This window comes from Phyllostomus discolor, chromosome 12 (genome assembly GCF_004126475.2).
Source record: "Phyllostomus discolor isolate MPI-MPIP mPhyDis1 chromosome 12, mPhyDis1.pri.v3, whole genome shotgun sequence".
Lineage (NCBI taxonomy): Eukaryota > Metazoa > Chordata > Mammalia > Chiroptera > Phyllostomidae > Phyllostomus > Phyllostomus discolor.
The window spans coordinates 43,148,014-43,208,552 of NC_040914.2; the positions used below are offsets into that span (position 1 = coordinate 43,148,014).

Here is a 60,539-nt window from a genome sequence, read left to right on the forward strand (position 1 = left end):
ATGCCTCCCGAGACGGGGAGCTCAGCTGGAAGGGCTGGAGACTCTAGGCATCTTTTATTTCTTCTTCGTGTCTTTACATAGACTCAGATTTCCCACAGTGAAATCATTCGTTCAACAAGCATTTACAGAGCACCTACTATGTGCCAGGCACTGTTGAAGCCACTGGGGATACAGCAGCGAGCTAAGCAGACAAAAACCTTGACCCACCGCCAAGAGCGGACATGCTACGGCAGGAAAGGGCAACACTGACCAGCAAGGAGAACACAGAGTGTCCGTGGTGAAGAGTGCAGAGGGAAACGGAAGCAGGGCCGGGGCCGGGGAGCGCTCTGTTTGCACGTGTGCATGCTGCGGGTGGTGAGGGCGCCACGCCAGCCGTCAGCCCCGGGAGAGGAGAGTGGGCTGAGGCGCATGCGTGCTGTGGAAGGGCGGTCCGGGGAGCCGGAGCCGCCAGGGCAAAGGCCCTGGGGTAGGAATGCGGCTGGAGAGAGGGAGGATCCATAGGGAGGCCTGGGCTCAGGTGGGGACCAAGGAAGACGGGACGGTGTCGGGAAGGCGCGAGGGCGGTGCCGACGGTGCTTGCGCAAGCGTGGCACTGATGACGCAAGAAGCCAGGCTGTTTCCACGGGAAAGGGTCAGATCCCAGTAGCAGCTCCCCCCGGAGCAAGAGAGCAGCCCAGTCCCGTCGTCGTGGGGAGCCAAGAGAAGGCCGCAGCAGGAGCTGCTGGAGGAGGGCAGCACTTCTGGAGTTCTGACGGTGCCCGGCACGGCACGTGCAGCCAACGGGAGGGGGTCGCTTCGTTTTTACTCTCAATTCTATTGATCTAGGAAAACGGAAACCAGCGTTACTTTGTTAGGTAAGAGGTTTAGCGGAAAGGGCTGGGTTTCCTGGGGCCTGGTGAGGGCGACGGGAGGGTATGAGTGTTCTCAGGCCTCGGTGTGAGTAAGGGTGCGGAGGTGGGCTCAGACGGGTGCCCTCCCCCGCCCCCTCGGGTCTGTGCCTCCCAGGGCTCTCCCCAGTCTTTGGCCGGCAGGGGAGTCCCCAGCCGCTGCGTGGGTCCGGGCGTTTTGTTACGTGAACCTTAGCGTGAGTCAGCCCCAGCAGCGTAGCCTGCCCAGGTGTTCAGATCCCTGAGGACCAAGCCCCCACCCCGGGGTGGCCGTTCCGGAGGCCAGCTCCCAGAGGACTCCGCTGGGGCCTCATCTTCCTCGCCACACTGCCCACTCACTGCCCAGGAAGCGTCTGCCGCCCGGGCGCGCTCCGTGACGTGGCAGCTAGGCCTGGGCCGAGGGCTCCAGCGTCAGGCCTCCCTGACTGTGCTGTCCCTCCTGGAATTAGCTGGGGCAAGGACAAGCCAAGGCAAGGAACGAACCAGTAGGCGGCACCAGGTGAGAGGGCGGGGGAGGAGGGGAGGCAGGGTCTGAGGACAGGGTGGGGAGAGGCCACCTCGCCGCAAGCCGGGGACCCCGCAGGAACATTGGGAACTCGGCCCTCCGCCGGCGCTCCCAGAAGTCATTGTTCCAGTCACGGACACAGATCGCTATCTCCTAGGTGGTATTTTTGGCATGCGTGTGTTTGTTCTCTGTGATAGTGGGAGAGCGGGGCCGCGTCACGTGGCCAGGCTTGGCGCACTTTCACCTGGGGCTCGGGGAGCGGCTTCCCAGGGAGTCCAGGCCCTAACGGGGACTGCAGCCCCCGCACCCCCCTTCCCACCCGCTGCCCTAGGCCCCAGCCAACCTGCCCAGCTCGGCCCAGCGGGGCACGGCCACAGTGAGCGGTTACGGCCAGGGCCCGCTGGCAAACAGAACAGGGAGTTCCCTGCCCCAGCCACCAGCCCTTCCAGAGGTCACTGGGGTCAGCTGGACGGACACAGGTTCAAGTTCCGACTGTACCACTATCTGTACATGTGACCTCGGACAAGTTCTCTAGCCCCACTAAGTCTAAATGTCCTCGTGTGTACAGTGGGGTGTGTTCTGTAGGGTTCTTGGGAGGATTGCATAAGACCCCACATGCAAGGCAGTTAGCACGGCTCCGCCCCACGGCAAGTTCCCAGGAAATGGGACCATCACGGTCACTTTCATCATCACGACTGTCGGCATGACCACCTTCCAGTCTCCTGTCGACACAGGGCTTCGCTGCCCGAGTGTGCAATTGTGTTTATGATTGTGTTGGCACCAGGCAGTCCTTTTTAATTGCTGCTGGCTCACGAGAAAAGAGCAGAGGCGGGTGTAACGCGTCAATGATGCGTTGAAGCCAGGAGAAGGCCGAGTGATGTAACAGTCCACGGGCAAACAGAAGCGCGGCGGTCCCTGAGGGAGAGAAAATCGTGGGAGGACTGAGTCACCCCCAGCCCACGGCGGCACCCCCGGGCACGCCGCATTCAAAGGGGGCCTGCTCTCCACTCAGCCCCACGGCTGGCTCCGCAGGCGGCGGTTTGGTTCCCGCCAAACAACGCCATCCTCCCCACTGAGCCGTTGTTCAATGAGTTGTGTTGGGCTGGTGGTTTTGTTCCTATTTATCGCGTAAATTTCTCTGCGTTGTGTTGCTAAGTAAGAAGACAAGGTGCACTACACTACCTAATGATAAAAAAGGGGAGTGCTATAAAAATAGATGTGTGTGGCTATAGAATGTTTTTTTTTTTCCAGTGACACCGGAAAGAGCCATCGGTTCGAAGGAACATTGGTGCTCAGGCGTGGAGGGGTCCGCGGAGAAGGAGCAGAGGTAAGGGCAAGAGTGCTGTGTGTGTGTGTGTGTGTGTGTTTGCCGTGCGGGTTTGACCTTTGGATCATGCTGGGCGGATGGTTGCATGAGAGCAAAGGTGGAAGGTGCACCTGACCCAGGAGAGACCATGTGCCGCGGCCAGTGCAGGGACATGGCTGTGGGGGTGCCTTTCCCGGGAGGGGAGAGGAGCGGACCGGGCTCAGGTTGGAGACCCGCGGGCAGAGAGAAAGCGGCCTGTTGCTGCCCAGGCGAACACCTTCCTAGAATGTTATCTGGGAAGTGTTTCTTCCCCCTGAGAATGAGAAGGCCAGGAAGACCTGCCCCGCCCAGACCCTATGAGGAGAGACTCGGCCAGCACAAGGACTGGCCAGCACTGGGAGGCAGCACACAGCCGGTGGGGCCCACAGGGCCGGGCTGCCGGGCGCCCCTTGGAAAGCACTGCCTGCCGGTGTGTCTGAAGTGGGTTCCGGAGCCTCCAGCCCCACTCGGGCATCCGGGCACAAGGGCAGTCCCGCCAGCCCCCCTCGGCCTGGCTCCCTCAGCCCCAGCTGGCTGCCCGAGTCCTCTGCGTGTCACGGGGTGGACAGGTTGGGAAACACTGCCTCAGGGGACTGTGTGCTGACCCCCGACCTTGGAAGCAAGAGGTCAAAGGAGCGGCCCGCTTGCGAAATAGGTACAAGGCGCCTCATGGGCCCCGCCAAAGGCTGCTCTGGGCACAAACAGCAGTGCGGGCGGCTGGCAGCTCTCCTCGCGAGGAAAAAACAACAGCCCGACAGCATGGAAGGGGGAGCCGCAGCGGGGACAGAGGATGGGTCCGCGCAGGCCTGGGTGTGGGCCGGCGTGGGAGAGTTGGGAGGGCCTGCATGGCCAGGCCCCCGGAAGGAGGGAGGGTGCGACTCGATCTCCGTGGCCCAGCCAGGCGCTGGGCTGAGCCCTGCACAGGAGTCGCTTGATGAGCCGGGTAGCTTGTACCCCATTCTACAGATGGGGAAACTGAGGCCCCGGGAAGCTAAGTTGTTTGCACAGGGGGCATTAAACGAGTTTCAGAGCTGGAATTGAGCCCAGGGCTGGGCTGGGAACCAACACACCAGACTGCCACCCGCAAGGTCTCTGTGGGGAAGGGCCAGGCTGGCCCACGTGTTGTAGGAACACCAACCGGGACTACTGGGAGGATGCAGGTGAACAGGCTTCTCCAAGAAAATGTCCAGCGGGAACCGGAGCAGAGCCGCCCGCGTCACCACGTCTAAGGGAACGGGGGGCTGGTTCAGCTCCAGTTCTCCCGCTTGTAGAGGCAGAAGGCTTTCCGTTCCCTCTCCGCAGGCTGGATCTTCTTCCGAGCTCCCAGCAGGCTCTCCAGGCCTCAGTTTCTCAGTCTGTAAAGTGGGGGCGGTAACAGCGTTAGGAGCCCGGCGTGAGTGTGGCGCACTCCGCCTAGTGCCGGCGGCGGGATGAGCGAGCACGCTCTCTGCGCGTGCGCACCGTGAACGCACAGCGTCCCGGACCTCCAGCTCTCCTGCGAAGGGCGCCCGCGGAGGTGTGGCTTAGGGGGAGGCGTGGGAGCCGCCCGCCCCAGCACTTGGGCACGGGGCCCCCAGGCCTGGCCAGCCAACTCGCAGCCCGAGGGGGCTCCGGCTCGCCAGGGCGCCGTGTGGCGCCCCATCCCCCCACCAGGCCCGCTCGGGAGCTCACAGGCTCACTGTGTTGTGCAAGTCACTCTGTTTCCCCGAGCCGGTCCCCCAGCCAGCAGGTGACTCAGGAGGGTCACCTATGGTGACTCCTGCGTTGGAGGCTGTTGGGGGGGCTTCCGCTATTACCTCCTCCATGTCTCCTCCGCACGGCAGTCCGAGGGGCCTCTTAAAAGGATAAATTAGTGCGATTCTCCCAAACTGTCCACTGGTCTGAGACTTTAATGCGACATGCTGACCAGCCTGCCACATGCTCCACGGTCTGGCTCTCGCCTACCCTCTCCTCTCGCCACTCCTCACCCTTCCCCCTCCCCCTCCCCCCAACCCCCACGCTTTGCGGAGTGTCTGCTCCCCAAGCGCACGGGCTCACATACCAGGCGTGTCCCCCTGGTTCCCTGGGCCTTGGGAGCCCTCTCTTCACACCTCAGATCTACACACCTTCGCCTCTTTCTTGAGCCTCTGCTCGAATATCACCTCCTCCCTGAGGCCTTCCCTGACCACCCCAGGAACTTCCAACATCACCCTCTTACGATCTTCCCCCCAGAGTACTTGCGACGACGACCTGAACTTCTCTTACACGCTGGCTAATTGCACTGCGGTCCACGTCTGGGGCCCCAACGGGAGCGCGGAAGGAGGCTGTGCACCCCGCAGGCGCTCAGCCAGTGTCTGAGAACAAAGGGCTGAGATGCCTGGGGCACGGTCAGCCCTCCCCACTCCTAACTTGTCCCCGTCACAGGCCCTTTCCTTGCTCCCAGGCCTCCCTCGGGGGCTCTCAGGGACCCCGTGGAGGTCTCCCTCAGCTCAAAAGCACTCCTCCCGCCAGGGAGAGACGGCTGCAGCTCTCTCACCCAGCGCATGTCTGGCATCCCCTCTGCCGAGCGCAGCCCCTTGGGCCCCGGGGTGGCCTGCTCCCCAGGGGTAGGTTCCATGCCCCACGGAGGGACGGCCCCGCCCTCCTCCAGGTATTGACTGACTCTCCCCAGCAGTGTTTGTTTTAGGGATTAAAGTTAGCGCAGGAGCCTGTGGTTTCCAGAATCATGTGTTCCTTTTCTGGCAGCCAGCAGTCCCATTTGTTATTTTATTTTCCTGAGCCCACTTACTACGGGGCCCAGGCACACGGGTTTGATGGCATCATCCGGCGGAAGAGCTCTCCAGCGCCGCCCCTCGCCTCAGGTACACTCGCCGCCTTCTCAGGGGCAGGCCTGGCCGAGCGCCGAGGCCCTTCCCCTGCCTTCTCCCTCGGCCCTGAGGCCCAGGCCACCGCCTGCTGTTTTCCCGGGAAGTCCCGCGATCGTCTCCCCAGATGCACGGCCTCTACCCGGCGCAGTCCCGAAATGGGCTGCCTCACCTGAGTGCATCCTTTCAGGCACTAAAACTTTGGACAAATGGATTTTAAAACCACCTTTGTCGAGGTGTGACCGACACAGCGTCAACTGCGCGCACTTGAACGTGTGCGGCTCGGCCTGTGTCGCCGTCCGCTCACGCCCGTGAGACCAGCACCGCCGTGCTCCCCAAAGCTTCCCCCCGCCCCGGGCCCCCTCCCCGGCAGCCGCCGACCTGCCGTCTGAACACGCGTTCAGCTCGAAGCGGCCTCACCCACGTCCCCGCCCGGGAAACAGAGCTCGATCGCCGCGACCGTCCCTCTCCTGGGCTCCGCGCGACCGTCAGCGCCGCCGAAAGCCGTGTCCTCAGATGTCGTGGAGAGCCGTTTAAGACCGCTCGCCCCAACACTGAATGGCCCCATTGTTGCGCTGCCGGGCCCGGCGGTGTGGGGTTTGGGAGTGTCTCCCTCGCTGCCAGCTGTCTGGGCGCACAGTCCCCAGCAGACCGCCCCCGGGGCTTTGCAGGCGGCGCGCGGCGCCCGCCTGCACGCCACCCCTCTTCCTCGCTCTGCAGCGGCGGTTCTCAGCTGGGGGCGATCCGGCCCCCAGGGGACACGTGGCACCGTGTAGGGACATTTTTGCTTGTAACGGGGGTGGGGGGGGGGTGTCGCTGGCACCTAAGCAGTGTTTGGAGACCGGGGATGTTGCTAAACACACCCCAGGCATCGGGCAGGCAGCGCCACAGAAAACCAGGATCCGGCCCAGGAGGTCAGCGTGCCGAGGCCGAGAAACCCCTTCCCGGTGCCAGGACTAACGGGAAAAGTCAAGAATCCGTGTTTGTCTGTCTGACTTCTCCGGGTCAAGAGGGAGGAGGCGAGGTGGGGGCGCATTGGAGCCGCAGGGCCACGCAGTAGGACACAGGTTGGGGAAGATGCTGGCTGTCCCGGGCACCCCCTCCCTGCCCCACTGGACGCAGCTGCTGGCTTCCCAGGACACGCCGTGAGCGGCTCGGCTACGGGCATCAGGGCCCAGGGCTCAGCAGTCGCTCAGGGAACGTCTGTCTGCTTAGCCTGTGCCCAGCGCACCTATTCGGTGCCCAGTTGCGGGCAGCACTGGCTGGACACTGAAGGCAAGGCAGAAGGCACAGAAGAGGGGGGCCCTGAAACCCACCAGAGAGTTTGGGATGCGGCAGACCCACCCCAGTAACCGGGAACCTGACGAGGGCTGGCCGTGCCGGGATCCTGTCCTGGCAGGACTAGCCATTTCACCACCAAATCCCTGCTGGCTCCTCCCCACCACCCACAGACACCCTGCCTGCCCGTCATATAAGGGAGGTTTTGCCCAAAGCGGTTTAGCCAGAACTGGCAGGGCCCTGCCCTGTGTTGCGATAGGAGGGGCCTGGCCATTGCCCAGCAGTGTCCGGGAGCGACCCAGGTGTGCTGGAGCCGGATGGTGAAGTATGGGCATGCTTTATTCCGTTTCGCGTGACGTTAAGGCTTTGTTAGTGTGTTACAAGAGTTACCGTAGACATACCTGAAAAGTGCGTGGACGCAAAAAAGAGAACAGAAAGCTTGCAAATCCCACCCTTTTAGAGAAAACAATTCAATTTTGTTGTGTGAACCTCTACGCGTGTACGGATGTGGTATACACATTTTGATGAAAACCAGGTGTGGGTTTTGCTGCCGAAGGCTTTGTTCGAGGGGCCTGAGAGTGGAGAGGGCGTTTTAAATGAAGGGGACCCCACCCCCCCGGAGAGCACTCCCCAGGGACGCTGGCAGTGCCGGCGATGGGGGTGACCAGGCGGATTTCACTGGGTGCTGGCTCCGAGGAGCCTCCCAGATTAGCCCCAAGTCCGGGGACACAGAGACCTAGCTGGCTGACCCTTCTCTCTGGGATTCACAGCCCCTTCCTCCCTCGGGCCTCGCTCCTCCCCACAGGTGGACACCCTCCCCGTTGCCCCCCTTCTGTGCCCTGGCCCCACCCATTGAGGGCTGTGTGAAAGTGGTCACTTGTGATCCCGAGATCGATGGGGCCCCCGGCCCTGGGCTCCAGCAGCAGTTTGACCCCCTCGCCCGACAGACAAAGCGAACAACACCTGCCCGCGGGCCCTGTGCCAGCGAGATAAAGGGCTCTCCAGAGGGCGGGCTGCCCCGAGGGGCCTCAAGGAGAGCGGCTTCCACATTCTCCTTGGCCACAGAATCGCAGTCAAGTCCAACTGCTCGGGAAACCCTCAAACAGGACCGGGACGGAGGCGGAGAAGGCTCCTGGCACAGCAGAGACAGGCGCCCACTCGCTCGGCCCTCCCCTCCGAGTGATGCACCTCTGAGCAACTCGGTTTCCAGATTCCCGCACCCTGCCCAGGGCCGGGCTGGAGGGCCGGGCTGGGAGAAGCTGGGGAGTTCTCCTCCAAGGGCCTCCCCCTGCTCCCCCTCAGACCCACTGAGGCACCCCCGGGATCCCACTTCCAGGATGGGCGGGGCCCCCAGAGGCGGCCAGCACAGCTCTCTGGCGGGCCTGACCTTTCTGCTGGGTTCCGGGAGAAGTGGGAAGAGGCTCCAAGGCCAGACGGGGCCAGCCCTGTCCCAGTTTCCCCTCTGCGGGCTCTCTTGCTCACAGACTGAGGAAGAGCCGTGACTCACTTCCTGCCTCCCTGGGTCTGACTGCAGAAGTATTGTTCTCCCCACCGAGCTGGCTGCGCTGGTGGGGCTACCCCTGGGGGGCCCCCCGAGAGTCAGCCTCTCGTTGGAGACAAGACCGGTCCCACCCCCAGGCTTGTCCCCCAGCTCAGCTTTCAGGACCCCCACCCTTCCCCAAGTTTCCGGTGCCTGCAGCGTTTGCAAGGGTGTCCAAATGGTACATTAACTAGCATCTCCGTGCTAGAGGGGCGAATGGAGGCTCAGACATTAAGCTGTGGGTCTAAGGTGGCATAAACTAGTGCGGCAGGGGTTTGAACCCAGGTTTGCCGGTTGACTCGTCCCATCTCGAGTCCTCGGGAGTCTCCCTTCACACCTCCCGCCTTCGTCTCGTCCGGTGTGAAACGTGGAGGGACACGTGGAAGGTGCCTGAAGGAAAATCAATGTATCACACCCACCTCCCGGGGCTTGCGGCGGGGAAGGAATGAGTTCCGGGGGAACAGCTTAGAGCAGCACCTGGCTCCCAGTAAGCAGCAGGCTTCCTTCGTGTTTGTCCTCATCCCCGAGCCTGTGCGGAGGAGGCCACAGGCTAACGTAACACCACGCAGCCAGGTTATCTCGCAGTGAACGGGAAGGGATGGGCAGGGACGGCTCCGCGACCTTCGAATAACCTAGCCCGGGGAGCTCTTGGCCACATTTCCCCTCGCGTCTTTCACAGCTCAGGCTGGGGCATCCTCGCCAAGTGGCACAGACGTTTTCTAGGGCAGGGACCCAGGGAGGGAGCCGAGTTGGCTGGCGTGTCGCAAGTGCTGGGATCCAGGCTGTGCTACAGCCCCACGCACGTCTTCCCGGCTCTGAGGCCTGCTAGTTTGGGATCTAGGGCAACTTATTTAAACTTGGTCCGCCTCAGTTTCCGTATCTGGAAAATGGGATTAACGGCATCTTGAAAGGATTATGTGGATTAAATAATGTACATAAGAAGGCGATAATGTCAAGCGACTGGCCGGCTGCCTGTCGGTCAGTTGAATGCAAAGGCGGGGGGACTACTTGTTCTGTTTATCCACCTGTCTGCGAAGATACACACACAAGTGAGATCTTGGCTCCTCCGACAGCAGGTCTCGGGGTTTGCCCGCTGCTGTGAAGTTCGATCACAGGTGGGGTGCCCCAGATCGGTTACCCAGAGCCCGAACCCCGTCGTGCCCAAACCACGGCTTAGGAGTGGGAAGTGGGGGGAGAGGACCAGCCGCCCCAGGATCTAGCCGAGACTGGGCTCCGAGCGGCTCCTCCAGCCCTTCCCAACTCAGGACGACGGTTTCGAGTTCGGGTCTCCGCGCCTCCCGCCGGGGGAGCTCGCGGAGCGTAGAGCCGAGCCCGGGGCGCGGGCAGTGGGGCCTGGGGGACGCGCCCGCGAGGGCTTTGAGATCGCCCGGCCCGGCTTCCTGCTCGCCCCGAGCGGGAGCGGCGGGCGCCCCGGAAGGCCGTAGGGCCGCCGCTGGGGGCCACGCGGGCCGGGACGGCATGGGCGGCGCGGCGGCGGCGGGGCGGTGGGACGGAGACGGCGGCCGGGAGCGCGGAGGTGGCGCCGCGCGGGGGAGGGGCGCGGCGGCGGAGGAGGAGGAGCCCGGGCCGCCGCGGCTGACAGCGGCCGGAGTAAACAAGCCGCGCCGCCGCGGCCCGGCCGCTGCCCCCGCCCGCGCCGGAGCCCGAACCCAGGCCGATCCGTGCCCTGGTAGCCGGCCGGGCCGAGGCTGCGCCGCCGCGCCGCCCGCCTCCGCGCGGTGACGCTGCTGCCGGGCGCGGGGAGCGCGCGGAGCTCAGGCCCCGCCGCCGGGCTCTCTGCTCGGCCGAGGGGGGCCCGAGCCGCCGCGGCGCTCGCCTGGAAAAGTTTCCCCGCCTGGGCTCCCCAAGGTAAGAGGCGAGGGCGCGTGGCCTGGGGAGCGGGACTCGGGCCCCGGGGAGCCGCCGGACTGGGCCCTCTGCCGGGGGAGCCCACCTGAGCGCGCGCCCGCGTCGGCCCCGGCCCTGCCCGCGCCGGTACTTTTCCGCTGGGGACCGGGCGAGCCCTCTGACCTCAGGAAGCGTCGCGGGGCCCCGCGGAGGGCGGGATGGGGAGAGAATTCCAGAGGCATGGGCGCTCCCGCCCCCCCGCCGCCGTCCCCCGAGGGTCGCCGCCGGCTCGCCTCCTCCGCGCCTGGGGAGGGAGGACCTGCTGTTGTAGGGGGCGCGCGGGGTGGTTCCCAGCGGGGGCCTCAGCCTCGCCCGCACACCTGGGCGGTCGGAGACTCAGGTGCGGGACCGGCGGCGGCGACAGGAGGCCGGCTCAGGTGGGTGCTGGGACCGTCTCCCAGGGAGGCCTGGCGGAGGCCCCCGCCGCTCGCGCGGGGTGGCCGGACTGAGGGGTGGCCTGCTTGCCACACGGGTCTGACAGCAGTCCGTCAGATCAAAACCCGCTTCCCCTCCGTCCCCCCCACGCTTCCTTGACTCTGGGGGGCAGACCTTCTTTCTCCGGAGAGTGCTGGGGTCTCTGTGGCTTGGGCCGTGCCGTAGGGGTTGGCGATGGGGCCTAGTGAGGGCTGGCCCGCTGCCGGCCAGGTGTGTACACGGCACAGCAGACTAGTCAAGCCTGAGCCGACCCGACCACAGTGGCCCCAGCGTTACTATTTACTGTAATTGGGCTTCCATATAAGATTTGATTTCTTTCTTTCTTTTTTTTTTAAGTATTCTGTGGCTTAAAAAAACACACACACACACAACTTTGAAAACCTCTGGTTTAGCAGTTTTCACCACCAAGGAAACTGAGGCTCAGGGAGGAAGTGACTTATCTAAGATCACTCGGCAGATGGGAGTGGAGTGGGGACTGGAGGTCACAGTCTCAGGAGAGCCCGGGAGTGAATGTCTGTGACTGGACCTGGCTTGGGAGGAGAGACCGGAAGGGGAGACGGATCGGGTTTCCCAGGCAGCCCTGTCCACGCCAGACCCCAGCGCCTGGGAAGCAGCAGCCAGACCTCGGGGGGTGGGTTCAGTGTGGGTGCCCCGGAAAGGCCGTCTGTGCCCGGAGCTTCCAGGGGCCGGTGAAAGAGAGGACACAGCCATGGAGAGCGCCCACGGCCCCCTCTGGCCGCGGCCGGGAGCTGAGCCCCATGTGAGAGGGCATCACGGAAGGCTAGGAATACAGCAAGAACTGGGACTCAGAGGGTGAGTCAGAGTCTGGGATGGGGGTGGGGAGAAGCCCATTCATTCATTGTTCTCAGTGTCTGCGCTTTTGGGAAACAGGGGGGTCCTCGCTCCCTCCAGGCTGCTGAGGCTGGGCCGCCTGTCTGGGGGCGCATCTCGGCTTTGGGGAAGCCATGTCCCCCCCGCCACAGCGGGGAACGCGGGCGTAGCCAGCACACCCTTGCTTGGGGATTGTTCAGTTGCGCCTGAAGCCTGCTTTCTTTCCGGGTGCTGCAAGGTAATTAAATAGTTGGTTAATCACCTTGAACGCCGTGCAGCTGCCGCTCCACCCACAGGCAGCCGGCACCGGGGCCAGGCCCAGGGGCACCGGGTCTCGGTGTGGTGGCCCCAGCAGGCTCGCAGCGCTGTGGTCAGGGGGTGACTTGGCATGACATCTGGACCCAACAGGCAGCTATCACGGTGGCACGAGGGGAGACGAGGCCTCTTCCCCATCTGTCTCTGCCCCCAGGGCCCCAGTATCTTCTGTTAACCGAGGAACTTAGGGTTCCTTCACCCCCTAAGGCCAGAGATCTGGCTGCCCAGCCATGGCTTAGGCCAGCTTTCTGGAACTTGGCCGCCCAAGGCATCCTGGGGCTATGGCCTCCAGGCCTGCCCGGGAGCCCCGTGGACTCTGCCCCGCCGGGGTGAGGGGCTGTGCTGTAGACGCCTCCTGCCATCAGCTGTCAGGTTATTTTGGTGTAAACTGAAAATACCCCAGGAGCAGTGTGTTGAGTCCCCCCAGCCTGAATGGCGGGGCTGCAGCCAGAGCAGAAGTGTCGCGGGGGCGGGGGGACGGTAGGGGCCGTGGGCAGCCCCGGAGAAAGGAAGGGTTCCTGGGGTGAGCCGGCCCGCCCAGCTCACAGGGCCCCAGGTGAGCCACGCTCGGGAGGGGGCGTGGGGGCACCCCGGCGGGCACTGTGCCTGCCGTTGAGATGGGACCTCCCCCAGCACGTCCCCGCCCCAGGAGCTTGGCTTCTGGCGAGCTAGGGGGGCGCTTTGTGGGGACAGTTATGTGGCCCCTGGTAGAGAGGTCCTGCTGTCTGTTTGCCGAAGGAGGAAAAACAACACGAGGGCTATTGATTCAGCCTCACCTTGGCGCTCCTGGCTCAGCAGCCAGTGTTTGCCCTGGCTTCCCCGCTCGGATTACGCAAGGCCGGTGGGCGTGGAGGGAGCAGGGGGGCTGCTGGGGGCCCCCCGGCCGGGGGCCGGAGAGGGCTGGGCGGCCCCAGCGTTCCCCAGGAAACAGTAAAAAAGAGCCCGGGCCCCTGACTCTCGTGGTGGTCAAAGGTCCGGGCCATGGAGGGAGGGGAAGCCGCCCCGATCCCTGTGCTGAGCCCCCAAAGCCCCCATCCCAGCCAGGGTCACCCCGTTTTTCTTCCCAGGGGCTGTGCGCTACTGCAGATAACTCCGGGGCTGGGTCAGCTTCGCTGAACCGGGAAACCCTCGTGAGCTGCGTAGATGCCGCCTACTAAGGAACTTTAAAAAGGCCAGCGTCTTATCCCTTTATAAAATCCGCCTAGGTGATTTGGAAAGCACACAACGACACAAAGAAGAAAATAAAAGTACTCGTGGTTCTCACCGTCTTGAGAGAATCGCTGTTGGCATTTCAGCGTGTCCGTCCAGATCTTGTTTTGCGGTTATATATAAACACGTGTGTATAAATAGTGTTTGGGAAACAAAACTGGCTTTTTGTTTTGTAACAAAAACCAGTGTACATACTGGCCTGTGACCCGACTTTTCACTTAGATTCTGGTGAGCATTTATTCAGTGACTCAAGTCTTGATATATATATTTTTTTTCTTTTTAAAGATTTTATTTATTCGTTTTTAGAAAGAGGGGGAAGGGGGGGAGAAGGAGAGGGAGAGAAACATCAGTGTGTGGTTGCCCCTCAAATGCCTTGTACTGGGGACCTGGCCTGCAACCCAGGCACGTGCCCTGACTGGGAATCGAACCGGCGACCCTTTGGTTCTCAGGCCGGCGCTCAGCCCACTGGGCCACGCCAGCCGGGGCTTACCTTGATATTCTTCATCGCATCTTCTTGTGTGGGGAGAGGTTTGGGAGCTGTGTGTGTGTGTGGGGGGGGTCCCCCTGCCCACCTCTCCAGCTGACCTTGGGGGGCTGGGCTTTCACCCCTCTCCCCCAGAGCCCCTTCCTGGCCTGTCTGCGGGCCCACACACAGGTGGGAAGGCAGTTTGAGCCCGTGACTGAGGGGCTGACTCTCTGCCTTTTCCTCCCTTGCCCCTCCCAGAGCCGGCGGCCCTCGTCCTCCCGCCGCAGCCCTGCCCGCCTCGGCCCCATGCCCCCGCCAGCCAGCCCCGGGCCGCAGGCAGTGTGTTGGCACGTGGGAGCCGAGGCCCTGTGACCAGGCCAAGGAGACGCGGGCTCCTCGGTCCCGGCCCCCTCTCCCCCCCATGGAGCTGAGGCCCTGGTTGCTATGGGTGGTAGCAGCGGCAGGACTCTCGGTCCTGCTGGTGGCCGGTGCCCATGGCCAGGAGGTCTTCACCAACACCTGGGCTGTGCACATCTCCGGAGGCCCGGCTGTGGCGGACCGCCTGGCACGCAAGCATGGCTTCCTCAACCAGGGCCAGGTAGGTGCTCTTACCGCCTGCTGGCCTGGGCCGGGGCCGTAACGGGGGGGGGGGGGCGGGCAGGGGTCCTGGCACTGGGGGCAGGAACGGTGGGGCTTGTGTTCTCTGGGGCGGTCAGGGGATGTGGGCAGTCGGCTTGGCCTGTCCTGGGGCCTCTCCATGCGTCACTCAGAGGACCAGTGCGACCCCGGAAGGGGCAGCCCCCCTCAGTTCCCCGCACCTTCCTGCTGCGTCCCGGGCGGGGGGGAGCAGGTGCCCACCAGCCCCTGCTGCTGCGTGCCTCCCCTGCAGCCTGCCGTCCGCCTGGGCCCCCCACTCCCTGGGGACTGACAGATGGACAGCCCAGCTCAGGCCTCCTGCCCTGTTACAGATCTTCGGTGACTATTACCACTTCTGGCATCGAGCTGTGACAAAGCGGTCCCTGTCGCCCCACCACCTGCGGCACAGCCGGCTACAGAGGGAGCCTCAGGTGAGCGCGCCCGGCCCCTCCGGCCCTCCCCTCCCCTCTCCCCGCCCCTCCCCGCGCTCAGGAGCGCCGCTCTGCTGCTCTCCCCCCTCCACCCGCACCGTCCCCCTGCCCCCTCACAGGTCCGGTGGCTGCAGCAGCAGGTGGCGAAACGGCGGACCAAACGGGACGTGTACCAGGAGCCCACGGACCCCAAGTTTCCCCAGCAGTGGTACCTGGTACGTCGCCTCCCTGGGCCCTGGGCGCTCCTCGCCAGGTGCAGCCCTCCGTCCACCGAGGGGCCCCGGGGTGGGGGTGGGGGGGCGAGGCTGACTCTGAGGCCTCTTCTCAGTCCGCCTCTTGGTGTCTGCGGAGCGGTCCCTCCCTAGCCCGTCCCGCTGAGCCTGGGGCAGGGGAGGGGGTGCCCGCCCACAGTTCTTCACGCGTCCCCGGGGCCCAGACCGCCAGGGGTGGCACGTCGGGAGCGGGCCGGGTGGAGAAGGAGGCTTGGGGGTGGTGCAGGGGCTCTCCCGGGCACCCTGGCCTCACACAGCCAGCCCCGTCTCCTAAGGGCCGGGTGCCGGGGTGGGTGTCCCGCAGTCTGGTGCTGCCCAACGGGACCTGAACGTGAAGGAGGCCTGGGCCCAGGGCTACACCGGGCGGGGCATCGTGGTGTCCATCCTGGACGACGGCATCGAGAAGAACCACCCGGACCTGGCGGGCAATTACGTGAGCGGGCGTGGGGGGGCGGCTGGGGTGCCCTCAGAGGACGTCTAGGGGCCGGTCCCCTGCCACCAGCACAGCCGGGCTGCCCCTGACCACAGCCGCGTCCCTTCCAGGATCCCGGGGCCAGTTTCGATGTCAACGACCAGGACCCTGACCCGCAGCCTCGCTACACGCAGATGAACGACAACAGGTCAGAAGCCACGGCCCCCCGACCCCACCCCCCCGCCCCCACCCCCCTCTGGCTCCTCCCCCGAGGCAGCAGGGAGGCTGAGCCTGGGGCAGGCTCGGGCTGTCCAAGAGGCTGGCGTCTGTGCTGCGGTCCTGACCCCCCCACCCCCCGGGGCTCTGCGGGAGGGTTTGGCTGGAGCCGAGGTGGCCACGCACCGAGGGGAGTGTGTGGGAGGGGACTGGGCTCACACGTGGGACCGCAGGTCACGGGTGGAGGGGCTTCGTGACCCTCCGCTCCTGGGGCCGCACCTGCCGGGCCGCGCCCACCACTCACGCGCTCCTGGCTCTGCAGGCACGGGACCCGGTGTGCGGGCGAGGTGGCCGCCGTGGCCAACAACGGCGTCTGCGGCGTGGGCGTGGCCTACAACGCCCGCATCGGAGGTGGGTACGGGCCGGGGCCGCCGTCTGGAGGGGGGGCCCCTGGGGTGCGGCTTTGCTCCGTCCGCTCCTCCCCCGCCCACTGCCTGCCGCTGTCCCACTGCGGATCCTTTCAGCCTCACGGGCTGTTCCGTAGAAGGTTCTCAGTGACTTGACGCGCCGAACCGCCAGCCCCCGGGGCCCTGGGCTGGGGGAGGGGGAGTGTTGCCTAGCGAGGGCCTCTCTGCACCCTCACCGCCCGCTCTGAGTCCCCATATGGCAGGCCTCCTCGGCCACCACGCTCCTCCGGGGGCCCAGAGCCGTGTGCTGGTCCCGAGTGCGTGGTCCAGCGCCGCCGTGTCCTGTTCGCCCTCCCCGGGTCTTGCCCGTGAGGCGACGACGAGGCAGGCCGGGGAGGTGGGGCTCTGGGCCTCCCAGCACCCAGCCCCTCCCCTCCTCCCCTGTGCATCCCCTGGGTGCAGGGCAAGGGGGGGCGGGGTGCCCCGGCAGCCGGGCCCACGCGGCACCCTTCACCCGCCCCCCTCCGTGGCCAGGGGTGCGCATGCTGGACGGCGAGGTGACGGACGCCGTGGAGGCTCGCTCCCTGGGCCTGAACCCCAACCACATCCACATCTACAGCGCCAGCTGGGGCCCCGAGGACGACGGCAAGACCGTGGACGGGCCGGCCCGCCTGGCCGAGGAGGCCTTCTTCCGGGGCGTCAGCCAGGTGGGGCGGGCGGCCGGCCAGGCGGGCAGGCACCCTCGTCCCCACGGCGTTCTCCCTCCTGCCTCCTGCTCCTGTGTGTTCGCCCCCGCGTTCACTGCTCACTCTGCACAAGGCGTGTGCGCTGGAACGGCCGGGGGCTAGACGGGCAGAGAAGGAGAAAAGTGCATCAGAATCACCCGTAGTCCCGCCCTCTGGGGTCACCACACTGAACGTCCCCGTGGTGGTCCAGGCCTGTTTCTTGTGCCTGGACAGACCCCCCCCCCCCCCCCACGGGGCTGGGGGTGGACAGAGGGTCCGTGAGCACGAGGCCCCAGCCCTCCCAGTTCGCCGCAGCGCCCGCCCCCCCACCGTCAGGCCTCCCCAGAGACCCGTCCCCGTGTGACCCCCGGCCGCTCTGCCCGCAGGGCCGCGGGGGGCTGGGCTCCATCTTCGTCTGGGCCTCGGGCAACGGGGGCCGGGAGCACGACAGCTGCAACTGCGACGGCTACACCAACAGCATCTACACGCTGTCCATCAGCAGCGCCACGCAGCTCGGCAACGTGCCCTGGTACAGCGAGGCCTGCTCCTCCACGCTGGCCACGACCTACAGCAGCGGCAACCAGAACGAGAAGCAGATTGTGAGTCGTTGTCCCCCCACCCCCCCGCCCCGGGGCCAGGGGAGGGGGGGGCGGGGCTGCCTGCGGGCTCCGAGAAGCCCCATCTGCGCCCCACATGCCCGCAGCTGGGTGGCGCGGAAGCTGGGGGGCCCCCCCTCGAGGAGGGTGGGTCCTCCCTAAAACCAGACGTCGCTCTTAATGGCATCCACCCTCCAGCGCGGTCCTCTTGTTCCTCGGGAAACTAAGGCCCCTGGAGGGCTGGACGTTGGCCTGTCCCTGGCGAGGCCGCCCTGGGACCTGGGTGTCCCGGCCACGGCTGGCCACCTCGCCTGTGTGCTCAGGGCCCGTGGGCAGAGGGCGGGTGGCCAGGCGGCCTGTCGGGCCCCCTGCGCTCACCCCGGGCTCCGTGCCACGTCCCCCACAGGTGACCACGGACTTGCGGCAGAAGTGCACCGAGTCTCACACGGGCACCTCGGCCTCCGCGCCCCTGGCAGCCGGCATCATCGCTCTCACCCTGGAGGCCAAGTGAGTGGCGGGAGCTGGGGCCACCCCTGCCCCCACCGGCGCCCCCTGCAGGGCAGCCGTAGGTCTGTGCGGAGAGACTGAGCCCAGGCTCTCCCCCTCCCCTCTCCCTCCCTCGCAGTAAGAACCTCACCTGGCGAGACATGCAGCACCTGGTGGTGCAGACCTCAAAGCCAGCACACCTCAACGCTAACGACTGGTCCACCAACGGTGTGGGCCGGAAAGGTGAGGACCGGGCGGCCCCGGGGGCTGGGTCGGGGGTCGCTGGGGAGTGCTGGGTGCCGACCCTGCCTCCCCTGCCCCCACAGTGAGCCATTCCTACGGCTACGGGCTGCTGGACGCAGGCGCCATGGTGGCCCTGGCCCAGAACTGGACTACGGTGCCCCCCCAGCGGAAGTGCATCATCGACATCCTCACTGAGCCCAGGTGAGCGCCAGAGCCTGGCTGGGAGGGCGGGCGGGACCTGAGAGCGGCGGCAGGTGTCCTCGGGTCCCCATGGGCCGGGCTGACGGACCGCCGTCCTCACAGGGACATCGGGAAGCGGCTGGAGGTGCGGAGGACCGTGACTGCCTGCCTCGGGGAGGCCGGCCACATCACGAGGCTGGAGCACGTGCAGGCGCGCCTCACCCTGTCCTACAACCGCCGCGGCGACCTGGCCATCCACCTGGTCAGCCCCATGGGCACCCGCTCCACTCTGCTGGCCGCCAGGTGCCTGCCCGCTCCCCTGCGCAGCCCGCCCACTCCCCTGAGCCCACATGTGTGCATTCGGTCCTGCACCCAGTCAGCCCTGACGGGCGCCGACCACCCTCAGCCGGGCGCCACGGGCACTTTCCAAGGGGTGGCTTCGTCCCGTGGGGCTGTCCCGTGTTGCAGGAACCCCCGGCCCCACCCCTCACATGCCAAGGCCGTGTGCCTGCCATGTGCAGTGCCCTTGCGTGTCTCCAGAACCCTCTGGTTAAGCACACGTGGCCCGTGGGGAGTCAGGGCCCGCAGGCACCTCCAGCCCGGCGGCAGGGCTGGTGTTGCCGGGGGAGCGCCAGCGGTGGGCGTGGCACCTGCTGGCTCGGCCCTGAGGCCTCACACGGCCGTGTGCACCCTGCCCCCTCAGGCCGCACGACTACTCTGCCGACGGGTTCAATGACTGGGCCTTCATGACAACCCACTCCTGGGACGAGGACCCCTCTGGCGAGTGGGTCCTGGAGATCGAGAACACCAGCGAGGCCAACAACTACGGTAGGGGGGCACACGGGGGCCGGGGTGGGCGGGGAGAGCCGGCGGGGTCTGGGTGCCGGGTCCCAGCGCCACTCACGCCGGCCTCCCCCCTGCCCGGGACAGGGACGCTGACCAAGTTCACCCTCGTGCTGTACGGCACGGCCCCCGAGGGGCTGCCCACAGCTCCCGAGAGCAGCGGCTGCAAGACCCTCACGTCCAGCCAGGCCTGTGTGGGTCAGTACCGGGTGCTGTTGGGGCGTGGGGCCAGAGGCTGGGGGGGGAAGAGGGTCCCTGTCCCAAAGCCGTGCTCTGGGCGGAAAGGGGGTCTGAAGCCTGCGGGGTGACGCCGTCCTGGGCCCCGGGGCCCCTGGGGACTGCGGTGGCGGGTCGGGGGGTGGGGTGGGGCAGCATGGCCGACGCCCGTCTCCCCCGCCGGCAGTGTGCGAGGAGGGCTTCTCCCTGCACGAGAAGAGCTGTGTCCAGCGCTGCCCGCCGGGCTCCGCCCCCCAAGTCCGCGACACGCACTACAGCACGGAGAACGACGTGGAGACCATCCGCGCCAGCGTCTGCGCCCCCTGCCACGCCTCGTGCGCCACGTGCCGCGGGCCGGCCCCCACGGACTGCCTCACCTGCCCCGGCCACGCCTTCCTGGACCCCGTGGAGCAGACGTGCTCCCGGCAAGGCCAGGGCAGCCGGGAGTCGCCGAAGCAGCTGCCGCCCCCGAGCCGGCCGCCTCCGGAGGTGGAGGTGGAGCCGCGGCCGCGGGCGGGGCTGCTGCCCTCGCACCTGCCCGAGGTGGTGGCCGGGCTCAGCTGCGCCTTCATCGTCCTGGTCTTCGTCACCGTCTTCCTGGTCCTGCAGCTGCGCTCCGGCTTCAGCTTCCGGGGGGTGAAGGTGTACACCATGGACCGCGGCCTCATCTCCTACAAGGGGCTGCCCCCCGAGGCCTGGCAGGAGTGCCCGTCGGACTCTGAGGAGGACGAGAGCCGGGGCGAGAGGACCACCTTCATCAGAGACCAGAGCATCCTCTGACGAGCGCCCGCCGCTGCCCCTTCCAGCCCGTCTCCTCCTCGGGCACTTTTTAACTCACCAAAGTATTTTTTTATCTCGGGACTGGGTCCGGACCCCAGCTAGGAGGCAGGAGGGGCAGAGACGGCTTCCCACCCTCCCCCTGGGCCTCCTGGCTGCCTGAGGGGGGGTGCCCCAGGACCGGCTGGGGGGCAGGGGGGCCTCACCCCATCCCCCCACACGCCCTCTGCGAGGAGAGGAGGGAAACCTCTGGGCAGCTCTGCGAGGCCATCCAGGCCCCGGCCAGCGGTCCCTGCGGGGGGGAAAGAGGGGGAGCCCCTCTCTCTGCGGGCCCCCGACCGGGTTGCGGCGCCAGCTCCTCCCCTGCCCCTCTAAAGCAATAACGGCCCCCGTGTGGGCAGCAGGGAGGCTGGCCGAGGGGCAGGTGACGGCGGAGGCCACCGCCAAGGGCTCGCGCACCCCCGGGCAGCGCCCCCACCCCCGACGCGCCTCAGGCGGGAGCAGGGGCGGGAGGAAGGGACCAAGGCGAGGCAGGTGCTTCCGGGGCGTGTGCGTGTGCGTCCCCCTGCTCACCGCGGCCGGCGGCCCGCTGCGCGAGGCCGGCCCCGCCGAGCCCCCCACGCCGGCCTCCTGGCCCCCCTCCCCTCCCGCTGGGGCCCGGGGCCCTGTTTTCTGAGCCCGGGGCTGCCTGGGCTGTCGGCACTCACGGCCTCGGAGCCCCTGGGTGGGTGGGGGGCAGGACGGTGGCCCGGCCGGCCCCTCCCGCCTCCCACCCGATGCTGCTTTCCCCTGTGGGGATCTCAGGGGCTGTTTGAGGATATATTTTCACTCTGTGATGATTTCACTTTAGATGCTGACTTTTTTTTTTTTTTTGTATTTTTAATGGGGGTAGCAGCTGGACCACCCACCTCCCCACACCTACTTTCCACCCTGCTGTTCCCCCGGCCGCCCTGGCCCCGCGGTGTGGGGGCCACAGCTCGTTCGTTGCGGGGGAGTGAGGTGTAGCTGAGCCCCGAGCCCCGAGGAGGCTGGCCAGGGGCGCCCTCGGGAAGGGAGATCGCGGGGGGGGGGGGCTGGGGGCGGCTGTTGTCCCCCTTCCAGATGGGGCTTGTCGTGCCCAGGGCTCACGGGTCGCCAGCCCTCCAAGTGCCAGGGGTGGGCAGGCAGCGGCACCGTGCCCTCCATCACTGTGCCCCGGCGGAGAGAGCACGGGCCCGGCCTGCCCCTCCGAGTTCCGCTCTCCTGACGTGCCTTTCGCACCCCTCCCAGTAGGACAATCAGCCCCCTTCTGTTTGGGAGCCCTCTCCTTCCCGTCCCCCGGCCCCTCCCGGCACCCAGCCACCTGCCCCGGGGGGGTGCCCCGTCCCGCCCCCTTGTGGCCAGCCCGGCTGGTTTTGTAAGATACTGGGTTGGCGCACAGCAGTTTCTTTTCCTTGTAATTTAAACAGGCCCGGCATTGTTGGTTCTATTTAATGGACACGAGATAACGTTAGAGGTTTTAAAGTGATTAAACGTGCAGACTATGCAAACCAGACCTGGTCTCCAGTGTGGTGGCGCCATTCTTCCCAGGTCCTTGGGGCGGCATCCTGTGGGCGGGGGGGCGGGGGGTGGGGGCATCGCACGGCCGGGGGGCGAGATGCCCGGTGTGACGTCTGCATGCCCCGAGAGGGGCCCGAGCCAGGACTGCGAAGTCTGTCCACTGAGGGCTCCCTTTCAGGGGTGTCCGGCCCGCAGCCCGAAGGCCGCATGCGGCCCAGGATGGCTGTGAACGCGACCCAACACAAAATCGTGAATTTACTTAAAACATTTTTTTTTGCTCATCGGTTTCCATTAGTGTGTGTGTATGTCACGTGTGGCCCAGAGACACCAAAAGGTTGACACCCCTGCTGTAGGGAGCAGATGGGGACGAGCCCCCGGGGGCGGGACAAGCGAGCAGCTGCACCCCCACAGGCCTGGCCTCCAGCAGGGCGGACGGTCACAGCCTGTGTCCCTGTCGCACAGGGTCTCCCTGGGCCGAAGGAAGGGTCTGGTCCCAGGGTGTGGGGCTGAGGCCCGCGGTGGGGCCAGGCAGGCCGGGGTGCTCTTGCTGGGGGGGGCGGGGGGGAGCCCGAGCCCCAGCTGGGCAGCTGTCTCTCCGCTCCCCAAGCCCGCCCCTCAGGTCTCCCTGGGACAGAAGCCCCTGCCTGGGGTAGGCAGGGGTGGTTGGCCCGCCAGGACCGGGCCTCTGCCAGGTAGATGTACTGGGAAATTTTATTTCAAGGGAGCCCAGCACGGGAGGGCTCCTTGGGGAGCCTGGCCCGGGGTGCGGAGGATCTGGGCTGCGCTCACTTTCACTCCTCTGGGGCCACTGGGCGGCTGCTAGCGCTACCCGCCGGCCTGCCTGCCGCGGGACCCCCAGGGTCCGAGGCCCGGCGCCGGCTGCAGCCTCCCCCTGCGCTTCCCCCTCCACAAGGGGACCCGGGGCCGCTCCCGTCCCCACCCCAGGCCCTGGGGAGCCCTGGCCCAGGCTGCCCTCTGCAGGGCCATTCTTCCCGGCCCCTCCTCCCTTCCGTTTCCGTGGTTGTGTGGCTGGGGCTGGGCAGGGGGGGGCCGGCAGGCAGGGGGGCTACAGCCCGCCCCTTCCCCTCGGCGGCCCGCCCCAGGGCCTGAGCTAACTGAAACCGCGGGAGGAGGAAGCACCGAATCAGGAACTGGCCACTCGGCTGGGCCTAAGTCGGTCCCCCGCGGGCCCCCGGAGCAGCTGCCGGAGCGGTGAGTCCGAATGCCTGCCCAGGACCCGGGAGGCAGCCGGCAGCGGGTGGTGGCCGGAGAGCAGGGGCTGGGGCCCGACAGGTTCACAGTGGACACAGGACCGGCCGGGGCAGGCAGGGGTGGCCGCAGGAGCGGGGCCCAGGCTGGCACACCCCTGGGACAGGAGGCGACTCTGGGTGGTTCTGTTCCAGGACTGGGAGGGGACCCCTGGCGCCAGGCCGTAGCCTGAGACACAGGAAACAGAGTCAGTCCCAGGCGAGGTGGGGTTTTGCACCTGTGGCCGCATCTCTGCCGGACGGGCCCCCAGCCCCCACCCGCCTGCAGTTTCTCTGGGTCCTCAGCCCTCAGCCTCCCGGCCTTAGGCCTCCGTCTGCAGCAGCAGCAGCAGCCGCTGCTGCCGCCTCCCCCACCTGTGGCCCCTTCTCACTCCGTCCGTCCGCAGGACAACACCATGGGCTTCTCTTCGGAGCTGTGCAGCCCCCAGGGCCACGGGGCGGTGCAGCAAATGCAAGAGGCCGAGCTCCGGCTGCTGGAGGGCATGAGGAAGTGGATGGCCCAGCGGGTCAAGAGTGACCGGGAGTACGCGGGGCTGCTGCACCACATGTCCCTGCAGGACTGCGGGGCCCAGAGCCGGGGCGTCCTCAACAGCCCCATCAGCCAGGTGGGGTTCAGTGGGGCCTGAGGCCTCCTCGCCCCCTTCCCACCTTCACCCCAAGGATTCCTAGAGGTTCCAGGGATATTGCCTGCCCCTTCCTTTCCCGAACACCCCCCGGGGAGGGTTAGCGAGTGGGCAGGCCGGGCCCCGGAGCCCCCTTGCCCCGTCTCACCCGTCCCGTGCTGCAGTCCTGGGCAGAGATCACCAGCCAGACGGAGGGCCTGAGCCGGTTGCTGAGGCAGCACGCAGAAGATCTGAACTCCGGGCCCCTCAGCAAGCTCAGCCTGCTTATTGGGGTGCGGCAGCAGCTGCGCAAGACCTACGGCGAGCAGTGGCAGCAGCTGCAGCAGGAGCTCACCAAGGTGGGTGGGCGTCCGGGGGCTTCACCTGGCCCCCCTCTGCCTGCGTTTTGAGCTGAAAGGGCTGGTTTGGTACAAGCGCCCCTGGATTCACAGGAAAGTGGAAGTCCCGACCGCAGGCCTGTTCCCGGAAACTTGCCTTCGCACCTTCTCGGGCTGGCGCACAGCAGGGCCTCCCCGTGCATTTTCTGTCACCCTACTGTGTGCCCGGGCATCAGGATGAGTGGTCCAGCCGCAGCCTGGGGACCACAGATCTGTGACTCACTGCCCGCAGGGCACCCGCTGGCTCTGGGAGCTGAGGGACCGAGGAATGAGGGCCAGTCTGTCTGCCCTTGGCCTAGGTGGGCTCTTCCCGGGGTCCCAGAGATACCCCGAGGCCCCGACACAGAGGTTACACACCGGGGCCGTGAGGTCAGCCTGTCTGCATTTGCACGCTGCCCAGCTCCTCAGTCCAGAGGCCGTGAGACAGAGCCACTCATCTGTCTGAGTGCTCCCAGCCTTCTCAGTCAGCACTTCCCAGCTGCTGCGCTGCAGGAACTTTGGACGCTTTGGTCGGGGGCGGTGGTCTCTTTTCCCTCCAACCCTCAAAGAAAGAAATGGCAACGGCCGGCACAACAATAACTGTCGGTGCGACTGCCCCGTCTTGAACCATAAACACACGCAGGTAGGCCACATAATACCAAGTTGCCTCTTACTGGTCATGTCACATGATAAGACTGCGTCTGATTGGTTAGCTCCTGCTACCAGAAATCCTTACCTACAAGTGTAGGCAACTGGTTTTTTTAACAAAGCTCTGGAGCAAAAAGGGTAGGTAATTATTATGATTATTTTTGTAAGTCAAAATTATACCTTTTTTTTTTTTTGGTCTGAATGCCCAAAAAATATTTTTTGGTGTGCCGCAGGATTTTAGTAATTAGCACCAGGTTGAAAATTGTCGTTCTAATCCAACGTGCTGGTGGCCCCCTTGCACCGTCTCTCCCACCAGAGCAAAGCCTGGCCTCGCCGCGGGCCTACAGCGGCCCCTGGTGGCCGGCGTGGATACACGCCTCTCTCCCCCCAGAACCTTGTCTAAACGCAGGGTGGGCCAGTGGTTCCAGGTGCTTTTGCTGGCACACAGCCACGCACATCTGTTCTCAGGTCACCTGTGGCCACTCCAGAGCTACGACGGCGGAGCTGAGTGATTGCCACAGAGACCGTATGGCCGACATGCCTAGAGTGTTCACCAGTTGGCCCTGGAAGGAAAAGGCTCATCCGGCCTATACATTTGGCTCAGTGGCAGATGGGGAGCCTGAGGTTCAGAGGAGAGGGGTGCAGAACCGGCCCGAGAGCATCCCAGCGCCTAGACAGGGGACTTGGGATGGGAGTGCCAGTCTCAGCTGTCTGTGGCTCCCGCCACCAGGAACGCCCTTCGCAGGGTTCAGTGGGAAGTGAAGATGGGGGCCCTGGTGAGAGATCCCGTGAGCGTTTCAACGTGGTGTCAGCACAGCGTTGAACCAAGCGCGGAGGCCTTCTAAGTGTGGGGCTCTGCCCGCCTGCAGCCTGGCCCCGCCTACCGCCTGCCACCACTCCGGGCCTCGGAGGGGCAGCGGCAGCCTCCCCCAGGCCCCAAGGGCCTGTCCTTGGTCCAGCTCCTCTGACCCCAGAGGGGAGGCCCCAGAGGTCTGCAGGCCCTCCCCGGAGGGCAGGCTTGGGTGCGCTGCCCCGGGGACCTGCTGACCCACACCGCCTCCTCTCTCTCCCCAGACCCACAGCCAGGACATCGAGAAGCTGAAGAGCCAGTACCGAGCCCTGGCCCGAGACAGCGCCCAGGCCCGGCGCAAATACCAGGAGTCCAGCAAAGGTGCGTGCCTTCCCTCCGACCTGTCCGCGGGTGCCCAGGGCGCGGGGGGGGGGGGGGGCGGGGGGCCGCCTCGGCCTCCTCCATGCTGCTGCTCACCCCGCTCCCCCGTGCTGCCGCTCACCCCGCTCCCCCCTGGGCCCGGCAGACAAGGACCGCGACAGGGCCAAGGACAAGTACGTGCGCAGCCTGTGGAAGCTCTTTGCGCACCACAACCGCTACGTGCTCGGCGTGCGGGCCGCGCAGCTGCACCACCAGCACCACCACCAGCTCATGCTGCCCGGCCTGCTCCAGTCGCTGCAGGACCTGCACCAGGAGATGGCGCGCATCCTGTGAGCCCGAGGCACCCCCTGTCCCGCCCCGCCCCAGCCCCGTCACCCTGCCTCGGCACCCAGAAAAGTCAGCCCTGTAGAAGCGATGGTCGTGGAAGCGATCACGGGAGGACAGGTCCTGGGCCGGGGATCATCGCCGGTCCATTTGCATCTGGTTTGCATTATTCCAGGGCCTCTTAGTGTTGGGGTTCCTCCTACTGAGTAAGCACCGTGCTAGGCTCTGGGATACCGCAGAGGAAAACGCAGATAAAAATATCTGTTCTCTAAGATCATTAGTATCGGGGGGGAGAGTCAGGAAACAAAAGAGAAAGGCACGCTGGAAGTGATAAGTGCTGTGGGGAAAGTGGAAACAAGGAAGGGGGGCGAGGGGCAGCCTCAAACAGAGCAGCCTGAAAAGGCCGCAGCGTGCAGGACTGAAGCGGGGGATGCTGGGACAAAGAGGGAACCGCAGGGCCAAGGCCCTGAGGTGGGAGAATGCTGGAAAGCGGGCCAGAGCGAGGAGGCCGGTGCAGCCGGTGTGGAGTTGAGGAAGGGCCGAGGAGGCCAGGCCCGGGGGCTGCTGGGGTACGGAGGGAGCAGCAGGCCCTTGTGAGGACTTGGCTGTGTTGAGACTAGACCTCTGGGGACAAGGACAAGGACAAGGGCAGGGAGAACCAGACGGGAGGACGAGAGGCTACTTAAACACTGCAGACCACAGCTCGTGGCTACTCGGACCCACAGAGGCGGGAGGCGGTCAGTCCTGGAGGTGCTTTGAGGGCGGAGCCAGCGGGGTTTCTGCAGGGATGGGAAGTGGGGTGTGAAGTAGAGCAGAGAGGGCGGCTCCAAGGATCGGGCCGGAAGACACGGTAGTAGCTGTCAGCGTGTGCGGGGAAGGCTCTGGGAGAGACGGGCTCAGGAGAGAGGAAAAGGAATTCATTTTTCAACACGTGGTGTCCAGCCAGACGTCCCGAGTGCATAGATGGGCACTTGCGGCTGGGGCGCTGGGGAGGAGCTGGGCCTGGGGGTGTCCATGTGGCGGCTGCCGCACGGCGACAGCTTATGCCCAGTGCGCGGGGCGGCCGCCCGGGGCAGACAGGAGGGTAGCGCACGTTCGGCCAGCACTTCCTGAGTAGCACACTCCACGCACACCTCTCTCCCTCCGTGGGACTCCCAGCACCCCCGGGACACGTAGCAGGAAGTGCAGACCAGGAGCCGGTCAGTAATCTGCCGGTGGTCATTCGGCCGGTAAATGATGACGCGGCACTCAACGCCCCCGGCCGACTCCCAACTCAGAGTGAGGGGCCCCAAGCTCCCCCCCCCCGCCCACCCCCGCTGACCCGGGGCCCGTCTGCCGGCAGGAAGGAGATCCTGCAGGAGTACCTGGAGATCAGCAGCCTGGTGCAGGACGAGGTGGCGGCCCTTCACCAGGCGATGGCCGCAGCCGTCGCCCGCATCCAGCCGGACACCGAGTACCAGGGCTTCCTGCAGCAGTTCGGGTAAGCCCTGCCTCGCCCCTGCCGGGCAGCAGGGCCTGCCAGCCTGCTCCCTGACCGGGCACGCTCCCCCTGCCCACCCCCCCTGCCCCACACAGGTCCGTGCCTGATGTCCCACCCTGCGTCACGTTCGACGAGTCGCTGCTGGAGGACAGCGAAGCCCTGGAGCCCGGGGAGCTGCAGCTGAACGAGCTGACAGTGGAGAGCGTGCAGCACACGTGGGTGCCAGGACGGCGGGGCGGGGGTGCCGGGGGGCGTCTGCAGGGCGCGTCCGAGAGGCCGGCACTACCGCGGCCCTTCCTCCTGGCACAGGCTCACCTCAGTGACAGATGAGCTGGCCGCGGCCACCCAGACGGTGCTGAGCCGGCAGGAAGTGGTCACCCAACTGCAGCGGGAGCTCCGGAAGGAGGAGCAGGGCATCCACCCCCGCCAGCGGTGAGTGGGTCCCACCTGCAGCAGCCTCTCACCTGCCCTCCCTGCTGCCTGCAAGGCTGAGCCCTCTCTCCCGCCCGCTGGCAGGGTTTACCTGCTGGGCAAGAGGCAGGTGCTGCAGGAGGAGCTGCAGGGGCTGCAGGTGGCGCTGTGCAGCCAGGCCAAGCTGCAGGCCCAGCAGGACCTGCTGCAGGCCAAGCTGGAGAAGCTGGGCCCCGGCGAGCCGCCCCCGGTGGCGCTCCTGCAGGACGACCGCCACTCCACCTCGTCCTCGGTGAGCACCCCACCGCCCACCGCGGCCGCCCTGCAGGCCGGCCCGGGCCGCGCTCCTCATTTTCGCCCTCCGCCTCCCAAGCCCGGCCACCCGCTGACGTCTGTCCCTGGCCTCAGGAGCATGAGCGGGAAGGGGGAAGGACGCCCACCCTGGAGATCCTTAAGAGCCACATCTCAGGAATCTTTCGCCCCAAGTTCTCGGTGAGTGGAGCCCAGGCGGGCCCACGCCTCTGCCTCTTCTCCACGTGGTGGTGGGCCAGGCCGGGGGGTCTCGGAAACGTCCTCCTAGGCCCCTCCCACCTTGGGGTCCGGGCAAGTCACTGGGTTGCCCCGGTAGAGAGAAGGCTCTGCCCAGGCTGCTTCTGTTGGGTGTCCAGGTACAGATGCTCGCCCCGCCCCCCCGTCGTGCCCCCCGACCCCAGCCACCACATGTGCGTGCAGAGGGGCCTGCAGCCTTGGCTGCCCTGCCACCCTTCCTGCTCCGGGAGTGGTTGGGAGGCCGCGGCCTGGGGTAGAAGGCAAAAGCTTGGTTGGGGCCCCGCCAAGCCCAGGCCTCCCATCCCCACTCTGCCTGGAGCGAGCCTGCTCCAGGGGCCTGTGGATGGCTCTGCCCGCCTCTCCAGCGGTTCGGAGGGTCATGTGAGGCAGCAACCCCCCCGACCCTGAGTTGGCCTACTGGCCTCCCCGGAGGGGCGGGCCGAGTGACCCCCGCTCACCCCTCCCCAGCTCCCCCCACCACTGCAGCTGGTGCCCGAGGTGCAGAAGCCCCTGCAGGAGCAGCTGTGGTACCACGGGGCCATCCCGCGGACGGAGGTGGCCGAGCTGCTGACGCAGTGTGGGGACTTCCTGGTGCGGGAGAGCCAGGGCAAGCAGGAGTGTGTGCTGTCCGTGCTGTGGGACGGCCTGCCCCGGCACTTCATCATCCAGTCCTCGGACGTGAGTGGGCCCGGCCCCACCCCCTGCCCTCGCCCCCCCCCGGGGGGGACAGCCTCGGGAGGGCAGCAGGGACCACCTCGTTCCAGCGACACGATGGGCTGACCCCTTCGGGGCGGCTGGCCCGCCCAGGCCGGGGGCAGGCACTGGGGCGCCAGCAGGATGCGCCTTTCTGCGGGCCCTTCTCCTGGCTGCTCTGCACCCCCTCCCAGGGCCTGGGCCCCCTCAGCTGGGCCAGGGAGGCTGCTCACCCCAGCTTGCCCCTGCCCTGCAGAACCTGTACCGCCTGGAGGGCGACGGCTTTCCCACCATCCCCTTGCTCATCGACCACCTGCTGCGCTCCCAGCAGCCCCTCACCAAGAAGAGCGGCGTCGTCCTGAGCAGGGCTGTGCCCAAGGTGAGCCAGGGCCTGCTGCCCCCCCACGCCCCCCCCCCCCCCCACAGGCCTTGCAGAGCGTGGGTTCAGGCCACCGAGCCAGGCCAGGAGCAGGGAGGGGCTTCCCAGGTCCCCGGTCTACGTACGGGGTCAGCCACCTGCTGGATTTGGAACGTCAAGGCCACCCCCATTTCACAGGCTGGCGCTCACCCTCTTAGGTCCCCGCCGGGCCCCCAGAGCCATCCGACTGTGATGATCCCCATACGGTCCAGCGGCCACTTAGCAGACTAACCAAGCTACCAAGAGACGAGAGTGGTCGCCTGGGTGGGGAGTTTCAGTCCTTGGCAGGCCCCGCTGGCCTTCCCTTTGCCGACCTCTGACCCCCCGCCCTCCCTCCCCCAGGACAAGTGGGCACTGAACCACGAGGACCTAGTGTTGGGCGAGCAGATTGGGCGGGTGAGTTGAGCGCCCTGCTGGCCTCCCGGCTGCCTGCGGCCCCCTCACCCAGCTCCGCTTCCCGCCCGCCACCCCTCGGCACCGGCACCCGAGCCCTTTGGCCTCCCTGCCTCAGGCTGAGCCCCAGCCCGTAGCCGACTCCCCTCGGGGCCAGCACCGTACACCGCCCTCCGGGAGCCAGGGAAGAGGCTCTGCTGCTGGCACCCTCAGCCGTCCTGCCCCCACCCCACCCCCACCCCCCGCCCCGGCGCTGCCTCCCCAGGGCCCCACCCCCACCCCCGTGCGCGACAGGAGACGCACTGTGGCCACGGGAGCTGTGAAATACCTGCTTAGGAAGGGATTCCGGTTCCTACACGTGACAAGGCTTCTCCAGCCCAAGGGAAAGTGGCTTTGGGGTTTTCCACGTCCCGTCTCTTAGCGAACGTGGCAGCTGGAGGGGACATCCCCTGCCTGTGGCGGGGGTGCTGGTCCCCCCACCAGGGGGTGCTGGGGAGCCGAGGCGGGGCACCGAGCGAAGGGCGGGTGGGGACCAGGAGGGCTGTCCCTCGACACGAGAGGACCGTGGTCCGGGGACGGAGGGGCAGACGCCTCGGACTGTTTCAGGGGAACTTCGGCGAAGTGTTCAGCGGGCGCCTGCGCGTGGACAACACGCCGGTGGCGGTGAAGTCCTGCCGAGAGACGCTCCCGCCCGACCTCAAGGCCAAGTTTCTGCAGGAAGCGCGGTGGGTGAAGGAATCGGGGTCGCCGTTGCGGTCTGTACAGGGCGGTCCTCCGTGCGGGGCGCGTTATGCAAGGGGCCACTTCCGTGGTGTCGTCATCCTCACGGACCCCCCACCCCCCAGCGCCAGGGCGGCGGGCTCGAGGCTCAGTGGCCTGCTAGAGGTCACACACGTCCGGGCCTCCTGGCCCTCGAGTCCAAGCTTGTCTCTTCTGGCGCGCCTCTCCCCACCCTCCCTCGGGTCCCCGGGGCCAGGGAGCGATGCGCAGGTCCCCGCGCTGGGAGCCTGAGCAGCCGTGCCCTCCAGGATCCTGAAGCAGTACAGCCACCCCAACATCGTGCGTCTCATTGGCGTCTGCACCCAGAAGCAGCCCATCTACATCGTCATGGAGCTCGTGCAGGGTGAGCCCCGCCCCCCCCACCACTGCACTGCGGGGGCAGGGACTTCAGCTGGGGGTGGTAGTGAGCGCCCCCTGCAGGAGGCTCAACAAGGTTCCCCCCCCCCCCCGCCCCCCCCGCCAGGGGGCGACTTCCTGACCTTCCTTCGGACGGAGGGAGCCCGCCTGCGGGTGAAGACTCTGCTGCAGATGGTGGGGGACGCGGCTGCGGGCATGGAGTACCTGGAGAGCAAGGGCTGCATCCACCGGTGAGCCAGGAGCTCCGGCCTCGGGCCGCCAGCCCCCGGGGCCCCGCCCAGCCTCGGGCTGTGCGATGATTAGCACCCGGCGCCCCTCGGCAAGCAGCAGGCCCAGTGCGAGCGCTGGGCTCAGCCTCTCCCCACGGACCGTGGGTCCCAGGGCAGGGAGCGGCCTTCGTTCGTGGGTGTGGCTAGCGTGCCCTGCTCAGGCAGGTGATACATGCCGCGTGGACGGTGGCTGAGTGAGCCCCTCTCCTGCCTGCTGTCCCCAGCGACCTGGCTGCTCGGAACTGCCTGGTCACAGAGAAGAACGCCCTGAAGATCAGCGACTTCGGGATGTCCCGGGAGGAGGAGGACGGGATCTACGCCGCCTCGGGGGGCCTCAGACAAGTCCCCGTGAAGTGGACCGCACCCGAGGCTCTCAACTATGGTGAGCGGGCGACGCCAGGCCTCCCGTGCCAACCCGGGCCTTGTCCACTCCGGGCCGGGAGCCCAGGGAGGGGTGCACCTCCCGGACCGGCGGAGGCGGCCCCCCGGCTGATGCCTCCGCGCCACCCCGCAGGCCGCTATTCCTCCGAGAGCGACGTGTGGAGCTTCGGCATCTTGCTCTGGGAGACCTTCAGCCTGGGAGCCTCGCCCTACCCCAACCTCAGCAATCAGCAGACTCGGGAGTTCGTAGAGACGGGTAAGGCAGCCGCGCTGCATGGCAGCGGACTCGGAGCCAAGCCGCCGCCGTCCCCGCGCTGCAGGGGGACTCTCCCAGAGCCCCTCACCTTCCCGTCTTCCCGCTTGGGGCCAAACAAGAACCGAACAGTCAGTCCTGTAGGGGTCGCTGGGTAGACGCCTGATGGGGCCCAGGCTGTCCATTACTTCGTTTGCTGCTCACAGCAGGGGGGTGGGGGTGGGGATTAGTGTGCCCCTTTTGCAGAAGGAAAGACTGCGGCTTGCAGAGGCCGCCGTGCAGCTAGTGCGCGGCGGGATGGCGGTCAGGACCTCTGTGCGCTGGGGCTCTGGGGAGAGAGAGCGGCTCCTCGAGAAGCGCTTCAGCGCAGCTTCAGCGGCTCCACTGCTCACAGTCTGCCCTAGGGCTGCGGGGTTGGGGGGGCCCCAGACCCCCTCCTCATGCCGGCCGCTGTGCCCGTCCTCGCAGGGGGCCGCTTGCCCTGCCCCGAGCTGTGCCCGGACGCCGTGTTCAGACTCATGGAGCAGTGCTGGGCCTACGAGCCCGGGCAGCGGCCCGGCTTCAGCACCATCTACCAGGAGCTGCAGAGCATCCGGAAGCGGCACCGGTGAGGCCGGCCCGCGCCCCAAGCCAGCGGCCTCAGCCGGCAAGATCGCTCCGCCATCCCAGCTGCAGCTCACCGCGTGGGGCGGCTCCTCGCGGTTCTGGACTCCGGCCCTGTCCCCCGTGCCGCCGGCGGGGATGCAGCTCAGGGTCTGCTGCGCCTCCACGCTCCTGCCCAGGCCTCCTCTCCCAGGCGGAACGAATAAACCACTGGTGCCCTCCGGTGCTCTGGGCGTGCGCGCTCCTGTTGGTGGGGTGGGGGCGGGTCTTGGGAAGGACAGAGCCTCGGTACTGCGCCCCGTGAGGAAGGAGAGAGGCAGGGTTCCTGGGGCGGAATCCACGTGGTTTGCGGGGCCTGTAGGGGTGTCGGCGTGACGCGTAAGTTCAGCCCAGACAGAGATACAGGCGGGCACTTGAGGCCCGCACGTCATGAGCTTACAAACGTCAGAGACTCGCCGACACTGCGGGCGCGCACGGCAGTCCCGCGAGATTCAGCACGGAGGGGAGAGTCCGGGAGAGCTAGAGCTTCCCTGGGGGGAGACTGGAGGGGCTGAAGAGATGGAAATCGCTTCTCGGGTGGGGGTGGGGGGGCGTTTACCTCCCACGCGAGCTCACTGAGCCGCGGGCGGGGTAGCAGAGCAGGGAGCGGAGGCCTCGCCAGCATCGCCAGGGAAGGTCCGGCAGGAGGAAGCACGGACACACTGAAAAGCGGAGCCGGGAGGAGCGGTGGCACCCGAGAACAAAGCAGAGCCCCGAGGCCCAACGACCCTCCCTCGGGGAAGTTCAGGAGATAGTCAACATCTGTGTTCAGAGACATAAAAGCCCAGCAGCTTCTCTAGACACAAGTTAGTGCGTGACTGCGTGGAAACACTAGGAAGGCAAATCATGCGTCTCTGTCAGCGGGGGTAAAAAGCAGAACCGAAGAACTTCCGCTTCTGGGTAGGATGCGGCGGGTCCCTGCAGGCCTGCTCGCTCCTTGCAGCAAGGAGGAGGGGACCACGTGACGACTTTCACTCTTAAAGAGCACGGAGCGTGTCGGAGGGGATGAGAACTGACGATCTCAAGTTTCAAGGAGGACAGGGCCCCTGAGGGGTGAGCGGAGCTGGGTGGCTACTTACTTTCCTGAGACGTTTGCTAATTGGGGACATCGCTGAAGCTGAGGATTGTCCCAGATGGAGAGGCCACCGAGGAAAGGAGAAACGAGCCATTTGTGTCATACCCACTGGGCACACGAGGAGTCCCAGATGCAAAACCTGGTTTCCTCCTGGAATGTCCTCTGAGTTCCGGGAAGGGGCGGGGCTGGGAAGGCAAGTCCCCCGGCCTTGCAGTGTTTGGGGGGTACGGCTAAAACAAGCAAATAACTGGTTACCCCCCCCCCCCCACACACACACACACAAGATACTGGCCAGGTCTTGAACCTGTGTGGATGGGGAGACCACAGAGCTCACCCTAAAATCTCTGAGGAGCAGAATTGCCAGGGCTAAGAGAGACAGACTGGCCAGGCTTCCAACCCCAAATCCAAGAGGGCCACTCTGAAGGGACAGGGGCAATCCAGAGGAGGCCTGACATTCACCAGGACTGTAACTGCCCCAACTTGACCCAGGACGTTGTTATATCATATCGGGGTGAGCGGCTCCTGTGGGTTGGGGGGCGGGGCCGGCGGTGAGGAATAACACAGTCTGAGGTCCTTACTCTGTGTTTTACACCCAACATGCAACATGCAAACAAAAACTATAAAATGTGTGAAAGAAAGAAAAAAGAAAAAATTGGGCCAACACACAGGAGGAAAAAAAAAACAGTAGAAGCAAACCCACAGATGGTCCAGATATTGGAGTTGGCAGGCAAGGATTTAAACATCACTAATGGTTGATATGTTAAATGTGGAAAAAGATGGACAAAATAGATATAAATATATACAGAAGTTCAGGATATATATACAGATAGATAATAAAAATATACAGAATTTCAACAGGGTTGGAGTCCACTTTACAAGAATCAAAGGAGCCGGTAGAGCTGGAAAAAACACCACCTCTGAAATTACAAATTCACTGGATAGGTTTCATAAAATTTCATACAACTAAAGGATAAAGTGACAATTATAGCAATTGGACACATTAGAAGACAGAATGAGTGAACTCGAAGATAAATCAAATAGAAGGTACCTAAATGGAAGTACAGAGAGAGAGAGAAAAGAATGGGGGGGGACCAGCCTGAGATGCACAAGGGACTCCAATCCGTGAGTAACTGACGTTCCAAAGGGAGAGAGAGGAGTTAGGACCGGACTAAACTGCCAAGGACTCAAACACGTGTACAGCAATAAGGAAGGACACTCCCCGATACATACAGGCACCAGCCCTGATGGCTCTCGAAGGCATGCTAAGAAGTCAGGCAGAAGTGCATCCTTCCGATCCATTTTATGAAGTTCATGGACAGGCAAAACTAAGCTGCAGAGAAGCGAGAACAGGGGCCACATCTGAGGGGTGCCGATGGCAAGGTGTGTGGGTGCAGGCGAGCAGCTCCCCGAGGTGTTCCTGCCGCCCTGCACGCCTCTTCTCTGTGGGCCACGTGGCCAGGGCTCGAGCAGGCTGGCCTGGGTCTTGACAGTCTGGAGAGAATGCCCTACGAGTAATTACGCGTGGAGCAAGGGGACTGGTAGCCTACAGTGGAGATGCCCTGGCTTGTGGGAGACCGCCCCGGGCCGCTGGTCATCCCTCTTCCTAGTCTCCGCTGACTGTGGGGCTTTTCATCCTTTTCATCCAGCCAACCCTACAGAGCGGCCCCAGGCCACACAAGTGCTTGGCTGAGGTTTGGAGGTGGCTCTTCAGAGTGGCCCAGCCCCATACCTCCCGCATACCTCCCGTCATCCTGTTACCTGGTCCCTTCGATTCAGTGTCATCCTGTGGGACTAGGGATGCAGGAAGTGGACTCCATGCCGGTCTGAGTGGTCCGTCAGCTGTCTGGATCCCGTGGGGCTCGTTGCCTCCTTCCCGGCTGAGCCTGTGCAAGTGTGACGGGCCCCCCTCACAGCTGCGCAGCGAGCCACCGCAGCGCACGTTGTGACTGCTTGATTCTTGACACGGGGGAGACTTTCGGGGTGAAGGGAATGTTCTGTGTTTGGTCGGAGCGGCGATTATACTTGTGTGTACAGCTATCGAAGTTTACCAAGCTGTGCACTTAAGACTTGCACCATATACTATAAGTTATATCTCTATTTTTAAAGATTTTATATATTTACTTTAAGGGAGAGGGGAAGGAGGGGAGAAAGAGAGGGAGAGAAACATCGATCAGTTGCCTCTCATGCGCTCCCCCCAACTGGGGGCCTGGCCTGCAACCCAGGCGTGTGCCCTGGCTGGGAATTGAACCAGGGTCCCCTCAGTTTGCAGGACGACACCCAACCTACTGAGCCACACCAGTCAGGGCTATATCTCAATTTAAAAAAGAGAGAGAGAGAGAGCTAGGAGAGAACAAACAAGAGCTCTAGAACATTAAGATCGTGATTGCCAACGTGAACAATTCAATGGAAGGGTTGGAAGATATGTCTCCCAGGGCACAGGCGAAAGACCCAGGCTGGGTCTGCCACCTTAGTGACAAGCTGGTACATAAACCTAGAAAAACGTTCCCAATGGTGATCCGAGAAATGGGAGTTCAAACAACGAGGTGCCATTTTAAATCCGGTTAATCAACAAAACCACTGTTAAAGTAATATTCAACAGTGTGCGATTGAGCCATGGTGTGCGGCTCATCGCCGGTCGTATCAGTCCTTATTTTTTGCCGCGCTACTGTGCATTTGTCCTAAGGCGATTTAGAAAGAAGACAGACGTGGACTTAGTGGAGACGGTCGTCGCAGTATGGTTTATTATACTTGAAAATTGCAAACACCCAGACGCCCAATAAGAGGAGAATCACCAAGGCAATTTACGTGCTGCCTTAACTCCTTGGGTGGCAAGCCGGGGAGGGACGGTGATGACGGCGCCGCACCGGCAGGGGGCAGCACCTCTCTGCCTGAGAACAGCTGCGTGGAAGTAAGGACCCCCCTAGAGCGGAGCGGAGCGGGGCGGGCGGGCGCGGGAAGTGCGCCACGGGGTTCGCTTCTGTGCTTACTCTAGTAAGATTCAGACCAAATAAAGTCTCGTTCCCCTGCTCCCAGGGCCGCAGCGCGCCCAGGCTGGGCGGACTGCGGCTGCGCATTGCGGGCCCCGTCCCAGGCGACGGGCGAGCAGGGGAGAAGAGAGGCCGGGCTGGGGCCGGGCGGGGCTGCGTGGGTCGAGGAGCGGGCGGGGCCGCGGGGGTGCGGCTGTCCCCGCCCCGCACGCTGCTCCGCCGGCCGCTAGAGGAGGGGACGGCGCGAGCAGAAGGGAGCGTTGGAGCGCGCCGGCCGCCCGGGCCCCGCGGGAGCGCGGCTGCGACGCGGGGAGCCGGGACGACGGGTAGGCGGACGGCCGCCTTCCTCGCGTCGCTGCCTCGCGCGGGCCGTTGCCCCCGGGGATGTGAGTGGCACCGCGAGGCCGGCGGGGCCCGGAGCGGCGCGAGGCGAGTCTCAGACGGTAACGCGCCGGGCAGACGTGGGGGAGGGCTCGCCTATCCCGCCGCGGCCCACTTGGGCAGCGGGAGCACGAGCGTGCCTCGGGGCCGAAAGCGGCCCGTGCTGCCGCACCGGGTAGTTGTCAGGGTCCTGGGACCTGCGGAGTCCGTGCGGAGGAGGGGCGGGCCAGGAGGGGCTTTCCAGCGGGTGGGCAGCCAAGGACCTGGCGCAGGTGCTTGCCTCGGGTGGTATCCCCCCAGCTCCACCCGCTTTGGCCTCGAATCAGCCTCCAAGGGCTAAAAATATTGCCCGGAGGCTTCTGGGCACTATCAGATTGTGCTAAGTAGGGCACAAGGCACAGGCGACAGAGCCTCTGGGCCCCTGGCCGGAGCCAGACTCAGAGCTGCGTCCCCCTCACACTGGCTTGCAGTTAGCGGCCTCCCTCCGTGGAGCACGCAAGGAGGGGCCTGCCGGCGGGGGCGGGGGCAGCGTCTGAAGTTGCCCCACAGCCTGAGCAGCTCTGCCAGACCTCTCCCCACCCAGGGGATCTTCAGCATCAGTCGCCGCTGGCTCCCCAGGGGGTCTCCTAATTACCGCGTGAGCAGAGGCTGAAAGTTACCCACTGCGGAGTCAGAACTAACGAGGAGGAGACAGAGAACTCGGTCCATGTTAGACACATAAGCTGCCGTTTTTTGAACTCGTTCTGGATTTCCTAATGAGAGAAGGGCTGTGCCAGGCACGGCTTCTGCCCAGTGCCAGTCTGCACCTACCGCGCAGGGAGAAAGGCTTTCCCGTCTGTCTCTCTGGGCTTCGCTTATACCTGTTCAATCAACACAGATAGCAGTTTATTCCCCGGGAACTGGGACCACGTGGTCAAGGAGCCTGGACAGCCGCCTCCTTCGCTGGGTGGAATCTTTCTTACAGATGAGCCCTTTGGGAAGCTGGTTCTAATCAGGAGGTTGGTTGTGTGGTGGCCTCTGGAGCCAGACCTGGGAAGCCTGTCATCCTGTCCTGCTTTTCCTAGCGCCAGCCGGGGGTGAGCTGCTCTCGGGGTGAAGCGGGACCAGCCTCGGATGCGTTACTTGTGCTTTCTGTGTCTCGGCCAAGAGAAGACCCAGGTGGGGTCAGGACCCACACAGGGCAGTGTTGGGATTGGATGGTTCGAAGCTTGGTTTTTTGAGGGGGGAGTCACGCACCCAGAGGTTCCTTGGGAGCAGCCCTCGGGAACTCACTGGGGCGTGTGGTGGAAAGGTCGCCAAAGGGATTTCGGCCGGCGGCGCTCCATGCGGTGTCCCTCCTGCCAGGGGTCCGTGGAGGCCAGCATGAAGCTGAAGAAGCAGGTGACCGTGTGTGGGGCGGCTGTCTTCTGCGTGGCGGTCTTCTCACTCTACCTCATGCTGGACCGAGTGCAGCACGACCCTGCCCGGCACCAGAGTGGTGGGAACTTCCCCCGGGTGAGTCGCGCCTGGCGTCTGAGGCCATCGATGCACACATGTCGTGCAGGCCGAGGTTAGCGTCCAGGCCCGGGAGCCCTGTCGGCCCCGTGTGAGAACCTTCCTTCCCTGCAGGCGAGGAGAGGGAGAGGGGAGGGAGGACAGTGAGGTTCTGCTGCTCTGTCTCGGGAATTCCCAGCAGCCATTGCTCATGGACAGCACCGTTCGCTCCCACTGAGCCTGGACACGGTCCTGGTCAGCCCGGCGCTCCACACGGGCCATGCTGGTGGGTGAGAATAGGCCTGTGAGGTGCAACCTTTGCCACCCTGGAGCTGGAGGGTGAGGCTGCTTCCGAGTGGACTGCGGTCCTCTGTGGCGATTCGCACCTCTTCCCGTATCCGACCAGAGCCACCCCCGTAGGCTCGTGGCCCTGCCTTCCGCCGGGGAGCTCGGGGTCAGCAGGCAGGCCTCAGGTCCTGGGCCCCGGGCGGAGACGGTCCCCGAGGTGTGAGGAGCTGCGGGTGATTGCGTTCTGGTTTCCCGGCAGAGCCAAATTTCCGTGCTGCAGAACCGCATCCAGCAGCTGGAGCAGCTGCTGGAGGAGAACCACGAGATCATCAGCCACATCAAGGAGTCCGTGCTGGAGCTGACCGCCAACGCCGAGGGCCCACCCGCCCTGCTGCCCTACTACACGGCCAACGGCTCCTGGGTGGTGCCGCCGGAGCCCCGGCCCAGCTTCTTCTCCGTCTCCCCGCAAGACTGCCAGTTTGCCCTGGGGGGCCGGGGCCAGAAGCCAGAGCTGCAGGTAAGAGCCCCAGCTGGCAGGGACCCCCGGCGGCCACAGAGGCCTCACCGAGCTGCCGCTCCGCTCGGCAGATGCTGACCGTGTCGGAGGAGCTGCCTTTCGACAACGTGGACGGCGGCGTGTGGAAGCAAGGCTTCGACATCTCCTACGGCCCGCACGACTGGGACGCCGAGGACCTGCAGGTGTTCGTGGTGCCCCACTCTCACAACGACCCAGGTGGGGGCCAGCCGGAGCTGGGCTGCGGGGCGGGCCCTCCCTCCCTCCGACGGCAGGGGTCGGGGAGGGGCGGTCGCCGCGGGCGCGGCCTCCTCAGGGGACCCCGTGTCGGCCCCCCAGGCTGGATCAAGACCTTCGACAAGTACTACTCCGAGCAGACCCAGCACATCCTCAACAGCATGGTGTCCAAGCTGCAGGAGGACCCGCGGCGGCGCTTCCTCTGGGCCGAGGTCTCCTTCTTCGCCAAGTGGTGGGACAACATCAACGCCCAGAAGAGAGCAGCGGTCCGCAGGCCAGTGCCCAGTGGGGGGCGGGGGAGGGCTGTCCCCGGGGCCTGGGTCTCGCCCACCTGGAGCCGTGGTCGCAGCTGTGGCGGGAGCCACGAGGGGAAGCAGGGTGGGGATGCGGCTGGGTGGTGGAGGGGCCGAGAACGAGGAGGCAGGGTCACTGGTCTGAGGGTCGCTTGTGTTAGGAGAAAGCAAAGCTCCATGAGCACAGAGAAGGGGAAGCGTGGGGCCAGGCCCCTGGGCTCCCAGATGGGGTCTGCGGGCCAGTAGGGCTAGGGCTGGCAGGAGGGGAGGGCATGCGTCCGGGCTCTGGGTCGCAGGTGTCGGTGAGCCGGCTCAGGGAGGCCGTGGTGCACAGGCCCGGCATCTCCCGTTGGGCACGTGCGCACCTGTCCCTGCCCCAGGCTGAGCGTGCGCCCTCACCTCCTCCAGGCTGGTGGGGAACGGGCAGCTGGAGATCGTGACGGGAGGCTGGGTGATGCCCGACGAGGCCAACTCCCACTACTTCGCGCTGATCGACCAGCTCATCGAAGGGCACCAGTGGCTGGAGAAAAACCTCGGTGAGGCCGGGGAAGAGAGTCAGCCCCCAGAGCTGGACCCCCGAGGGTGGCAGGGGGCTGTGAGGTGCAGGGGCGGGCGGGCGGGGGGTGGCTCCTTGGTGTGCTAATTCCCCCATCAGGGGCCCCGGTGTGATGGCAGGGTGAGGGGAGCTGGAGCCCCGGTACCGGGAGGCCAGGTGCTGAGGTGTTCAGGGGAGCCTCTGGCTCCCATGGCCCCGCCCAGGTGCAGCCCCGCGCTCCGGCTGGGCGGTGGACCCCTTCGGGCATAGCCCCACCATGGCGTACCTGCTGCGCCGGGCCAACCTGACCAGCATGCTGATTCAGAGGGTGCACTACGCCATCAAGAAGCACTTTGCCGCCACCCACAGCCTGGAGTTCATGTGGAGGCAGACCTGGGGTGAGGCCGGGCAGGGTGGACGGGTGGTGGTGGTCATTTTCCCTGGGGCAGAGCGGGGGTCCCTGAGCAGGCCTGGGTGGGAGAAGATCAAATTCACATCTTGGCTCTATGGGACCCGCTGTTCACCCCCAGGGTGTGGGCGAGCCGTCCCCTGGGGGAGCTGCGTGCTCCAGAGTCCCCTCTGTGTCCCGACCCTCAGCCTGCCCGTCCTCTGCAGCCTCGAGCCTGGGTCGAGCCCTGCCTCGGTCGGAGCTGCCTGTGGCTACAGCCGACCCCCGTCCTGCCGGCCCGCCGACGCCCAGCTCCCCACGGCAGGCTCGGTGGCGGCTGACTGCCTGCTGTGTCTTCCTCAGACTCGGACTCCACCACGGACATCTTCTGCCACATGATGCCCTTCTACAGCTACGACGTGCCCCACACCTGCGGCCCGGACCCCAAGATCTGCTGCCAGTTCGACTTCAAGCGCTTGCCTGGCGGGCGCATCAACTGCCCCTGGAAGGTGCCCCCCCGAGCCATCACGGAGGCCAATGTGGCCGAGAGGTACTTGCCACCAGCCCCGGGAGCTCGGGCGGGCCGGGGGCTCGGGCGGTGCGTGGGGCCCACTGCCCCTGCGGCAGCAGCTCCCTCACGAGCCTCCCCGGAAAACGCGTGGCTGGAAGGAACCGCCTTCCACCAGATGGTTTCACGTCCCAAGCGGGCACGTGTCCCTGCATCCCGGCAAGCTGCCAGAGCTGCCTGGCTAACTCAGGGGTGAATGATTCTCAGGTTGGGTACGGTTCCCTCCGGCCTTTGGCCTCCTAGGCCGTCGTCCCTGAGCTCAGGTGCCTTGCCTCGGCCCCGAGTCGGCCGGGACCCTCTGTGTCCTGAGGACCTAATGCAAGTGCACGTTTGGTCCTGCCCAGCAGCCTCTGGCCTCTGAGAAAGCGGGCTCGTTCCCTTTGAGAGACTCGGCAGGGGCCCCTGAAGTGTCCCTGTCTCTGAAGCCCACCCCCCAGGAAAGAGCAGGCTCAGGGTGACGGAAAACCACAACCAGAACCCGGCTGCCTAAGGCACGCAGCCGGTCCGACTGGTTTCCACATTGCCGTACTCCGATTTCTGTGAGGCCCGAGAGATAGAACGTGTGACTGCAGGCGAAGAAAGGGGTCTTTTGTTTTCGGAATCCAGAAACCTAAATGCTGCTCCCAAATAAGCACCTAGGGCTGCGGAGGCAGGATTTTTCTTTTTAAAGGTTTATTTATTTTTAGAGTGAGGGGGAAGGGAGGGAGAAAGAGAGGGAGAGAAATAGCCATGTGTGGTTGCCTTTCATGTGCCCCCACCAGGGACTTGGCCCGCAACCCCAGCACGTGCCCTGACTGGGAATGGAACCGGCAACACTTTGCTTTGCAGGCCGGTGTTCAGTCCACTGAGCCGCACCAGCCAGGGCAGGATTTTTCTTAAAGCAGCCACCGGGAGCCGCAGAGGCCAGCCCCGGTGTGCAGTGAGCAAGTCCTGAGAGCAACCTCATTTCTTCCTTTGAAAGACTTCCTGGGCTGGTAAATTAGGGGGAAACGGTATTGGAGGCGTCCTCTCCCCAAAACAAAACAGAAGAGCAGACGCCGACCAGCATGGTGAAATAGCTTAGTGGCTGGCTGAACACTGACCCCCACGACACGCGACTTACTGATGGGTTGATCTAAAAAGAGAAAAGGGCTTTGAGGCTATGCTACAGGGCCCTGTTTGTGTACCGATTTGGGTGAAAAAGAAAATGAGTGTTTATATCTCTAGTTCTTACTCAGTGTCAGGCACTATTCCAGATGTTCTAGCAAAGATTAATGCATGCAGTTCATTTTTTAAAAAGATTTTATTTATTCATTTTTAGAGAGGGAAGGGCGGGAGAAAGAGAGAGAGAGAGAAACACCAATGTGCGATTGCTGGGGGCCGTGGCCTACAACCCAGGCATGTGCCCTGACTGGGAGTCGAACCTGCGATGCCTTGGTTTGAAGCCTGCGCTCAGTCCACTGAGCTACACCAGCCAGGGCATGCAGTTCACTTTAACTCTTGTGACGCTAGGATGGTGGGTGCTGATGTTGCTTCATGTTATAGAAACGGAGGCCGAGGGGTTAAGTCACTCACTGAAGGTCGCTCAGCTCATGCACACGGAGCTGGTGGGGACCCCGTGTGGCTCCGGAGCCCAGGCCCCTTACCGCAGGGCTGCCTCCCTAACTGGTGGGCAGGATGAAGCTGGATCCCGAGCGATCTCCACATTTTGGGGCATAGGTTGGATCTCACCGCCTCAGGTTTGTTAGGTAGAGGTGTAGGTTTCCACCGTTCGCGTCAGGAAACGGAATAGAAAGGTCAGGATGAGGAGAAAAGACCTTGAGAGCCTCGTGCCTGGAGAACACAGCGCTGTGGGTGACCGAGGGGCTGCCAGCTGCACCGGGGTGAACGCACGCCACTCCCGTGGGGGCGCCAGGCCGGAAGGGGGTGCGGTTCCGTCTTCCCTTGTCCCCCGTATCCATCGTATCCATCACTGGGTCCCTGCACGGAAGAATGCGGGCACATCTTTTACATCGGAAGGGGAACTGTGGGGAAGGAGGACTGATCTGTTGGGCGTGGGGTCAGGGAGGGAAAGGCACGCGTGCAGGCCAGCGCGGAAAGAGCTCTCCGCTTGTGGGGACTGCCGGGAGAACGCTGGGCACCGCGGGACGGCGCGCCTGCAGGCCTGCAGGCGGGCGACTCCTGATGGGGCGGCTGCGGAGGGGCCTCCCGGGCTGGCTCTGCCCAGGATGCCGCGCCGCCACACGAGACGCACGCCGCGCGCTCGCACCCGCAGGGCAGCCCTGCTCCTGGACCAGTACCGCAAGAAGTCCCGGCTCTTCCGGAGCAACGTCCTGCTGGTGCCGCTGGGCGACGACTTCCGCTACGACAAGCCCCAGGAGTGGGACGCCCAGTTCTTCAACTACCAGCGGCTCTTCGACTTCCTCAACAGCAAGCCCGACCTCCACGTGCAGGTGTGAGGGCCCCCTCCCCGCGCAGCCCCGGCACCCGCTCCTGGCTTCAAACCAGGGCTCACTGCTGCCCCTCCGCAGGGCTTCCGTTTTCTCCCCGCGTTCCTTCCCGGGCCCCGCTGGAGCGTGCGGTGCGGAGGCTGGGAAGGACGGGACTGCGCACACGGGACCCTGGCTGCAGCCACTGGTCCACGATCCCCGGGAGGCGCTGGCACTGATGGGGACGGGACTTGGGTTGTCCCCACAGGCCCAGTTTGGCACCCTCTCCGACTACTTTGACGCCTTGTACAAGAGGACGGGGGTGGAGCCAGGGGCCCAGCCCCCCGGGTTTCCTGTGCTGAGTGGAGATTTCTTCTCCTACGCGGACCGGGAGGACCATTACTGGACAGGCTATTACACCTCCCGGCCGTTCTACAAGAGCTTGGACCGCGTCCTGGAAGCCCACCTGCGGTGAGACCCGGGGGTGGGGGGGGGGCGGGGGCGGGGGCCGGGTGCATGCGCGGTGGGGAGCAGAGGGTGGGACCCTGGGCTTGTGTGGGCAGGCGCCAACTCGTCTCTCCCGGCAGGGGGGCGGAGATTCTGTACAGCCTGGCTGTGGCGCACGCCCGCCGCGCCGGACTGGCCAGCCAGTACCCGCTCTCGAACTTGGCCCTCCTGACGGAAGCTCGGCGCACCCTGGGGCTCTTCCAGCACCACGACGCCATCACTGGCACCGCCAAGGAGGCCGTCGTGGCGGACTACGGCGTCAGGTGCGGGCCCCGGCCTCTCCCCGTGGGCTCCACGCCCCTGCTTGCCTCCCCAAAGAAAGGGCGTGCGGGGCGGTGGTCAGGCAGGCCTCCTGGAGCCCCCGCCCGCTGGCAGCGCGGACAGAGTGCCTGTGGTCACCTCCTCCGCGGTCCCCCTCCTGCCCCCCCAGGCTGCTGCGCTCCCTCGTCGGCCTGAAGCAGGTCATCATTAACGCAGCTCACTACCTGGTGCTGGGCGACAAGGAGACCTACCACTTCGACCCCGCGGCACCCTTCCTCCAGACGGTGAGCGCCCCCTGCTGGGTCTGCTGCGGGGGGGGGGGGGGGTGCCCTCTGGTGTGTGCAGCCCCGCCCGGGAGCTGGGGTGGGGGGTGTTTCTCTTCCTCATCATGGCCGGGTGAGGATGTGTGCCCGTGTGGCTGGCGGTCCCCACCCAGGACAGACGGCGGGGGGCGGGGGGCAGGATGCCGAGCGGGGCGGAGCCTCACGGCGGCTCTGCCCTCCCCACCCACTGAATTCCAGGATGACAGCCGCCTGAATCACGACGCCCTGCCCGAGCGCGCGGTGGTCCAGCTGGACGCGGCACCCAGGTGGGTGGAAGCAGGCCGGGCGCAGAGGCGGAGCTGCTCCCACCCGCCACCCCCCCCCCCCCCCCCCCCCCCCCCGCACCTGCCAGCCAGGCGCAGAGGCCCCCTGGGCGAGCTCACCTCCCCCCTTCCCCCGCAGGTACGTGGTGCTCTTCAACCCGCTGGAGCACGAGCGGCTCAGCCTGGCGTCCCTGCTGGTCAGCTCGCCCCACGTGCGCGTGTTTTCGGAGGAGGGTCAGCCGCTGGCGGTGCAGGTCAGCGCCCACTGGAGCTCCGCCACCGAAATGGTCCCCGACGTCTACCAGGTGAGGGGGTGGGGGCACGGCAGGGGGGCCCTGGCCCTCTGCCCTTCAGCACCACCCTCCCGCCTACTCCCCGGGGTGGGGGCAGGAGTCCTGGGGACTGTCACTTTGGGGATTTGAGTCTGTGCTTGCAGGGAGGACGGTTTGGCAGAGTGACAGTGACAGCCCAAAGGCTGCCCCACCGGTCACTCCTTCCACGAGGCTGTATGGATGGGTCAGCGTGGGGTTGCCACTTCCCAGCTTTTCCGTATGAGACTCATACAGCCTGACGGGGAGGGGGGTGGGGGGCAGGTTCTGTAACCTCCCCTTTCAGAGGCGGGGCAGAGAGGCACCCGTGGGTGCTGGGACTTGCTCAGGCCCCACGAGCAGAGTACCGGGCCTGGGTCTGCCCCTGAGGCCCGGGCCGTGGCCCCCGCTCCCTCGCCGCCCTGTGCCGGCAGGTGTCGGTGCCCATCCGGCTGCCGGCGCTGGGCCTGGGCGTGTTGCAGCTGCAGTTGGGCCTGGACGGACACCGCACGCTGCCCTCCTCCACGCGCGTCCACCTGCACGGCCGGAGGCTGGCTGTCAGCCGGCACGAGGCCTTCCCTCTGCGCGTCGTCGACTCCGGCGCCAGCGACTTTGCCATCAGCAACCGCTACATGAAGGTCTGGTTCTCAGGCCTTAGCGGGCTCCTCAAGGTAAAGGGCCAGGGCAGGGGCCGGAGGAGGGCGTGCGGCTGTGCGTGCTGGGGGGGGGGGGCGTGAGCACGAGGGGCTCTGGGACCCCCCCGGGGCCTCCGGGGAGCGGGCGTGGCTCTGTCGGGAACTCGTCCAGCCCTCCCGGGGGCAGGCCTGACGCGCCGCTGTGGGGCCAGGGGTCAGGGCTGTGTGTTTTGGCAGAGCGTCCGAAGGGTGGACGAGGAGCAGGAGCAGCGGGTGGACATGGAGTTCCTCGTCTACGGCACCCGCACGTCCAAGGACAAGAGCGGAGCCTACCTCTTCCTGCCTGACGGCGAGGCCCAGGTACCCGGCACACACGGCGGAGCCCCGCGGGCCTGGGCCCTGCACCCCGAGACCTGTGAACGGAGGCAGCGAGCGGGGCGCGGGCCTTCCTCCAGGCGGGGCCCTGCTGCCTGTGGGGCGTTGGGGGGACCAGAGCCCGCACAGAACAACTGCTTCCCGGCCTGGCCCCGGGCTGGCGCCCACCTGCTTTGCTCCGCGCTGTGGGCTCAGCTGCCACCTGCCCTTCCCCCAGCCGTACGTGCCCAAGGACCCCCCCGTGCTGCGCGTCACGGAAGGCCCCTTCTTCTCCGAGGTGGCGGCCTACTACGAGCACGTGCACCAGGTGGTGCGGCTGTACAACCTGCCAGGTGCGCCGTGCGGGGGAGGGAGGGAGGGAGGGAGGGGAGGGAGGGCCGGCCGGCCCCCAACCCCCCTCCGGGGCCGTGACACGCTCTCCCTTCTGCCCGTTCTCTGTTCCTGAGAAGCGACCCCGGGGGCCGGGAGGACGCTTCAGTAATTCTCCTGGAGGGAAGGTCGTCCAGGAGGAAGCGCTGGGAACGGCCTGGGGGGGGGGGGGTTGGGCACAGCCCTGCGGCTCCGGCTCTCACGCCGCCGTGGTGGCGCGCTCTCCGCTCTCCGCTCTCCCGCGGTCCCCGCGCGCAGGCGTGGAGGGGCTGTCCCTGGAGCTGTCGTCGCTGGTGGACATCCGGGACTACGTCAACAAGGAGCTGGCCCTGCGTCTCCGCACGGACATCAGCAGCCAGGGCGCCTTCTTCACGGACCTCAACGGCTTCCAGGTGACTCCGGGGGCGGGGGGGGGGGACCGAGCCCTGGGGACCCCATGGGACGCAGTGGGGATGGTGGATGGTGTTTGCTTCCGTCACAGGCACCAGGGTGTGCGTGCATGCGGGGGGCAGCGGGGGTCTGCCCCGATGGGGAAGGGGGGAGCAGGCCAGTGTGGTCAGGGACCACTAGTCCCGACCCGGGACGGCCCAGCTGCCCTTGACCTGCTGACTGGCCCCGCCCCGCTCCGCAGGTGCAGCCCCGGCGGTACCTGAAGAAGCTGCCCCTGCAGGCCAACTTCTACCCCATGCCGGTCATGGCCTACATCCAGGACGCCCAGAGCCGCCTCACGCTGCACACGGCCCAGGCCCTGGGCGTCTCCAGCCTCCGCGATGGTGAGTGGGGAGGAAGAGGCTGGGAGGGGCGGCGTGTCCTGCCCCAGGGCCTCCCCCTTCCTCCCTCCCTTCCTTCCTTCCTTCCTACCTCCCTCCCTTCCTTCCTTCCTTCCAGTTGGCCTCACCCCCACACAGGAAGTGGGGGGGAGGCATTATCAGCTGCCAGTCACAGCTGCTGGAGGCTGGCAGGCACCACTGTCACCCTCTGCCCTGGTGCAGGTGTCCAGGGGGTGGGTGCCCTGGTGGATCCCCTGAAGGGGCGGCCGAATAGCGAATGGTGATTCCCAGCGGCGGTGTGCAGCCCCCTCCTGGCCCGGGATGGGAGGGGGACTGTTGGAAAAGCACATCGATGTCGCAGTGAAACAAATAGCCGAGGAGGAAATTGCACACTGTCTTCCTACTCACGGCCATTAAGAGAGAGAATGACGTTCTCAAGACTCAGAACAAGGACACTCAGAGCACCGCCCTGGAGCTGGTCCGCTGGGCAAGCCCGGGCGTCTCCGCGCCCTCGGGGCGGAGCGGACACCTCGCACTTGGTGGCCACAGAGGCCGTCAGGTCGCCCTTGGAGATGGGCCTGGTGCGGGGCCGAGTGGAGAGTCCCCTCCCGGCTTTGTGGGGCCGCTGGTGAGCGCGGGGCTGGGAGTGGCGGGGTTCTCTGCCGCCCTCACCCCTGCCCCCCGCCCCCTGCCCCCCACCCAGCGGGGTCAGCGGCTGTAGAACCTGCCCGGAGCCTCGTCCCGCCTGGTTCTGTCCGCCCTTCCGGGAAGCAGCGTGCTGAGAAATGACTGTCTCACGTGCCAGGAGGCCGTTTGCGGGTTCCCAGCTACCTTCCTGCGGTCGCAACGACCACAGAGGAACTGCCGGAGCCGGAGCCAGGGCTCGGGCAGCGGAAGGGCGGGTGGGCCCTCTGTGCGGGCTCCCCTGGGGGCCCCCTAAACAAAACAAAACAAAAAACAGCTGCTGGGAAGACGCTCATCCCGACACAGGCCAGCTTTGCGGTGCGCCCCGTCCCCAAGCGTATTTTAGAAGAAGGTCAAGGTGATCACCCCGTCTCTCTCCCCTAGGGTGCCCCCAAATGACACCTTCTTTGAGCCTCTGCCTGACTGGCCCTCCGGCTGTCCTCCCCTCAGCCCTCCTGGCGGACGGGACGGGCAGAGCGGGGGTCAGTCCCCCCCACCCGGAGCAGGGGCAGCGGACACGTGGTCTCGCCAGGCTCCGCTCCGCCCGAGAGCCGGCCCCGGCAGGGCCTCGGCAGCGGCTGCCGGTGGCGGGCACTGGCAGTCTTGCATTTGCTCGTTCAGTGTGTTTGTGCAGCCGGTCTGGGCCGGTCTCCTGCCTGGACATCTGGCCGGGCCTGGCTGTGAGTCGAGGAGCCCGGATGGTGACCTGCCAGGGCCGGCCTGCCCGCCTCCAGCCCCGGGTCCCAGGGTGCTTTCTCTCCCCGTGACCGAGCTTCCGGCCGCCCGCAGGGCTTTCCCCCCCGGGGCCTGGGGTCGGGGTCCTCCAGAGGCCACTGTCTGCTCGGGCTGGGGACTCACAGGCCACTCCCGCAGGCCAGCTGGAGGTGATCCTGGACCGGCGGCTAATGCAGGACGACAACCGTGGCCTGGGCCAAGGGCTCAAGGACAACAAGAGGACCCGCAACTGCTTCCGCCTCCTGCTGGAGCGGCGCACCCTGGGCAGCGAGGTAGACCCGGGGCCTGCGGGGCAGGGTGGGTGGCCCCGGGGTGCCGGCTGAGGGCTCGAGGGGCCCAGCCGGAGCTGGGCCGGGAGGCGGGAGCAAAGCTGGGTTTCCGGGCGGGCGCGGAGTGAGCCTGCCGCTCCGAAGCCCCGCCCCCTGCAGCCTGGCACCTCCCTGCCCCCCACACCTGCTTCCAGGGCCCTCCTGTTCACCAGCCGCCCCCTCCCCTCGGCCCCCTCAGCCCACAGCAGCCCGTCCATCCGGTGGCTTTCTCTGCCCCCGGCAGCCTGGCTTTTTCTCCAGACTGGCAGCCACGGTTAGGGACTCGGTCTTTCGCACGAGCAGGAGCAGGGACCGAGAGGTGAGGGCCGGCGGTGGGTGCAGAGCGAGTGCCGGCAGGTGGTGGGCGGTGGCGCCCTCGACGGCACCCTGCCCCTCCCCCTCCGGGCTCCGTGCCTCAAGCAGCCCCCGTGCACCTGCTGCGCTCTCCCGTGCCTGTGGCACCGGCTGTGCTCTCCCGGAGTCTGTTCGTGGGTGGGGGTGGGGGGCCAGAGGATCAAGGACGGCTTCCTGGAGGAGGTGCCGTCCAGGTGCGAGTGGCTGGAGTGAATGGGGACTAGCAGTGCGATCCCTCAGACTGGAGCTGCCCGTCCAGGGCGGCTGTTTAAATGAACCAGAGCTAAACACAAAGACCGGTGAGCTCTTCACTCACACTCACCGCACGCAGGCAGGTGCTCCATGGCCACGTGTGGCGGCAGCTGCCGTGTGGGTGCAGCTGGAGCGTGTTTCCATCGCTGCAGGAAGTCACGGCAGCGCTGGGCCGGCTGGGGGTCAGTGGGGGCAGGCTGCGTGCCTGGCCCGGGCTCCACACTCCATCCCAGAGGCCAGCAAAGGATCTCGGGCAGGAGGGACGTTGTCAGGATCTGCTGCTCGGGCGGGGAGGGTGGATGTGGGGGAAGGAGGACGGTCCGGAGGCCCCTCAAGCAGGAAAGGCTGGTGGCTGGCCCCTGAGCCATGGGCCGGAGCGGGGCGGCAGCGGGGGCCTCGGGGGTGTGCGGACACGGTGGCGGCACTGAGGACAGGCTGGAGGTCAGCGAGGTTCTGGGCAAGCGGAAGGAGGGGGGCCAGGGACAGAAACCCAGGACATGGGAAAGCGGCCATCTCGGAGGGGGGCGAGCGTGTGACATACGTCCAGGTTGGCTACCCGGGCGGTCTCAGTGAGCACGGCTGGGCCCGAGGGTCGGGGCTGGGGCTGGGGCGGGGGGCTCACTCGGGGCCTCCTCCATCAGAGGCCCAGCCCCCCGGGGACACATGGGCGTCTGCCTGCCGCCCCCCCCCCCCGCCCCCCCGAGCTGGGAATCTACCCACGTGGCGGCAGGTGCTGCTGGGGGAGGTGTTGTTCACGGCAGTGTCCTTGAAGGAAAGGGGAAAAAACCCAAAGCAGAGGAGAGGCGGCCGAGGGAAGAAGTCCTCTGTGAGTGGCGTGCCACAGGAGGGGCCGCACTGGACGGGTCCCGGAGCCGGGCCCGCCCCGTGTCTGGCCCCCGCAGGGAAGCTCTTCCCAAAGGGACCGACTCGGTCGTGTTTCGTCCCCGGCTCTGACCCCTCACCCGCGTCTTGGGCCGATCTTGCAGGTCCCAGACGGCCACTCCTCCAGCTACCCGTCCCTCCTCAGCCACCTGACCTCTGTGTCCCTGAACGCCCCGGTGCTCGCCCTGCCCGTGGCCAAGAGGCAGCGCCCCGCCCCCAGCCTGCACTCCTTCCACCCCCTGGCCGCCTCCCTGCCCTGCGACTTCCATCTGCTCAACCTGCGCACGCTGCACGCTGAGGTGAGTGCCCGCCGGGCTCTGCACCTCTGGGCCCGACGCCGGCCCGGCCCCCCCAGACTCCTCCCTGTCCCCGTCCCGCCTCTGGGCAGGGGGGCTGTTGCACCCGCGAGTCCTGAGCAACACCCCCCACTCTCTCATACACACTCACACACACACTCTCAGACACACACACTCTCACACACATACACTCACACAGCCACACACTCATACACACTCTCACACTCACTCTCACACACACTCACACACTCTCATACACACACACTCACACACACACACACTCTCACACACTCACTGCCTCTGTGCCGCCTGCCTGTCACCCAGGACGATGCCCTGCCCTCGGCAGAAGCCGCGCTCATCCTACACCGCAAAGGCTTTGACTGTGGCCTCGAGGCCAAGAACCTGGGCTTCAACTGCACCACGAGCCAAGGCAAGGTGAGCAGGGCCCAGGAGCGGGAAGAGCCCCTGGCGAGGGGAGGGAGGGAGGGAGGGAAACAGGGCGACTGGGGAGGGCAGGCGTGAGAGAAGAGAGGCAGGTGAGACTGCAGTGGGGTCCGGCTGAGATCGGAGGGCGGGGGTCACTCTGGGCCTTGGAGAACAAGGGGGAAGCTGCCGACACCCGTGTTCAAGGCTGCTGAGGGCCAGCGGGCAGGTTCTCCGTGAGGCGTGCAGCTGGACCTCTCTTCCCTGGGCAGGGGCATCCACCCAATAAAGCAGGAGTCACAGAAATAAAAACTGAAAGCTGTCCAGCTCGTTCTCAGTCTAAGCCGGCACTGATAAAAAGCCTCCGGGTACTCAGAAGTGAACCCAGACGCGGGCCCTCAGACGGCTCGGGGCCGGGCCGACCCTTGGCCCAAGGGCGGGCTCCAGGCTCGGGCCACTTGGGCGAGACGGGGTGCCGGCCTGCACGTGTGAGGGGCACCTGGCTGCTGAGCGGGGCTGCGGCAGGTCGAGGGGGGGGAGCTGCCTCGTCTGGCGTGCCCGCCCCCAGCACAGCCCTGCCCGCTCTCCTCCGCACAGGTGGCCCTGGGCAGCCTCTTCCACGGCCTGGACGTGGGCTTCCTGCAGCCGACGTCCTTGACGCTGCTGTACCCGCTGGCCGCGCCCTCCAACGGCACTGACATCTACTTGGAGCCCATGGAGGTCGCCACCTTCCGCCTCCGCCTGGGCTAGGGCCTCCCGCGGCCCGGAGAGCGAGCCCGTCCACAGAGACTGCCTCCCACACAAGGCTGGCCGGACGAGCCACGAGCCACGCAGGGCGTCTTCTGTGCCGATCTACCTCTCAGAACCCCGACAGACTGGGCGAGGCCCTGGTTTCCTGGCTGTGGCTGCTTCTGTGTGCGGGGGCTGCCCTCGGCCCGGTGTTGGGGAGCCAGGGCCCACGCTGGCGAGATCAGGGAGACCCGGCCCTCGGTCGGGGCGGGCAGGGCTGGCCTCGGCTCGGGGTGCGAGTGGCCGCCCCGTTGGGCACAGGCCCAAGCACCCAGTCTTTTCCCAGAGTGGGATGGCGGAGAAGCAGGAGGGGTAGGGGAGGCCCAGGGGGTAATGGCCGGCCTTAGGGTTGGCTGGTGACCGGGGGTCCCGGGGTCGTGTAGGGACTGAGCCGGCAGCGGGGGGGAGGAGGCATCACGGCTGTGGGAGCAGCCCGCCCTGGCTAGGGGCTGCAGTGCGGCGGAAGGAGTCACTAGACGCTGTCGCGGCCAGAGGTCGCAGGACACTTCAGGTACAAATCCCCCATCTGGGGCTGGGCACTTGGTCTGTGTGTTGATTTGGCGGAAGGTGGCGGGGCGTGGGGGGTCCTCCACCCCACTGACGCCTCTTCGGTTCCTGTACTGTGTACCCCACTGTGTCCCAGAGCTCCTTCCAATCGTGGGGTGGGGGTGTGGTCTCTCCTTCCCTGGAGAGACAGCGGAGCCTTCAAGACCCCCTGTGTGCAGGCGACCTGAGAGGGCTGCAGGCGCCGCCCCTCCAGCCAGGTGGCGGGGCTCCAGCGTCCGTGCCCCCCCTTCCGGAGGGCTCTACTCCTGGCGCGGGCCCAGGGGTGTACGAGTCATTTGCAGGCACCGTGGCTACTTTATTTCAACTCTGATTAACAGAGAAAAATTCACAATAGCCTCTACCGATGCTGAAACGACATTTGGCCAAATTCACAAGCTACCCCTTCTTACAAGTTCAAGGTTAGAAAGAGACGTGCTAATGTAGATCAAGGTCTCTATCAGAAACCCACAGGGAACGGCATTGCTGGAGTCCAGAGCCGGCCGAGGCCCTACTGGTATGAGGGAAGTCCCGGCACAGCCGACCCCCGCGGTGTGGCTGGTGAGGGCGATGGAGACCAGGTACAATTGTCATTACGTGGGGACCACAGGAGGGCCAGCCCCTGAAGTCAACTGCAGACCTAGCAAGAGCATTGATTCCGTAAGCTGACCCCGCTGACACTAGCAGTTTCCTGTATAGACTCTGGCTGTCTCCTAACAGCCCATAAATTCACCGTATTCCAGTGAGATTGGATATTTTTTGCAGTTTGACAAGTTCTAAAGTTCATTGGGAAGAGTAAACGTGTGAGAATACCCACTGTGAGTACTGATGAGTCAGTCGGGGGTGGCTGTGCCTCGGGGGGGTGGCGGGCACTCGGCCTGCGGGGCTTCTCGAGGGGTGCTCCAGCGACCGTGACGAGTCCTGTGCGTGCGTGTGTCCTGGAGGGACAAGTGGGGCGGGCCATGCACAGACCCAGCTGTCTGGGGGTTTAGGATAAAAGCAGTATTTACGGGGAAAAAGACGGATTATTTAGTAACTAGTACTTTATCTATGGAAGTTACCTCTTTGCTTCACAGTTTCCACAAGAATTAGTTCCAGAGGGAAAAATATCAAAAAGTTCAAACTACAAGATTACTGCAGAAGGGTATTTTTGTGCCTCTGGTGTGGGAAGGTCTGTTCTGAATGACATGAAACCTAAAAGGTTTTTATAATAAGGGAAAAGATAGATTTTTACCGCAAACACATTCAGAGTTTCTGTGTGATGGAAAACATCAGGGTTAAAACGCAAATGACAGCTGGGGGAGAGAATGCACGCCAGGAGAGAAGCTCGCTAAGCAGCGACGTAGAGCTGCAAGAGTGACACCGCGGAGTTCTTCCCGGCCCCCCGGGACACTCGGAATCCCGTCTGTCCCACAGTGCAAGAGACAAGGTCATCAGCGTGGAGGACGGTCTGTGGAGCGGAGCTCCCGGGACCTGAGACCGACATAGCAAGAACTAAAAGCTAACTAGTGCAGGGGGAAAGGCAGACTCCTGGGCACAGCCCGCTGGACTGGTCTCTGAGAGGAGGGGCAAGGAATCTGCATGGTAACAAGCTCCCAGGTGATCCCCTTGCACACCACACTGGGCAGCAGGCCCCCAGGTTTGAGGCAAGCAGCAGCGCTGGACCGTGGAGCGCCGGCACGGAGGCCTCGCAGCTCTGACCCTTAACAATCAGAGCTGGAGCCAGGGCCGAACGCAGAAAGAAGCGCCTTCAGCCCCTGGAACTGGACGGAATTCTGTTCCTGTGCTTCTCTGTCCTCCTAGAACCACCCTGTTTGCGTGAAGAAGGGAGAGCTGCGTGGCGCGTCGGCACCCAGCCAGAGCGCTGGTCTGGCTTGTGTAGTGGGCGAGTGTAACCTCCAGTACCTGTGTGGGGGAGGTGACACCTGTACCCGGAAATCGACCTGCGTACCACACTGTCACTGTGCTTCACGGTGACACTCTGGCGCTCACGGAGGGGAAGATCAGTCTGGGAATGGGGCTGACCTTCATACACAAAAATGTGTACAAAGAACAAACACTTCCCAGTGGCAGTTCTCACAGTTCCATTTGTCTTCATCCCCTGAGGACAAACAACATCCTCCCAACAAACCTGTTTTATTTACGAGTCAGTGAGAAATCAGTTCAGCTGCTGGGACCAAGTGGGCCTGCCAAGGGCTTCCGCCCACTGCGACTCCTGACCTTTGACCTCCCCAGTTGAGAATAAACCTGAACTGGAAGTGAACTCCGCATAATTAGGTCGTCTACGCACTAGCGGGTTGCGGAGGAGGCCTTCTTGGCACTTGGAATGTGACAGGAATGAAGATTTAAGACACGGCGTTGAGTGTAAAAGCCTGGAGAAGCCTAGAAACCGGTGTTCCCTGCTGGAATGGCTAGGACTTAATGTTCCAGCTAGAGGAGGAAGCATGGCTGTGCTGCTGCCCCCTACTGCCCCAGAATGCTGCACGGAGTATTTACAATGGAAAAGCATTCTAGTTCTAGGCCAGAAGCAGAACTCTGGGTTCCCAGCTCCGGCAAAGTGAGCCTCTGTGTAAACCGTGAGGCGCCCTATTATCATAGACTGGAGGTAGTCATGTGCTCATGTTAATTTTTTTGGTGTCGATGGTTCTAGTTGGGTCACATAGAATTTCTGTGTCTAAATACTAAGGTGTTTAGGGGTGACAGGGCATCCGCTCGGCACATTAACCTCAAGTGGCTCAGGGGGGAAACTTGCGTACCCTCTACTTCCAACTTCCCTGTTTCTGATGGTTTAAAAAATTAAATTTAAAAAATAAATACCTTCTATATTGGCTCAGATCAAACAGGCCGCCTTAAGAAGGCCTTAGACTCATGGTCCAAACGCACTAGCCGTTTCGGGCCGGACCTCCACGTCCATCCAGGGGTTAGAGTGACATCAGCTGCGGTCACTGTCGTCTGGCTGCAGGGCCCAGCAGCGCGGCAGACCAGGAGAGCGACTCCGGGCCCGAGTCCGTCACTGTTCGGTCCACTTTATCATGAACGAGCCTTTGCACCCCTCCAAGCTTATTCTCCGAAGAAGCCGAGTGAGCCCTGCCCTGCCCAGCCCGTCTGGTTATCGTAAAGAAGCCACAAAACGTGAGGTTTGTACAGCATCAAGCGACCTGTGACCCTTTTCCTTCCGAGGGTGCAGAAGGGGCTCGTGTTCGTTAAATGTCTCGAAACTTAAATTTTACACCACTTAAAAACTGCAGACTGATTTTAAGACTTCAGCAAATAAATACTGTTTTAAAAAGTCCTGTAACGCAGCACCCCCCCCCCCAAAAAAAACTAATTAAAAAAACAAACCCAAATTCTCCGAAAAGTACCTGGCTGTGCCCTTAAGAGGATTACACTGGACTTTGGAACTTTGTTCATCTGGGACTGTCCTGCAACTTGTTTCCTTTTAAAGTCATTTTTTGTGGCCCTTTGCGTTTTTTATTTTTTTTCCTGCAAATGGCACTGGGCCTTCTTTGGATGAAAAACCATCGTGGTTTGGAATGAAGTGGCTTCGCCTTAACAATTTACTCATCCCTAAAGGGTACCTTTTTCAAAGGGGCTAATAAACCCCAGCGGCTCAGCAGGAACCAAAAATCCACCTCCCCGTGAATTCCCCCCAGCAGAGGCCACACAGCGCCTCCCCCAGGCCCCGCCCACCACCACCGGGCCTCGGGGAAGGGTCACTTCCGGAGCCGCCCGGAAGTTCCTGTAGCTTAGCAACCAAAGAATCCCGCAAAGTGACAAGGCTGCGACCGGAGCAGTGGGGGAACTCGCGGTATCCCACCGGGCCTACCACGCTGCTGCTGGGGTCTCTCCGGTGCTCAACAGGGGCTTCAAATTAGCCGGTGGCATTCCTTTCCAATTCACCTGCCCCCCCACCCCCCCCCACCCCCGTCCAACTTTCTTAACGAGGACGACTCCCATTTTTTGAGCGCCTGTGTCAGGCTCCTTCAGGCGCGTCTCGTAATGTAGCCCTGACAATTACACAGCCTTGGTCACCGATAAGGAAGCCAGGCTCGGAGCAGGTATCCCACCTACCGGTTCCCCACTCCAGAGGCTGGAGAAGGAGCAGCACCCTAAAGCTTTACGCAAAATGCTTTATTTTCCATAATGACTATGAACAAGTATTTATACAAGCCCGAGTTCCTGAGGGACCAGAGAGCTCACCTTGCAAAACGGCAAACAGACTCAAGGCCTTGAAGGGCAGTGACGGCATTAGAAGTGGATGGGGGGTGTCTGACTCCCACAATCCAGGCTCAGCTTAGTAGTCGGCAGGAGACGTTCCGAGTGAGAAAGGTTTTTGGCCGCTCGGCTGAGCGAACCGCGGAGGGAGCTGGAGAAGGCGCCGAGAGGCTAGCGTGGGACTCCACTCTGGCCTGGACAAGGCTGGAGTCTCTGCCACGCCAAGTACTGCTCAGAGCACCAACCCCCGCTCCTTAAACAGCTGCTGCAGAGCCTCTTCCAGCTGCCGGTTTGTTCCCTGAAGGCCCTTCACCACCTGCGCTGCCCACTCAAAGTATTCCTGGACTCGATGTTCGGACCACCCTGCGTGTGAATGGACAGAAAATGGCTCACACGACCTGCAGGACAGCACTGGGTTCTGCCAACTTCCCGGAGGGTCTGGTGCAGGACCAGGAGATGACTTCTTGATGGTCTGATTTGTCCTGAAAACTTCCCCTTGGCCGCGCTATAGTACTGTATTTCTGCCCTGTGACAGCAGATCAGAGTGATCTAGTAGAAGTAGTTTGGAGAACTAACCAAAACGCCAGGCTTTTTTTTTTCCCCCTCCTTGGGGGAACTGGCCAACCGGGGCCTCCAGAAGGTGGACCCGCCCCTTTCCCCACAGCAGGCCGGGGAATCCTACCCTCTGGGGTGCAGCGGTTCAGGTCCCTCAGATTGTACAGCTTGTCCGCCAGCTTCACCAGTTTAGCCCCCGGGCTGCTGTGGGGAGCCTGCTGCACCTGCAGCCTCTTCCTCTCCAGCTTGGGCAGAGTCTTGTCATCGGTTACCTCCTCCACCAGGCGCCGCACCTGTGCCCCAAAGTGCAGCTCCACCTCGTCCAGGGTGGTGTCTGTGTCCTCCACTGTGTCATGGAGCAGGGCGGCCTGGGGACAGGTTTCCACTCAGCTGTGTGACGCCAGGCAAGGGGTAGCCATAGATGAATGGGGCCCCGGATCCCCGACCCAGCCTCCTGGCAGAGGAGGAGGAAAGTTACCTGCAACACCGCAATGTCAGTGATGCCCGCCTCGTGGGTCAGGATCCGAGCCACACCTGGCGGGGCAAAGCAGGAAGTCAGGCTCCGAGGGGAGTCCCAGGCACGCGTGCTGTGGGTTTTGTAGAGCCACTGAGTGACCTTGGGCAAGTCTTTACTCTCTCTGGGTGTCAAGCGTCCACAGGGAACAGCCATGCCCACCGCCCCGGATTGTGCGGGGCTTAAACACCCAAAATGACGGGCACCAAGCTGGGTGCAGAGTAGGTGCTCAGTGAGCGGCACGCCCCCCGCCCCGACACCATTGCGGTTGCTCCCCGGGCTCCGTGCTGACCGATAGGGTGGTTGATGTAGGGGGTCCCTTCGGGGTCCTTTCGCCGCTGCGCACGGTGCTTCCGAGCCGCGAAATCTGCAGCCTCCAGCAATTGCGCCGCCTCGGAGCCCATCGCGTTGGGACGCGAGACTGCGCCCCTGAGAGCTCGGGAAGCCCGGGCCCTGCACCACAGCGCCCCCTGGCGCCTCGGAGGCCCCGGGGGATTGTGGAATGTGGTCCAGGTGGCAGTTAGAAGGAGCAAGACAGAAGAAATAAAGCGGTGGCCTCACAATGTTGCCGAGCACAGAGCAGGAGGGCACAGGTGACTGTTACCGAGGCGGAAGGGCAATGCACCTAGCCTCAAGGACAGAGCCAGCCAGCTTCTCCCAGGAGGGACTTCTCTCCCCATGGAAATCTGCAAGCTGTCAATGCTCTGAAAATTCTCAAAGTGCTTGAAAAATAATTCTCCCTGCAGAGAGAGGCCTGGTTGCCAAGGGCAGGGCACCTTCGCTTTGGGCCCAGATGACGCTAGAGCCTGACCTTCTGGAAACTGGAGCCTATGCTGGGAGCTCTGCTGTGCAGCTTCAGATTTAGCCTCCCAAGCACCAGCGATGTTTCTGCAGGAATCGACTTCTTTGTTCTCAGGGCCTGGGGCAAATTTTGCATTTCTTTCTTGGCAACCCCGGGATGCCATAGGGTTTCTACTTCACCCCCCCTCCCCCGGCACCTACCATGTGCTGTAGGGTGAGTCTTTCCCTGTGACATGGGACCAGCTAGTTGCTAAGTAAACCCCAGACAGGTAGCTTTAGTGCTTTGGCTGGCAGCTGGGGCAGATGAGGATGCAGGGGAAAAGTCAATGAGAGGACCCGCCCTTGGTTTTCAGCTAGTCCTGGTGGTTGCCACGGTGCGGAGGTTAGGGAAGGAAGTTCCCAGCGCTTGGACTGAGGCCTCTGGGGCTTGAAATGCAACAATCAGAATTCCCAGGGCTTCCACGGAAGCCTGAGAGTTGAGAGTGGGTGGAGAGAAACCTGTCTGGTTCTACAGGCCTGTGTGTTCTTCAGGCTAAAGGCTCAACTTCTTTCTCACCCCTCATGCTGACCTCTAGTCTCAGCCTTTCCACTACAGCTCAGAAAACCTTAGGCAGCTTGGAGCCACAGTCCCCACACTTTCCAGCAGAAGGTAGAAACTCAGTCAGTTTTAGCTCTTTATAGGGGTCTGTGACAGAGAAGCTGCAGGTCTGTGTTCACAGTGCGCAAGGGCCTTAGGGCTTTGATTGCTACTTCCTTATCGTCTGCAGCCTTGGCTCAGTGAGGGATGCTGGGGCACCTAGGACCAGGGCAGAGGGGGCAGTAACCTCTCATGGGCTTCCGGAGGAGGCTCCCCATGGGGCTGCTGCTGCTCTTCAGCTGGATGACCCTTGCCCAGCTACCTCTCTCCCAGGTACAGCAGTCTCCTCTTACCCCCCTGCCCCTTTCAGGTCCCCTTCTCTCTCAGCAAAACCTGGGCTCTTCTGGGAAGCTGGTTGGGAGGAAGGGAGCCTGCCCTTCTATACAGCTGGCCCCTTTCACTCTCCCAAAGGTTTGGGGTAGGGTGTGGGCAGTCCATACCTGCCTGTCGTCAGCCCCCTTGCCTCTCCTTTCAGTATTGGCTCAGCACCCTCACTTGTGCCAAACCACCCAGGATGCCATGCGGATGGCCACCACTACCGTGGTTTCTTCTGTCCTCAGCTCTCCGGTCCTCCGGAGAAAGCCTCCTACTGCCACCTGCAGGCTGCAGGGGGCTCCTAATGCGCCCGGGCTACATTTGAGGCTCAAGCCAGCTCAACCTGTCTGCTCTTCAGCCTCAGCCCATCCTCAGGCAAGAACTTCAGCCCCGATGTCATGGGAACACTGCCAGGGAGTTCCAGGATCCCGGGCTCTGTCCCTAAATTCCGGGGTGGGAGGCTTGTAGCAGACCAATGGAGAGACAGACCTCAAACAGAAAATCAAGTCAATACGTGATTACAAACAGTCCGGTGAAGGAAAAGTTCAGGGGGCCGGGAAAGCGGGTAACAGGGAGGGCATGCATGTGTCGTTGGGGCAAGGGTCAAGACTCGCAGGGTTTGGTGCTTCGTGGATTACACACATTATAATCGGCGTTTGCAATCCTGAATCTTTCCGTGGATGGTGTAAGCCTACCTGTGGGCCCCCTGAATTTGTGTTTA

General features: G+C 64.6%; 4 protein-coding genes across 9 annotated transcripts; 3 read left to right on the top strand and 1 right to left on the bottom strand.

Moving 5' to 3' along the window:
• The first annotated feature begins 10,105 nt into the window (after positions 1 to 10,105).
• On the top strand, positions 10,106 to 20,170 carry FURIN (furin, paired basic amino acid cleaving enzyme). The gene is made up of 16 exons (XM_028502205.2): positions 10,106 to 10,267; positions 13,821 to 14,160; positions 14,531 to 14,629; positions 14,749 to 14,844; positions 15,206 to 15,334; positions 15,445 to 15,521; positions 15,852 to 15,940; positions 16,471 to 16,643; positions 17,048 to 17,260; positions 17,664 to 17,764; positions 17,883 to 17,986; positions 18,070 to 18,187; positions 18,290 to 18,469; positions 18,870 to 18,994; positions 19,097 to 19,207; positions 19,413 to 20,170. Exons 2-16 carry the CDS (start codon positions 13,984 to 13,986, stop codon positions 20,003 to 20,005), a joined length of 2,385 nt encoding a protein of 794 aa, XP_028358006.1. The 5' UTR covers positions 10,106 to 10,267; positions 13,821 to 13,983; the 3' UTR covers positions 20,006 to 20,170.
• A 2,291-nt stretch (positions 20,171 to 22,461) lies between these two features.
• FES (FES proto-oncogene, tyrosine kinase) lies at positions 22,462 to 32,734 on the top strand. Its single transcript, XM_028502201.2, has 19 exons — positions 22,462 to 22,753; positions 23,196 to 23,414; positions 23,597 to 23,770; positions 25,511 to 25,607; positions 25,753 to 25,936; positions 27,274 to 27,411; positions 27,507 to 27,626; positions 27,721 to 27,843; positions 27,928 to 28,114; positions 28,231 to 28,314; positions 28,840 to 29,049; positions 29,321 to 29,443; positions 29,825 to 29,878; positions 30,482 to 30,600; positions 30,904 to 30,998; positions 31,119 to 31,242; positions 31,506 to 31,663; positions 31,796 to 31,918; positions 32,384 to 32,734. Exons 2-19 carry the CDS (start codon positions 23,205 to 23,207, stop codon positions 32,524 to 32,526), a joined length of 2,466 nt encoding a protein of 821 aa, XP_028358002.1. The 5' UTR covers positions 22,462 to 22,753; positions 23,196 to 23,204; the 3' UTR covers positions 32,527 to 32,734.
• A 4,057-nt stretch (positions 32,735 to 36,791) lies between these two features.
• MAN2A2 (mannosidase alpha class 2A member 2) lies at positions 36,792 to 53,883 on the top strand. 4 transcript variants are annotated; one of them, XM_036012325.1, is made up of 23 exons: positions 36,792 to 37,062; positions 38,345 to 38,494; positions 39,021 to 39,278; positions 39,350 to 39,494; positions 39,615 to 39,786; positions 40,214 to 40,341; positions 40,565 to 40,738; positions 41,092 to 41,278; positions 43,551 to 43,728; positions 43,973 to 44,175; positions 44,292 to 44,474; positions 44,642 to 44,756; positions 44,994 to 45,061; positions 45,198 to 45,363; positions 45,801 to 46,037; positions 46,239 to 46,361; positions 46,594 to 46,708; positions 47,004 to 47,137; positions 47,377 to 47,518; positions 49,073 to 49,206; positions 50,835 to 51,029; positions 51,351 to 51,461; positions 52,047 to 53,883. In XM_036012325.1, the coding sequence occupies exons 2-23, from the start codon at positions 38,363 to 38,365 to the stop codon at positions 52,197 to 52,199; spliced, it is 3,453 nt and encodes a 1,150-aa protein (XP_035868218.1). In that variant the 5' UTR covers positions 36,792 to 37,062; positions 38,345 to 38,362; the 3' UTR covers positions 52,200 to 53,883. The 4 variants fall into 4 exon arrangements, with proteins under 4 accessions (XP_035868218.1, XP_035868220.1, XP_035868219.1 ...); XM_036012327.1 differs by having other exon boundaries at positions 36,795 to 36,945; XM_036012326.1 differs by lacking the exon at positions 36,792 to 37,062 and adding an exon at positions 37,155 to 37,175.
• Positions 53,884 to 56,891: 3,008 nt separating this feature from the next.
• HDDC3 (HD domain containing 3) lies at positions 56,892 to 58,932 on the bottom strand. 3 transcript variants are annotated; one of them, XM_028502234.2, is made up of 4 exons: positions 58,358 to 58,578; positions 58,030 to 58,085; positions 57,679 to 57,919; positions 56,892 to 57,359 (listed from the first exon to the last, which is right to left on the bottom strand). In XM_028502234.2, exons 1-4 carry the CDS (start codon positions 58,467 to 58,469, stop codon positions 57,229 to 57,231), a joined length of 540 nt encoding a protein of 179 aa, XP_028358035.1. In that variant the 5' UTR covers positions 58,470 to 58,578; the 3' UTR covers positions 56,892 to 57,228. The 3 variants fall into 3 exon arrangements, with proteins under 3 accessions (XP_028358035.1, XP_035868247.1, XP_035868246.1); XM_036012354.1 differs by having other exon boundaries at positions 57,218 to 57,522; positions 57,679 to 57,844; positions 58,358 to 58,932; XM_036012353.1 differs by having other exon boundaries at positions 57,218 to 57,522; positions 58,358 to 58,606.
• Between the last annotated feature and the right edge of the window lie 1,607 nt (positions 58,933 to 60,539).

Bases quoted from the DNA above. Each gene is read 5' to 3' on its own strand.
- FURIN (XM_028502205.2), top strand. From the start codon at position 13,984: ATGGAGCTGAGGCCCTGGTTGCTATGGGTGGTAGCAGCGGCAGGACTC. The intron at 17,765-17,882 runs GTGAGTGGCGGG...CCTCCCTCGCAG, and splicing joins GCTCTCACCCTGGAGGCCAA to TAAGAACCTCACCTGGCGAG. The intron at 17,987-18,069 runs GTGAGGACCGGG...CTGCCCCCACAG, and splicing joins CAACGGTGTGGGCCGGAAAG to TGAGCCATTCCTACGGCTAC.
- MAN2A2 (XM_036012324.1), top strand. From the start codon at position 38,114: ATGCGTTACTTGTGCTTTCTGTGTCTCGGCCAAGAGAAGACCCAG. The intron at 39,787-40,213 runs GCCAGTGCCCAG...CACCTCCTCCAG, and splicing joins AAGAGAGCAGCGGTCCGCAG to GCTGGTGGGGAACGGGCAGC. The intron at 41,279-43,550 runs GTACTTGCCACC...TCGCACCCGCAG, and splicing joins GAGGCCAATGTGGCCGAGAG to GGCAGCCCTGCTCCTGGACC.
- HDDC3 (XM_036012353.1), bottom strand. From the start codon at position 58,469: ATGGGCTCCGAGGCGGCGCAATTGCTGGAGGCTGCAGATTTCGCGGCT. The intron at 58,086-58,357 runs GTCAGCACGGAG...TTGCCCCGCCAG, and splicing joins CTACATCAACCACCCTATCG to GTGTGGCTCGGATCCTGACC. The intron at 57,920-58,029 runs GTAACTTTCCTC...ACCTGTCCCCAG, and splicing joins CTGACATTGCGGTGTTGCAG to GCCGCCCTGCTCCATGACAC.
- FES (XM_028502201.2), top strand. From the start codon at position 23,205: ATGGGCTTCTCTTCGGAGCTGTGCAGCCCCCAGGGCCACGGGGCGGTG. The intron at 27,412-27,506 runs GTAAGCCCTGCC...TGCCCCACACAG, and splicing joins GGCTTCCTGCAGCAGTTCGG to GTCCGTGCCTGATGTCCCAC. The intron at 31,664-31,795 runs GTGAGCGGGCGA...GCCACCCCGCAG, and splicing joins ACCCGAGGCTCTCAACTATG to GCCGCTATTCCTCCGAGAGC.